Source organism: Elaeis guineensis, chromosome 14, assembly GCF_000442705.2.
Source record: "Elaeis guineensis isolate ETL-2024a chromosome 14, EG11, whole genome shotgun sequence".
NCBI classification, from domain to species: domain Eukaryota; kingdom Viridiplantae; phylum Streptophyta; class Magnoliopsida; order Arecales; family Arecaceae; genus Elaeis; species Elaeis guineensis.
Genome location: NC_026006.2, coordinates 62,004,962 through 62,065,573, shown reverse-complemented (window position 1 = coordinate 62,065,573; position 60,612 = coordinate 62,004,962). Strand labels below are relative to the sequence as shown.

The 60,612-nt window shown below is 36.1% G+C and overlaps 5 protein-coding genes across 7 annotated transcripts; 4 read left to right on the top strand and 1 right to left on the bottom strand.

Annotated features, from left to right (window-relative positions):
- Window positions 1-15,024: 15,024 nt before the first annotated feature.
- LOC105057275 (uncharacterized) lies at window positions 15,025-20,155 on the top strand. The gene is made up of 9 exons (XM_010939840.3): window positions 15,025-15,181; window positions 15,545-15,647; window positions 15,721-15,838; window positions 15,921-15,976; window positions 17,248-17,295; window positions 17,391-17,488; window positions 18,019-18,088; window positions 18,169-18,279; window positions 19,774-20,155. Exons 2-9 carry the CDS (start codon window positions 15,549-15,551, stop codon window positions 19,828-19,830), a joined length of 657 nt encoding a protein of 218 aa, XP_010938142.1. The 5' UTR covers window positions 15,025-15,181; window positions 15,545-15,548; the 3' UTR covers window positions 19,831-20,155.
- A 181-nt stretch (window positions 20,156-20,336) lies between these two features.
- Window positions 20,337-23,413, bottom strand: LOC105057276 (myb-related protein 2). The gene is made up of 7 exons (XM_010939841.4): window positions 23,118-23,413; window positions 22,809-23,019; window positions 22,622-22,698; window positions 22,436-22,493; window positions 22,267-22,354; window positions 22,120-22,189; window positions 20,337-21,449 (listed from the first exon to the last, which is right to left on the bottom strand). Exons 2-7 carry the CDS (start codon window positions 23,017-23,019, stop codon window positions 20,700-20,702), a joined length of 1,254 nt encoding a protein of 417 aa, XP_010938143.1. The 5' UTR covers window positions 23,118-23,413; the 3' UTR covers window positions 20,337-20,699.
- Window positions 23,414-29,828: 6,415 nt separating this feature from the next.
- Window positions 29,829-34,565, top strand: LOC105057277 (uncharacterized). Its single transcript, XM_010939842.4, has 6 exons — window positions 29,829-29,985; window positions 30,184-30,234; window positions 30,655-30,706; window positions 31,858-31,916; window positions 32,786-32,831; window positions 34,184-34,565. The coding sequence occupies exons 1-6, from the start codon at window positions 29,920-29,922 to the stop codon at window positions 34,312-34,314; spliced, it is 405 nt and encodes a 134-aa protein (XP_010938144.1). The 5' UTR covers window positions 29,829-29,919; the 3' UTR covers window positions 34,315-34,565.
- A 2,019-nt stretch (window positions 34,566-36,584) lies between these two features.
- LOC105057278 (glucosidase 2 subunit beta) lies at window positions 36,585-54,504 on the top strand. 3 transcript variants are annotated; one of them, XM_010939843.4, is made up of 17 exons: window positions 36,585-36,841; window positions 36,960-37,073; window positions 37,337-37,432; window positions 39,818-40,057; window positions 41,010-41,185; window positions 43,420-43,512; window positions 43,611-43,706; window positions 43,801-43,896; window positions 49,765-50,068; window positions 50,209-50,313; window positions 50,389-50,490; window positions 52,481-52,538; window positions 52,648-52,716; window positions 53,499-53,586; window positions 53,670-53,731; window positions 53,809-53,860; window positions 53,951-54,374. In XM_010939843.4, exons 1-17 carry the CDS (start codon window positions 36,733-36,735, stop codon window positions 54,011-54,013), a joined length of 1,923 nt encoding a protein of 640 aa, XP_010938145.1. In that variant the 5' UTR covers window positions 36,585-36,732; the 3' UTR covers window positions 54,014-54,374. The 3 variants fall into 3 exon arrangements, with proteins under 3 accessions (XP_010938145.1, XP_010938146.1, XP_019710481.1); XM_010939844.4 differs by having other exon boundaries at window positions 36,586-36,841; window positions 43,614-43,706; window positions 53,951-54,504; XM_019854922.3 differs by having other exon boundaries at window positions 36,702-36,841; window positions 37,315-37,432.
- Window positions 54,505-56,589: 2,085 nt separating this feature from the next.
- Window positions 56,590-60,324, top strand: LOC105057280 (pyruvate kinase, cytosolic isozyme). The gene is made up of 3 exons (XM_010939847.4): window positions 56,590-57,099; window positions 58,684-59,145; window positions 59,236-60,324. Exons 1-3 carry the CDS (start codon window positions 56,878-56,880, stop codon window positions 60,049-60,051), a joined length of 1,500 nt encoding a protein of 499 aa, XP_010938149.1. The 5' UTR covers window positions 56,590-56,877; the 3' UTR covers window positions 60,052-60,324.
- Window positions 60,325-60,612: the final 288 nt, after the last annotated feature.

Below are 60,612 nucleotides of genomic sequence, written 5' to 3'. Positions count from 1 at the left end.
ATCTTTGTTAGGATATTTTTTAAATTTAACTTATAATATCATCTTATTTTATATTGATTGTTATTGTAATTATTTTTTTATATTTTATGGCTACACTTATTTTATTATTTATTCCATGTTGTTGCTATTTAATTATAAATATCTTGGTAAGCAATATTTAAGACATATTTAATACAAACTGATAAGAATAATATTAGTATTAATTTTTATTTGAGATTTTTTTATTTTTATAGATATGATGGATGGCCACTAAATTTTAGCAGCAATCTTTGTCCAAGTTCATGGGCACTAGAATGCTGTTGCACTGTAGCGGCAATCGTGCTTCGAATTTTTTTTTGTTTGGAGACAGTAAGGCTACTGCATTGTGCCAACAACTGTGTTCGGACCCTCCGACTGACTCTCCCATTAAATAATGTTATAAAATAAGGAGCGAAAGGCTGTTGTTACTAAAACATCAATCCTCCTGTATAACTGATGAAAAATCGAATTAAGTTTCTTATATGATGCTACAAACTATATGATACCGATGGAGAATAAAAAAAAATTACTTGATCCTACTCTAGCTACAAACTCTCTCACTCAAAGTAAGATATGATTAGTGATATTATTTCTTATTGATTGTTCTTTTCTTTTCTCTAATTATTATTTTTTTGTTGTTTCATCAATGTACTTGAGAAGAAACTCAGAGAATTGAGCAAATGAAAGGTGAGTTGCATATCTTTTTTTTTTTGTTAGTTTGTTTGATTATTCATTATACTTTGTATTTCCTCATTAGCTTAATGAAATGATGTCAGTGCGAATATGACAGCTTCTAGATTTTGGAAAGAGAGTTCAATACAGCATAACGAAGTTGAGGTTTAATATACGAACTTAAAGTTCAATACAACATAATAAAATTGTCGACTGCATTTAGCAGATATGACTGTGAATCTTATTATCATTTTTTTATTATTAATTTTTTTATTATATTTCAAGAATATGTTATTATTTTTATAGCTTTTGGTTCGTAAAAAAATAAATTTTAAATCTATACAGAAAAATATCTTATCTTTTATTTTTTTTTATTTTTTTATTTTTGTTGATTTCTCTATTTTTTAATTTTTTTTTACTTTTTTCATTCATAAAAGTCTCAATCGGGTGGGAGGCTCGGAGTGGCCGAATAGAAAAGTATAGATCCATCTCAATCGGATGGAAGGCTTGGAGCAAATAAGATAGCTTTCTCTACCCCTCTTAATAAAATTTATTGAAATCTATTATTTTTTTATAGATTAATTTTTATTATTATTTAGTAATTAAAAAAATTATTATTATCTTGATGTTAATTTGATTTTCAGATTGAATAGTTTGAAGGTAATTAAATGATGATAGAAAAAATTATTAGTATAAATTTAATTTTAAAATCATAAATTTTTCTACTATCTCAATGGACTTTATGGTATAGATATTTTTTTTTGTCAGAAAAAAAAGTAAGTTATAACTATCTTTTTTTTTGATGATTTTATAATTTTGAATCTATGTATTGAGTAGATATCTTTAAGAAGATATTCGTTATATTTTACTCTATATTAATTTATTAATAATTTAAAAAATTAAAAAAATTTTAACTTTATATTATTAAAATTTATTTTATTATATTATTTATTATTAGAGTAAGTAAATCGAGTATTTTTTTTTCATATTTTTAGGTGAAATAATAACGTATTATTTTTTAAAATACTAATTTATTATTATTTAAAAATAATAACATATTATTTTTAAATTTTAAAAATAATAACATACTAATTTATTTTTTAAAAAATAATATTTTTTTATTTTTTAAAGATAATATGTTTCGAGATCTAAATGATCTATCGGATCTGATCATATAGTGTTGTCTTATTTTATATTGATTGTTATTATAATTATTTTTTTATATTTTATAGTATAATGAATAATTTTATTATTTTATTATTGGTATCTATGTTAGGATATTTTTTAAATTTAACTTATAGTATCATCTTATTTTATATTGATTGTTATTATAATTATCCTTTTATATTTTATAGCTATACTTATTTTGTTATTTATTTCATGTTATTGGTATTTAATTAAAAATCTCTTAATAAGTAAGATTTAAGATATATTTAATACAGATTGATAAGAATAATATTAGTATTATTTTTTTAATTTTTTTTTATTTTTATGGACACGATGGATGGCCGCTAAATTCTATTAGATCAAACAATATTGTCTTATTTATTTTATTAAAATTTATTATATTATATCATTTATTATTGGAGTAAATTAATTGAGTAATTTTTTTTTCATATTCTTATGTGATTTTGTTGATTTAGTTATGTTTGCTCATATTACTTAATAGTGGAGTATTTAATCATTTAAATGATTCTTTTCTTCTTATTATATTTAACTTTTTAACTCTATTTAAATAAAATTTTAGATTAAAATAAAATATTATTCTAAAGAGATATGATGTATATGATGTTAAGCAGGTTTAAGAAAAAAATATATCAAAATTTAGAATTTTTTAGAATTTTTTTAGTAATTTTAGTTCATAGCCCTATAAATATTTTAAAATATATTTAAGATTTATTTTCAATTAGTTGTCTCTTAATTATAATTTCATAAATGGACATTGTTGAAATTTTGTCAGGAAGAAATTTAGAAAAAATTATTAAGAAATTAGAAGTGCTTAAATCAATATATGAAATCGTGATTTCATATAATATAATGAAATTATTGATCGTATTGACTAAGTAAGACTGTGCATCTCATTATCTTTTTTAGTTAGTAATTTTTTATTATGTTTCAAGAATACGTTACTATTTTTGTAGTATTTGGTTTGTACTAAAATAAATTTTAAATCAATACGAGAAAAGATCTTGTCTTTTCATTTATTTTTATTTTTTTTATTTTATTGATTTTTTATATTTTTTTTACTTTTTTCGTTCGTTTTTTCTATTCGTAGGAGTCTCAACTTGGTAGGAGACTTGAAGTAGCTAAATAGGAAAGTTTAGATTCATCTCAATTGGATGAAAAGTTTTGAGCAATCGAAGTAATTCTATCACTATTATTTTATTATTTTACTATCAGTAGTTTAAAAAATTTATTATTATCTTGATGATAATTTTAAATAGAATTTTAAAATCAAAAATAAAGTTTTAGATAAGGATGATACTTGATGTCTTATAATAGTTAAGCACTTCATTGTTGTACCATTGTTAAGTATCAATTACTTTACATTGAATGATTTTATTTTTCTAGAGTGTGCAAATAGGATCAATATAAAATTTTAAAATATTTAAATATTAAATATTTAAAATTATAGATTATTTTTGCAATCATTTTGATTCATATTTTATTATGGAACTCAATTTACTAATACTCTAATAAAATTTTTTGATATTCATATTTTTAATTTAGATAAAAAAGTTATGTTAGATGAAAATTAATAAAAACATAAGTTCATCAATTAATAAAAATATTATATGTCACATTGTATAAAAAAAAATATATTAATAAAATATTTTAAATTTTTATTTTGATGCAAGGTAAATCCCGTCGCGTAGCGCAGGTTACATACTAGTAATAATATAATTGAAATCCTAACCATGGGCAGATTGTTTGGCCTAGTTATGCTGGAACGGAACTAATATATCATCGCCATTGAATACTTCAGTTGGTAAATATCTTTCACTTATGCCATTGGCCACGTATACTCATAGTAGAAAGAAGATACTAATTCTGAGCAGTGTTTTTTTTCCCCCCCTAAACTTGCGTGTTTCTATAATTTTCTTTAGTAACAAAATTCTTTATTTAGGGTGCTAAAATCTCATTTGACTTTGTAGTATTAGCTAAATATTAATTTTATAGTACATGTTTGCAAAACTAAACTCTTCCTTTGTTCTACTTCCCCTTGTTTGATGCATGCGCCGTAAGTTAAAATCCTCCTCGTAATATGCTGCCATCCTCAACTTACCGTCTTCCATTCTCATTATAATCACTTGTTCCTTTTTTTTTTTTTTTTTTTTTGATGTGTTTACAAGAAAGAATATATGATGTTCTACCTTGCATACTCCATGTAATCAATTCAAAGGCAAGTTTTACACCCATCATGACCCATCTTGAAATCCATCTGCATCGTGAGCTTTACTTCATAGGCTTTGAACTTATTGCTTAAGCTTGGTCATCCACCTTTGCTGGTCAAATCTTATTAAGTCCAGTCAATGCATAATTTAAATAAATAAAAAGAAAGTTTCACAAGATTAATGCCATGCTTTATATGTATTCAAACTAACTGGAAACTATCTTGGTTTTTGATGATAAGGAAGTTTCATGAGGTTAATTTGCTCTTTTACGAACTCGGATTAACTGCAGGCTTGCTTTCATTTTGCTGAAATCCAATAAAAAATCGGAACACTGGTGATTAAATCCATAACAGGCTTCTTTTCCTAGATTAATTCATCTAGAAATTTTGGAACAAACCAATTTTAAAGGTCCATCTTCAGTTAAGAATATCTGGCTCGTCCCATTGGTATTGGGTGACCATTTCCGTTGCGAGAACCGTTCATTCAGATAGTTTAGCAGGGCCGGGCCGATAAGTGATGTAGAATATGTGGACCGGCCCAATAACGTCACCCCTCTAGCAGTGAAGGTATCATATAGTGGAATTACTGAGGTCAAACATTTGGGAAGCAAAAGGATCAAGATTGAAGCAAAAATTATTGCCAAAAAAAAAAAAAAAAAAAGATCGAATTAAACCCTATACTTCCTCCCATGTGGAGTGTTGCGGCCACAGGTTATGACCATGGGCTAAGGGGATGAAAATAACAAGCAAGGTTTCTCATGCATGGTTATTGTGTTAGGATCTTTGCCATGAACTGTTAGTGAAAATAGTGGAAGTTGTATATTTAGATCTCTCCTTTGTTAGAGTATTTTGTTATAGGATTATAGTAGTTCAATTAGTTGCTACAAAGAAAAACAACAAAATTTCTTCTACTCATCCTCTTCATGAGATTTTGTTTGCTGATTCTGGTGGCTGCATCTACTCTAACGTCTCGAAATCTTCTTAGGCTTATCCAAAAAAAGAAAGAAGAAAAAAAAAAAAAAATTTATGACTATTGTATTGCTTATTATTATTATTATTTTAACAAACATAGCATTATATTTTACAGACAATTATTCTTATGAATAAACAAAATATTTATCCATAATGCTATTTTTGTTTATCATAACAGCCTTATGACTGGTGTACGAAGCTATTGATATAACGCTCCTGATATAAGTGTATAACAACCGTTTTTCTATTTAGCCACCAGATAGTGTAAAAATGGACTTGCCACAAGATTGTTATGAAGGTTGTTTACAATCTATGATGTCCATTAATTAGAACCATGTTTGAAGGCCAGTGTGCTAATGGGTTCAAACATCTGGTCCAATAAGATGGGTAAAACGTATTGGATCCGTCAAGCCAATAAGAGATGTTGCTCGTATCCCATTTTTTTATTCTCATCTTAGCTTTAATACGGCATCATCCACCCCTTCTTTTAGTTTTTGTAGCCAATGTTTGTGAGGAAAAAAAAAAAAACGAAAAGGCAATGCATGAATCAGGTTCAGTTTGTATAGTTCTCGTACTGTTTTACACACTATGGACTCCTCGGTGGTCGGTATTAAGACAACCAAGTATTTATTTAGCATATAAACCCAAAAAAAAATCCCAAGTATTTAGCATGAATTAGGCCAAGCCAAAGAGTGATGACTGTGAGTCAACAGGCTCATACAGCATGAAGAAAAAAAAAAAAATCTTTCCTGAAGAAGAAGAAGCTCCAAGTATCTAATTCCCTCAAGTCACAATGCATAGGCTAACTTAAGTATGATTTTTTGGGGAAGTAATTGAGTATGATTTTAAGATAAACAATTCAGATTTTAAGATAAATAATTCAAACAGTTCAAAAAGAATTTGGGAGAGTTAAAAAAAAAAAAAAAAAAACAATCAAAAGACATAAATAGAAAAAACAAACATATGGTTATATACTTCCTTCAAGAGGAAGGTTGTCTTAAAGATTCCTGAAGAATGTACAGAGGAGTGGACTTGTTGATGCACAACTTTTCTTAGCATATTTGTTAGGAATCTTGCTGAAGAGCTGAAATGATGGATTTTGATTAGACTGAGACATGTGGCATGTCAAGTTATTTCTGCAACAATATTGTAGTTTCATGCTGGTGGATGGATAAGTTTGAAACTCTGGGTGGTATTTCTCCAAACAATTAGATCTTAATAATTCCACAGGTGGATATTTTTCTGGAGAGAATTGTTGGTTTTACATTGTTTTCAGTCGACAAGTTCTCATGGAATTGGAAGACAGCTAATTTTTCATGAGCTATATCCCATCACAACCACCAAGATAAGATACATGTGTCAACTTGGCATTGGAAAATGATATCCTCTGTAAAGATAAATCCTGTGGGCTTATGATAAGGTTCATGTGTTGCTTCTATTCTTCCTCAGGCATTGGAAAGAGTTTTGAGTTGTTAAATTTTGCCATTGGTCATGCTCTGATGTGCATGCAAGCTTGAGGAGATCATTGGCACAACTGGAATACAGAATGAGAAGATTCCCCACTTTGTTTATTTTTGGCTTTTAAAGCCAATAAAAATTCTGAGTGTTCCACACGCTTGTGCTTTGCTAGTGGCTGTACCTATCATCTAATCTGCTTATCACTGTCAGTGTTTTTGGTATAAATCCAATGGGCTGGCGTGGTTTACTTTTAAATGGTCTCCTTTTTAATGGAAACATTGTTATAGAAAATCTTTTCTGATGTTGATTTCTGTGGTTCTAAAGCTCCATCAAAGGTATCAACTTGGAATTGCCAGTCAGTGAAATCTTAGTGTTCCATGACTGACTGGGATGGTGAACTTCAGCAAATTTAACTAGTCTTAATCCTGGCAAGTTTTGACCCAAAAAAAAAAGAGGAAAAAAGTTTATGAAAGTCAAGAATTTAAGGGTTCCAGCTCAATCTTCTGGAAGGATGGAACCACAATTGAAATAAATTAACCTTCCACAATTCAGGTTATTTGAATTTTTGAAAGTCCTTGCAAGCAATAGCCTAGGAAGGAAGGTGTTTGACTGAGTAAGAAAGCATTATAAAAGAAGAAACTATGGGCATAGTGTTGTGAAAAACATGGAGCCACAAGGATAGCCTCTCTACTAGGAAACTCAAACACAGCATCAAAGAAGTTGCCACCAAAAAAGTAGTCCTTCAATTAAGTAACTAGCCTTTGTTTAGTTAAAGGATGACGTGAGGGATTCTGTATGTGTATTTTCTTTGTGAATGGGATAAAGGCAGATAGGATGGTAGTCACAGATGAGTTGAGGGAGGAACTGATACTTCTCCATATCTCAATTCTCCAGTGGATAAAGAAGACTCTTGGAGAGACCGAATGGTCGGACTGAGTGCTTTGTGTTGGCCAAAGATGGACTATAAACTATTCATCCATGATTCCATGATATTGATAGAAGCCTATTAAATTGGGAAACAACATTCAAAACCATGGCATTTGTAAATTAGACCTCTCCATATGCAACCATGTGAAGGTTTTCTTTTTTCTTTTTCTTTTTTTGACTGTAAACTAGCAGTAGTGAGGAATCTCCCCCAGCAGAATTTATTGAATAGAGACAAAGGATGCACAAGGTGAATAAGATATATACAAAGAAGTTACAGGAGATTAGTGGCCATACAATAACAACAAAGAAGAAAGATCATCGTAGAGAGCAAGATGACTGTCACTAGCTTTTTCACCACACAAAATATTCTAACTTTTAAAAGTATGCAGCACCTTAGAAAGAGTAGCATTGATAGAATAATATTTCTTCGCAAGGAAGAGTCTATAAGTTCCTCTCCAACCAAATGTGTTAGCAAAGTGCTAAAATAAATTGGTCCAAAGACATCCATGTGAAGGTTTCATGATATTTCTGCAGGATCTATAGCTTCCTCTTGTTTTAAAAATTTGATCTTCACTGGCTGCAGCATCAGACAGATACAGTTCATAGTACCATCTTTGCAAAATCTGACACCACTCAAAAAGGTCCCCAACAACCAAACCACTCTTGTTTAGCTTTAGTCTCTAAAATGCATGGTAGGGAAACATGCCATTATAGCATAAAAAGATATAGGGGACAGTGTTGAGGACTTAATCACCAAACAACCAAAGTCAGGGGTCATGACCAACCCCAACTCCAACAAGGAATATATAGAGGTTGCTGAAAGTTGATTCCCTTGGCTTTGACTTTCTATGTGAACATCCATCTCTTTGGTGGGTTGCTATCATGCTAGTGCTCTTCTTTGCTTTTGACACTGGAACACACAAACCTCGGTGGCGGGCCAGACTCATCAATAACCCCATCCCTTGTGCCTTTTTGAATGTTATGGATGCACTGTTCATCCACCAGCAGCCATTCCAAGCGTTTGACAGTCTTTAAGGCCAACAACCCTCATGATGATGGCTAATGTAAAGATCTTCACACAGTGCATTTTGCATCCTATGCAATGTCTTCCATGATGTCATACACTGAAATATATGTGTTCAAATGTGCAAGTGATCACATGCTTGTGTACTTGTAGAGGAATATTGACATTTGATACTCATAGCGCACTTCAACCAACTTTATTCATTTGTCTATAACAAATCTTAGGATATCCATGCTAGGATAAATGTACTGTATGCATTCACTTAAGCATTCATTAACCATATAGCTAATGTATACCTGTGGCAACGTACAGTAGTTAATTTATATGTATCCATGTATCCAATAATGTATTATATGCATCTATGCATGCAAGAGTTCATTTGCCTAATTTTGGTTTGTTATGGATGAAACCAGAATGTGTAAAGAAGCAAAAGAAAGAAGCAGTTACAATTTACAAGATAATGCCTGCATGATTTTGTTTTTTGTAGCCTTGTGTTCATTGTTTCAGTAATTCTTTTTTTTTTTTTTTTTTCAAAAGAAAAGCTGTTTCGCTAAATATGTCCTGTAAATTGCATAAGATTTCTGTCCAGAAAATGGATGTATCTCAATGATGACATTGTTTGGCCAGACTTAGGATTGAAAGCTTTTGCCACCTCATGAAAATCTTGTCATTAATTAGTTTTCTGGGCACTGATGGTTGCCTGTTTAATCCTATAAGATTTCATACTCTGGCTTATGTTTTTTTTTTTTTCTTTGATGATTGAAGGAGGCTGGGAAAGCAGCCACCTATCCTTTAATAAAAAGAATAACATATATACAATGGAGATTACAATAGATCTGAAGAAGTAGTTACATCACATCTTGAAGGCCAAAGAAAACATGTGAAAGTCAATTCCTCTTAAAAGGCTCTTTATCCATGCAAACATTCAGACTACTTTGTAAGTCTATTCCAGATCCTTGAGAATTCCGTGATCATTTTGAAGTTGCAGAGGGTGGACCAAAAAGAGAAAAGATGCAAAGCTTGCTCGGCAATGCAATGATGGAGGTCTGCAGCACGCTTGTTGGTGCTTTGAGTTACACAGAAGCTTGGCATTGGATTCTTGCCAATGGAGCACTTACTAAATTCAAGGTAAATGGCTGAACGGGCGCTACGAGTGTTGTTTAATCATTTATGTAGCTTAAAATCTGATCTTTGAAGTGAATTTGTAAGTTTTCCAGAGGACATCTTAATTAATAAAGTAACATTGTTCTATAGCAAGGTTTAACTCTGCTGGAAGAAGCTTAAAAATGATTTTAAGGATGGGTTGCTATTGGATGCAATCTAATCAAGACTCACTAGTGGCTCATGGAACTGAGAGCAGCCAAAACTTGGAAACTTAGACTACCAAAAGATTTTTTTAAAATAAAACTACAAAAAAAGGAATCGCGTTAAAAAAATAACACCTAATCTTCTTCTTAGGTCAGCGCACCTCATTCAGCATATGTTTAAAACTTCACTCCGATACCGGCTTCTCGGTACTTCTATATCTACACCTACTTCTCATTCAAGTAATTAAGACTGGAACAGTAATTCACATGCATTTTGTTAGAATAATGTGGGATAAACTTGGAAACTATAGGGCTTATGAACTGGAACTTTTGAATCATTGGATTCATATAAATTGGATCCTAAAGGTAGAAATTAGAAGAAAAGACCATGTTAGAAAAAGATAACCCCCCGTATATGAGGCTCTCGCCAATACAGGTTTGGGGAGGGTTAAATATATACAGTACCTTAATCCTGCATATCGAAAGACTATTTCTATGTTTCAAATCTGTGACACCCAAAAAAGAAATCTACGAAAATCCAACTTTACAACAGCACAAAAAATCCAACTTCTACAAAAGATCCTATAAAGTGCCTACTAAAATACCAGATACTTCTTTTAACTTTTTCTCTAAATTTTCTCTTAGTGCATCATATAGGCCAACTTCAACATTCAATATCAGTAGCATGCATGCTGATGCTGCACTTGGGTGGGCAGAGCGCTAGTGAAAGGAAAAATTCAGTATCACTCATAGAACTGTACTAGAGAGTGACTTTAATCATTGATGTGTTAGGTCATGAAGCCATTGCAAGACTTGAAGGCAGTTTGTCATCAGCCTTAAGGCAGAGGAAGAGGAGGGGCAATAGGAGGAGAAAAGGCATGAAGAAAAGGTATTAAGGAAAATTAGAAAGATCATGTGAACACCCGCCACAAATAAGATAATAAAGGGGAAGTTGACCACAAGATGTGTGGCCTTTGTCTTTCTGCACTATATAAACCCCACCACCCCCAAACACCACCAGCAACCACGCTTGACACAAGAAGCTAGCGAAGGTTCTCCCTAAAATAATTTGTCTGGGTCGGGAGGAAGGAAGTTAATTTCTTCCAACAAATGGATCAGAAAAAGCTTTTGATCCACTTCTTGATACTGTTGCTCCTCTTGTCATGCCTTCTCCCTCTGGATGCAGTACCTCTATCTAGTACTGTTCTTCTTCGTAGATTCTCATGCCTTCTTTTCTTCTTGAGAAGGGAAAAAAATCAATTGGGTTCTATTACCTTGTGATATGATTTATTGTTATCTTATCTGGGAATCCCACTGATAATATCTGCTATGGGTTTGCTTCGCAGGAAGCCTTGCATTAAGGAACCAAGGAGCAACAGCAAGAAAGGTTGCAGACCAGGTTCTCTCTCTCTCTCTCACACACAAACACACACAGAGTTGGGCACACACAGAGAGCGATCTGGTTGAATACGGGGTTCTGTTCACCATTTTTTGAGGATGGCAGTGTTCTTGACTGTATCTAACAATATACATCAGTGTTTTGTATCAGTTTTTTTGGTAGTTACTGGTTTGTATGAGTTGTTATGCCATTCCTGAGCTCTAATTTCTCTGTTAAGAGTAGGTAAAGATAGCCCCCTTCACGTGAAGAGATGAAGATTGGAATCCTGCCGCATGTCACGGGTGTTGTCGTGATTAACTTGTTGACTATATTGGCCAAAGCGTGGCCTCAAACATGACTTTCTGAAAATATTAGGCTTCCATATATCTTGCTCTAGGCTACGATTTTTTTAAATATATATATATATATATATATATATATTAAAAAATATATAAAGACTAGTTAACTGAATAAGTTCTAGCTTCCACTTCTTACTTGCATATATATATATATATATATATATATATATATATATATATATATAAAATATATAAAGACTAGTTAACTGAATAAGTTCTAGCTTCCACTTCTTACTTGCATATTTGTTGGAACAGGCGATCACCAGAGGAAGACTTGAGAAGAAGGAAGCATTTGTGAATGGAAGGATGGACTTTGAGTTCAATGACTACCCAGGACCTGGAGCAAACAACCATCATGATCCTCGGACGCCTGGAAGGCCCTAAATTCTAGTACCTCAACAGATGATCCTTCTGTGTACATTAGGCTACATCTACATGTCGTGATAATCGCTTAAAGACTATGGCGAAGTACGTAGTGATCGCAGCCTAAATAATTCTACATTTCATGGTTTTATGTAGCATGTGAGACTATTTTTAGTATTAATTAATGTATCGACTTGGATTAGAGTAGACAAGCATCCATTGACTCTCTCTCTCTCTCTCTCTCTCTCTCTCTACGTGCTGCGTGCACGAGAATGTTCGTGTATGATTATAAAGCCATGAAAACTGATGATCATATTTCACACCATGCTCAGCTTCTACGAGAGCCTTTATTCTTAGAGAAAAATCTACAAAAGCTATTATAACTGCGATGTATTTACAATGCTAAAGCATTATTAGGCAGTGTTCATGATGATTGCCGCAGGTTTCTCCATCATCCTTTGGAGTAGGGTTTTTTTTTTTGGGGTGAATATTAGATATTCGTTGAGAGTGTTTGGAGTAGAAGTATTACATAGAAATAACTAGACGATCCAGTGTTTTAGGCGCAGAAGTATGAAAATATTAGGCAAATGTCACGTTATCGTGCTAAGTGCAATGGCTTAGGCCCATCCATGGATGCATCTGTGAAGAAGGAACCTCCATTAGCTTCAACTATAGCCAATCACGTTTGAAAAAGAGATCATAGGAGAGCTAAGTGATGCCATATATACGTCGGCCTCATCGGCAAGCCTCTTTCCATTTACCTGGGGGTGGCTCTGTGGTTCAAAGAATCAAAAATTTCAAGGGTCAGGTTCTTCTTACAACCTGCTATTAACCATGCAAGGATATTTTGTGAGTTAATGCTCTGGGCAGGGTATGAACCTTCTATGAGACCTGCAAGGGCAATTACAAAGAGAAGCTATCATATTAGATTTAACTTATCCACTTGAGAATCTTGAGAGTTCTTTTATATCTGAAAAGAGTGCAAGGCAAACCAGACCATTTAGCAATTAATTTACATTACAGAAGTTCTCTAAAAAATTTTACATTTGAAATTAAGACTCTGCAGTTCAGCTTTGACTGTTAAAGATTAAAAGGAAACTAAGTTTTGAATGAGGCAGGGATGGGTCATCTTGGAAGTTTGAATTAGGTTAGATGAAGCCATCTTAATCCAAGAGTACATTGATTCGATTTCAGCATTTGCTAAGGAATAAACCTTTTCTTTTAACCTGAAGGAAACAAGATACCATGGGGATGCCACTTTTTTCGGTTTTTGAGCTCCCTCTCTGTAGCACATGCACTATGCCCAAGTCAAATTGACAAGATAAAATCCAACATGCATCCAGTAAAGAATCCAACCCACAGATCATTGAAATAATAAATAGGAACAAGAGCAGACAAAAACACTACTGCCCTACATACAGAACAATTCCCCTGCAAAAAGACCCTAAAGCCAGAGCCCAGCGCCTGTAAACCGCACCAAAACCTCTATACCCTTCCCCTTCGCTTTTGCAAAAGACTCAGTCCCTTGATCCTTGGACAAATGTATTCACAAGCGAAAAGCCTGTACTAATATCCATAAGGCTTCGTCCAAACGATGAATTTGACTTGATCTCCTTAATAAATAATTTATCCAAATCAAATTAAATTGTCTATTTAATAAATAAATTAGATTCAAATTTTAATTTTTATTTTATATAATAAACAGATCAAACTTAGATTGATAAATTTTTGATTTGATCTGTATCCGATCTAACCCGTATCTAGTTACCACCCTTAAAAATAATAAAGTTAATCACCTCTATCAAGTCCCTAGTGAATGATAGTCAGGGAACAAAATATCCCAAAACGATTCAGAGGAAACTCTTACACTCATCCACAAAAAATCTTCGATATGCTTAGCAACATAGGTAATCACCCAGTCTGCCACCGTATCTCTATCAAGTTTCTACCTCCTTCAACCTCTATAAAATCTCACGTAACTTACAAACTAGATTTATTATGTATCTTACTCATGCATTGCTAGCATAATTTTAAGAATCATGCAACAATTTGTATTGAAGCATAATATTTTTTTTTATTTGCATGCTTCTATATTAAGTAAGATCCTTACGGGATACAGACTGATAAAGGATACACAGTCAAAGAAAATATTATGATTTGATATATGTTGTTATGTGGCCTTTAAAATTATGCTAACATACATGCATAAAATACAGTAGGAAATAATCAGACCCATAGTAATCATTTTAGGAAAAGTTATTGGCAAATCTTGGGAGTTGGGACCATAAATTTTTGGAGTGGCAATGGTTGGCCCACCCAGATGGGGTACAACTTTTCAAAGCGGACATCAAACCTTTATTGATGGGTATTCTAAGATACCTGAAACGACTTTAGGTGGCTAACTGTTCTTGTATCCCATTTGTGCGTTCTTTAAAAATGACCGTGGGACTCCATCTGTCAATTTGTGTAGAAGCCTTCTCTCTTTTAAGGCTAGTAGTCATAAACAATGCAAAATCATGACTATAAGGAGATGGAATCTATAAATTCCATCAAATCTGTCTTCTTTCAAGCAGCTGGAGAACTATTATATGATTATTAGAGGTGGCTATCTACCTATCATCTAAAATACCGTATCAACATCTATGGGGCATGACCTGAATCCAAACCTGAATCCAAACCGACCTGCCGATAGGTCGAGAATACAATCAGCAGCCTATCCACTGACCCACATCCAATCCACTGAACACCCAAGCCCCTCTAATGCTGAGCTTCGCAAGGATAAACTATTTTTTATAATTTTTATTCTATAAACCACAGGACATAACAAAACAAATAAAATAATCATAAATCATAAAACTCTAAATATTTTACATCTAATGGCTCGTTTTTATCTCACAAATCCATCACTTAACTACATATATTAAAAAAATATATAATATATACCTGCCGGACTTAACAAGTTGAGGGTTCTAACCCGAAACAGGGCTGGGTTTTAGATACGAAGTGGCCCGGCTTGATCCTGCCTGCCTGAAATTATTCACTGCCGGGTCAACATGTCCCTGGAAATCTTGGGCTTGATTCCGGCCGGACCGGGCTCGGGCTCGGGCTCGGGCTCGAACTTTAGAATCCGGGCTTGTTTGGGTCCAGGTAAGTCCTAAAACCCGATAAAAACGTTTAGAAGTCCGACTTCCGGGACTTCTCTTGCGCCGCTACGAGGGTACGAGAGAAAACCCTCTGCCCTAGCTCTAAACCCTAGGGCTCCCTTCTCCCACCCAATCGCGCACTCGTTGCAATCGAATTCGGACGACGGTACGTATCTTCTAGTAGCCCTTCCTGTTGATCCTTCTTCGTCTCTTAGCATACGCGATCCGCACAATTTCTTTTCTTTACTAGCAATTTGACGCCCCCATTTTGTTGAAATTTTCTTGTTATTTTCGGATTTTTTTGATGTGTTTCTGCCTCGTTCGATTTTTCATTGTTATCTATAATTTTTTTTATATTCCTAGATTCATTAATTTACATCTGCTTCACTTTCATTGATTTCTCCCAATTTCTTTTCTTGTGTTGATGGCAGTACTTTTTTTTTTAATTTATTGGGATCACTGTTGTTAACTGAAAATAATCTTTTTTTTTTTTCGTATCGTTAATCAAACTTTGGTGAAATTTTTGAAGTGGGATGGGTGCAAAGGCGAAGAAGGCTTTGAACAAGAAGCTGAAGAAAAATTCTTCTCAGTTATCCATCTCTCGGCGCACCAATGAATCTTCTGACTTCTTGGTACGCTTCAATTTCATACGTGATGTTCTTTTTTGAGCTGTTCTCTTATTTATGATGCCCTTGTTACTTACAGCCTTTAGAAGGGGGTCCAGGGAGGAGAATTTCTGAGCCGGAAGAACCCGTGAAAGAAACTGCGACGGTATTGTATATTGGCCATATACCTCATGGATTCTACGAGGAGCAAATGCAAGGTACTGTATTTTGTGCTGTAGGGAAACGAACGGGAAAAATGAGATCTTTTTTGAGGGGTATTGAAAATTGCAATCATGACAGGATTCTTCCAGCAGTTTGGGAAAATCAAGAGGCTAAGGATTTCACGCAACAGGAAGGTACCTTTGTTTTACTGTCATTTTGTCAGCCAAATATTAGATGTTAGGAATTCTTAAGAAGGCCTTGCCACATAAGCATGCTCACATCAAAGGCACAAATTGTGGCTGTGAAATGCTTTTGTTCATTGTTCAGCATATGTCAGTGTTATTTTAAATGGTTATTGAAATGCTTTTGTGGCTTGCTTAAACAACTACGTTTTGCTGAATTGATTAAGCAGTGGCCTTTAGATGCTAAGTAGACTTTTAGTCTGCTTAATTATGTAAATGCATACTAAAATAATTGAGAATATAGCTTGCTTTATGGGCTTTTCAGGGAAATAGATATATTGCTTTTACAATGGATCAAGGCTTTTAATTGATCCAATGTGTATTGTAAAGTAATATGTTTTGCTCTCCAGTTGTGTATTATCATGTAAGGTTTGTACTGGTTTTTATCTTTTCCAAATTGTCCCACTTTTTTCTTTTGCTCCTTTTTTGTCCTTATGATACCATTGTTTCTTATGAATCTTACTGACTGACCATTGGTTTGAGAATCTGTGCTAACTAAAAAAAGTTAAAGCTAATAATCTGGACCAAGTTCTATACATTATTTCATTTTTTTTTTCTTTTGAGTAAAATTAAGCATTATAGTGAAAATTATCTCTATTTACATTTCCATCTGAGTTCTGTTTGTTATTTCCTGTAACGTGCATAGTGATTTATGCTGTTGAGTTTTAATTCACCAAGTCCTATTAGAGTCTAGTCCCTTTGTTTTAGCCTTAAGTGCCTATACCTTACACATATACATGGATATGGCACTTGGGTACTGGTTTGTAGAAAGATATTCTTAGGTACTTGAAAGGTCTGATGTTTTCATTCCTGTTCCTGTCATGTACTTGAGTCCATGTAGAAAGACCAAGCCAAGGTTTCCAATGTTAAAATGTCCAAATTATGACTTCTGCCCCTTAAACCATTTTTTGCCATGGCTATGGCACTTGGGTACTGGTTTGTAGAAAGATATTCTTAGATATTGGAAAGCTCTAGTTAAGTCCATATTTAGTTGCTGACTGCAAATAAATATTATTTGCACTTGATACTTATTTGCATGAGTGCACCAGACACAGGTAGTTGAGTCCATGCAGAAAAGAGTAACCCAAGGTTTTCAATGTCAGAACATCCAAATTAGGACTTGTGCCTCTTAAGCCATTTTCTTACCTATAAGCATCTCACTTTATATATAACTGGCACTAACATTTCTCTATTTCTTTTCAATTTCTTTTCCGATTCTCTAGACAGGGAAATCAAAACACTATGGATTTCTTGAATTTGAAAACCCTGAGGTAAGAGTTTTTGTATGGTGGATCATTACGCTGTCTTCAATAAAAGATACTATTCTAGTATTCACATATTATGAGATGCATGCTGTAATTTACAGGTGGCCAAGGTTGTGGCCGATGAGATGAACAATTACCTATTATTTGAGCACAATCTCCAACTCAGTCTTATTCCACCAGAGCGTGTTCATCCAAAACTGTAAGCTATTATTTGAAATTGATCTATGAGAACTGTCATTTAGAACCAGATGTGATGCTGTTGTTTTGTCCTAAATGACCTTAAAGTTGAATTATTTGTTTCTTTATGGTATGTTAATGCAGTCTGATCATTAATTGATGCTGTTGTTCTGATTATACTTCAAAAAACTCAAAGATCCTTGGAAATACTGTAGCACTCATATGGGCACCATGTAAGACTGTACTTATGATAGTGCCCATGCAACCCTATACTAATGAAACAAGTGAATGTAATAATAAATTTGATACATATGATATTTTATGTATTGTATGAACTGATAGTACATGTGATTATTGTCTTGTTTAGCTGATGTTGGTAAGAATGAAATAAGACATAACATCATCTGAAAATAAAATTCTTTGGTCATATCACCTGCTCTTATAAATTCTCACAATTTTTTCTTACAGATTCTTAGTAGGCCAGCCTTATATATGTCTTGAAGGTTTCAATGTTAGTTATACTTTGCCTTTTCTTCCAAATTTTGGTTGTAGGTGGAAGGGAGTAAACCGAAGATTCAAACCAGTGGATTGGAAAGCAATTGCACGGAAACAGCATAACAAGGTAATACTAATTCTTTTAGATTATGAAACTAATTGCTCAATTGTGTTGTGGTTGTATTACCAGTCATGCCTGTTGTTCAGGAAAGAACTCTGGAAGAACACCAGCGGATGGTGAAAGGAATTCTAAAAAGAAATGAGAAGCGGGACAAGCGGATAAAGGCTGCTGGTATTGATTATGAATGCCCAGATTTTGTGAGTAAAAGATCTCATATTTTTGTTTTTTCTGTTCTAGTTTTGAAGTTGAATTTGTTTGTGTTTATATTTTTTTTCGAAACAAAGTTAAGACATTACTATACGTGTGGGCGACCAGCAAGTGTGTGTTATTTCAGGGTTCACCGAACCGCCCCGAACCAGACGGTTGGGGGTGTGCTGAACCTTATTGGCAGCTAATCAGTGCAGTTCGGACGTCTGATTTAGAACATCGGTGAAGATGGAGCAAGGGAGAAGGAAAGAAAGGAAGATAGAGAGAGGAGGAAAGGAAAGAGAAAGGCCGGCGATGGTCCACTGAGGCTGTCGAAGGGGCTTTTGGTCCTCCGTGAGATGTGAGAAGAGAGAGAGAGGAGAAGGGAGAGAAGAAGAGGGAGTGGAAGGTGGCAGGGAGGCTGTTAGAGGGCCGTTGGATAGCTGCTAGACGGCCTATGGCTGCCGTAGGTTCGAAATAGGGGTTCGTCCCTGTTTCATCATGTTTTTTTTAAAAAATACGATACACATTGCCGGTTTTACTATGTGTCATGCTTTTTAAAAAACATAATGAAATAGGGACAAACACCTGTTTCGAACCTGCAGCAGCTGCAGGACTATTTTGGACCGTCCGACAGCCACCTAGTGGCCCTCCTGCAGCCTCCCCGCCGCCTTCCGCTCTCTTGTCTTCTCTCTCTTTGCCTCTCTTTCACTCTATCTCTCTCTCTTCTAGCATTTTCTCTCGTGGAGGATCGTAGAGCCCAGGAGGCCTCAGTGGCCACCACTAGTGTCTCCATCGGTCATTGTTTCCTTCCCTCCCTCCCCTCTCTTTTTCTCTCTCTCTTTTCCTCCCCGGTTCACCCTTTGTTTCCATGTCTATTCAGGGCCTGTATGGGGGCATACCGACTCATACTGCTGGTTGGCCGATGTAGGGTTCGGTTCCAAGTTGTCTACTAGATTGTGCAGGTGTTGCAGTTAGTTTTACCATGGAAAACTTAACGAGGAAAGTTTTGGCATAAATGGCATACTATTCCTATCATTTAACTGATAACCCCTCTGTGAGCATTTGAATCAGCAAACACAAATGGGCAACTGACTTTAGTCATAATGAGTTTTGTCTTGACATCTTACTATGGGTTGCACAAGCTGAAGCTTTGGAGCATACTTGGGACCCGTCTTTGTCCTTTAAAGAAATAAGCTTATACAATGATTGGCCAATTAAGAAGCCTAGGTTGCCAAATAGACCAAGTTTAATTTAACACAGTCACATTCTCTTCCCTGTTTAAATGCATCCTACTTACTAGTTTGGAAATTATTTTAATAAAACTTGGGGTCAATTTACACTAGTATGATGTAACTGAAAGGTCGCATTTAATGGAGGCCAACCTACATTTTAGCCGAACATGATGTTTTCAAAATTGGATGCCATGTCTTGGTTATACATGGTAGAGGTACAACATTTTCTGCTTATGACTTGCTTTTCCTTTTCATATCTGTGTATCACAGGTGGGTCCCATTCAAGCTGCACCAAAGAAAATCAAGTTTGATGAAGAAGAGGATTAGGAAAGCCTAGCCTGCTGTTTTACTGTTTAGAGCGTGGCTGAGGGTGCCCATCCTTGTGCTACGCTATTGGGATGTGGTCTTGCTCTTCTCCTTTTGGTTTCTCACTGCAGGATGATGGAAGTATATCAAATATATGAGCTTGAGTCTGCCCCGCTTTTGTTATCATTTAAATGAGAGTTGTACCTGATGAGAGATGATAAGAACCTTCTACCTAATTATCAAGTCAGAATTTTGGAAAATGGATTACATATTTGTGCTAGCATGAACCTCCGAACTTCAATGTCATTTGAATGGTGCATGATGGTTGATCCTTATTAATTGCTTAGATCTGTGCAAACTAGTGTTCTAATCTTGTTTACTGGACGAGATGCACTGTTGTTTCAAGAGATGCAAACTAGTGTTCTAGTCTGTTATGCTATCTTCAAATTTTTTTATATGCTATATAGCGAGGAGACCTCTTCTTCTTCTTTTTTTTTTTTTTCCCGATGCCAATAATTTTAGAATAGTTCCCTGAATTCATATTCGCTATTTATTTTCTAATAACCTACAATATGTCAAAGATTCAGCCAAGATGCTTATTAATACATTCCAATGGTACAATCATACAATTGACAAACCTTGAAGAACATACTGATTCTCTAGAACAATCTCTTTCATACTTTGTTAATAATGCACCCTCAAGTTGCTGCCTCGCAAATAGCTCTAGCGAATCAACTGCATACCAATATCCGTCACTTAATTTTTGCTAACTGCAATGGCTGATATGATGGAGCTTACAGTAGCGATATGTAAGAGTTTATAAATATGAACCTCTCATTATCCCTTGGGTTCATCTCTCTCTGTGCCATGAACTGCTTTCATGCCATATCTCAGCTCCAACTGAGGCCATTTAAATCAAACTCTTTGCAATTTGGAGGATCATCATTCTGTTCATGGGCGTTTAGATCCAGTTGAGTTGTTAAAGTTGGCAGGCCAAACCCATTTGACTCCTTTCCCTTCCCTTGTAGAACTGCAGGTCTCTTGCTGTTTGGTTTAAGAAAAGCCTCCTTGCCATCTCTTTCTTTTCGCCGTGCATCAGAAACAGTGCTGTTGTCTACTTTCTCTCTTTCAGCCTTGATGTTCATTGATAAGGTTCTAGAGTCCCTCTGGACTGGGAAAAAGTTTGCTTCTGAATCTCGTACAATAGATAGAGAGAATGTCTTTTGCTCTTTCAAATCTCCATGCCATGCAAGATGAGCCTGTTCAAGCCCAGTATCTGCTTTGAATTGTTGCAGGCATGGGTGTGAATTGCCGAGATAGGTACCCATACAGACATTATATCTTTCTTGTTCCTTTTGGGATCCTTCGCATGAGGTTAAACAACTATCCACAGAACAATCAGCAAATTGGGCTGCATGTGCTTGCACGGTATGAAGGCCAGGAATTTCTTGCAGACCTGGAAATGCGGTGTTAAGACATTCATTTGAGACTTTAGAGACCAGTTCAGAGAGTTGCACTTTGGCAGCTTCCAGCCCTGCCGAACCGAAATTCTGCTTCCCAAGAGTCTCCTGGGCCTTCTCTAGCACTGACTGTAAATACTTTCCCTGTGCCTCTATCCGAAGCTGTAAGTGTCTTTGCACCTATTAGTAAAGATATGGAGTCAGGAATAAGAGGAGAGCTAACAAAGAAGCTTGCAACACTAGTTGTCATGTTTCTTTATGTGCCAAAAAAGTATCACTAGTGGTAGATGGCAGTTCCATTATTGTTCCTGTACCCTGCAAATGGGTTTTGAATTGACAATCCTGAGCTAGTTTGATTGTAACGTGTTTTTACTGATAAGGTAAGTAGATTTTAAAGAGCACAAAATTGTTTACGTGGAATATGGTGATATGAAAGTGAAACAACAATTGTCTTTGTTTGTCTCTATTATCTTGAGCCCTTTCTCTCTAAATTTTCTTGTGTATATACTTCTTCGTAACAAAGTCAGAGATTGTAGTGTTATATCTATGTTACATCAGGAAAAATAGTTCATGAGAAACTTCGAATTTTCTAATTGATTTTTAAAAAACATGCATGCATGTTTTTTTTAATGAAAATGAAGATCTGATTTTGGTCTGTTTGTAATACATAATATTGGGTGTCTCTCTCAACAGTGAATTCCTTGTTAGCTAATTCTATTTTGATGTTTCAAGAGATTACATGTTGATTTTTTTGAAAAAAAAAATCTAGAATATATTATTCCAAAGAGGATATTATGGACTTTCTTGCTTTTTATCAATTTGTAGTAGAATTATGATATCTTGCCCTTACCTCAAGTTGTTCGTGCAGTCTTCTCTGAACTTCAATTTGCATCTGAAGTGCTTCACCTATCTGCATGGTTCTGAAATTAAGACAAACTATTAGTTGAAGTCCTTCAACATTCATGGACAACATTCTAGAGTGTTTTCTGTCTCTTACTTGTTTGTCTGGGATGCAGCAGTAGTATTGCTTATTAGTGATCCATTACCTTCAGCTGTCCTATCTGGTGCAAGTGTGCCACCTACAACTGCCATACAAGAAATCTGTAACCAAATCGTTTCTTCTGCTTTGTAAGTACAAGGTAAACTCTAGGAGACAGATCTCCTACCATTCTTGGTAGTTCCAGTATTAGCTTGAGCTTGGAGACTTTTACTAAGCCTATATTTCTGTCAACCCAAAAGATCAATTTAGTTCATGGAGTATGAACATCAAACATGAATCAGCAGATCCAGTATAAACAAAAATAACAAGGCCCGTGCAAACAACTAACAAGAATCAAAAAGTCTACAAGTACCTGCAGATGGCTTTTTAGGTGATACAAAGTTAGTCCTGGAATCCCCATGAGCCTCATGACTGTTTTTGGAGTAGCCTCTGCAAGACATGATGATCATAAGTTAGCTAACCAGACAGGGTCTGTTTGCTTTTACTGTAAACTATGTTTCCATTATTTCCTCTGCCATTCTCTTTCTTCAAATACTCACTATCTGGTCCGCCGAGTTGATTGACTGCCTCTATAAAACGTTCATGGAGCTCAGGAGTCCATTTCAATCTAGGCTTCGCATCAGTTGAGAGAACTAGTCCTGACTCTCCAGGAACACTTCCACCTTGTAAAAACAAATGCCTCTCTGGAGGAAAGGTTGCCCTAGAAGAAAGGAGGTTGCTAGGACCTTGATGATGTTGATGATGATACATCTGCTTATGAAATGACATCAGGTTGAGATCATTAAGAAAGGAGACAGACCATCTCTGATAAAATAACAAAAAAGCTTGCTTTAGTTTTCACTTCTTACCTCTCTTTCCTTTTCCCTTTTAGGTCCTCCAATGCATTTGAGAACTGCAGATATCTAACAAACTTATTTGCTTTGGATGTTTGTGGCTGACTATTTTTAGAAAGCTAACATGTGTACCTCATATCCTACGTGCTTGTGTTGTTCAGAAAATCAACTCCAGCTTCTCCATCTCTTCACGATGGCAAAGGCTGCCCCTAAGGCTCTCCTTATAAGGCAATTTTAGGAGAATTTGGAATCATTGGAACAAACACTCAATCCGACCCAATCTTCACAGCAACTCGAAAAGAGATCTTGTCCTTCTTGCTTTAGGTATCTGTGGACCCTCTTCAACTTTTGTTGTCAATTCTGCAGCCAACACTTCCATTCTTATTCTGCACTAGCAACTTTTTGTGGAACAGCTTTCACTTATCACTTATATAGAAGAATAAATCCATAAAAATCAATTCTTTATGTTACATTGGTCGCTGTGAGCAAAAGAACGAACCATATGCTCTTTAGGAGAATTTTCTGACCTGATGGTCGGTCACCTTATGTCTTCGGACCTTGCAAAGCTCCTAGATTCCTAACTGTATGTTAGAACTAAGTTCTGGGGTCCATGGCATGTGGGAACTTTGAAATTTTTTGGAACTTGAAAGGACATGTCTGTTGTTGGTTTGTGATGCTTTGGGATCCTAATAGATAGCCTGAATGATACACCTTATTGCAATCGGTACAGCTTCGGAGTTCAGGACCATGAGATGGAGTGGATTGAGGAATACAGGTATTAGTTGATGAAAGGAGATGTTTGAAAATTCTGTTTTGACTGGATTCATCTAGAAGCAGAATTGGATACATCTTTTTTGCAAAACAGAAAATTATGCCTTAAATGATGCTTCCATTGGACTGCTTGAAAGCAAGGAATGGAATGAGCATTCAATTCCCTTTTGTCTCCTCTGTAAGTTTGGTACTTATTCAAATGTCAGGAAAGAAAAGGAGATGGGGAACTTAGAGGCTATCCATTGGATTGGAAAGCAGCCGACACTCTGATGCCAAATTTTGTCCTGGGTTTTAAGAAAACAAAAAAGATATCAATTGTACTTTCATACTTCAGAGCTGTAGGCCTAAAGACCACTTGGCTTACCCATGTCAGCATAATTATTGTTAATATGCTACAGTACCGAGATGAATAAAAAGGCTGGACTTGCATACGTGCATGCATCCATGTGCTGTAAATGTGTATGAATGCATGGTTTATGTGCACAAGGCCCTTGCCATGACTCAAGCAGGAATGAGTAATGTTAGGTCATGCATAGGCGACTAATCTTTCGCAACCTTTATCTCCTTATTGCACATTATCAATTTGCCAGTCTTTATTATAAGATTGCTAAGCTGGTAGCATTAACGATTTTGAATTCTATCATGATGGAGGCACAGTCTTTGTATGTTTCAGTCATCAATCTTCTACAGTGGTTGCATCAATAGCTGTTTTCTCCTTTCAGTTGTGAATCCATGGTGAACGAGTTCTTTTTATCACACAAGCAATGAATTCTCTTATCTGCCCAATGCCAAGGTGACGATTTTCTATTTTGGTTTGTTTCAGAATTGTTTAAAATTTATTTGTCTTGTGTATTTGGGATGGGAAAATACCCGGTTTTACAGTTGGTTTAAGGCGCAAATTACTTCGGTTCGCTAGATAAGATAAGAATTCCTCTGCATACTTAGCATGCTCTTGTCTATAATGGACAACCAGGTATTGATGTTTTCTTTTGACTGCGATCTGTATATATATCTCTTCCCGAAAATTCAAACCATTCTTAATGGTTTCCTCCCTGAAAACTGATATCATGATCTTGTTTTTCTTTAGAGTATTGCCTCTAGAAGTCATAGACTCTACTTCTTATAGATAGAGACATCAGTAACAAATAACAGGACAGAAAACTACAAGACACTTGTCCTCTGCTCCAACACTAATGAGCAACTAGTCTTCATGCATAGCTAGAATTTTTAAGTGCTGGTATTGATATGATTCTCTTGGCGAGAGTATGAGATTCGGCACAAAACTTTCCCCTCATCATAATATTCTGCACAAAACTTACCCCAACATAATATTACCATATTTGGGGCAGATTGAGAATATCTTCTCTGCAATAGGTTTATATTTTAATAAGGCTACAACCAAGTGTTAAGGTTCTCATCACTTCGCTTATTTCTTTAGAATGCACTCATTATGGCATATGCCGGCAACCCATCTCCACCCAAAAGATTAAAAAAGAAAATGCCAAAGTCGAAGGCATCCTTCTCATTCATGAAAAGAATAAGCATGACCATAGCTCCTTGACGCTTGTTGATCTGTAGATCTTGGCAGGAAGATATGCCTTTGTTTTTGGAATCAGATATATGCCATCGCTTGAGAAGTTCCCTATCAATTCTATATATCCAATCCAAGATTTCTAAATCTGTGACCATGTCCTGAGAGACTTAAATATTTACAGGTTATCTTTGAAAGATTAAAGATTGATGTTAATTTAAAAATAGATTATTACAGCTTCAACAGTATTAAAAGCTTGCTTGGAAGCACAGTCTATACCTCAAGAAGGGTGTTTTTTTCCTCCAACATCCTAAAGATCTATAACATGAGCTGGCTATAAGTACTTAAGAACTTAGTTGAATTGATGGATAATCTCTTACCTGAATAATTAGGCAAGAGAGGAGACAAACATGAAACTTAGAAGACTGGTTGGCAAGAAGAGAAATCTGTGGAAAGTTTTGCAGTTCATGTCTAACAGAGATGGAGTGCTCCAGAAATAGACAAACAAATACAAATTTTGAGGGGTCTCTGCAGCAATATCTGAGAATCGCTGTCATAGTTTTCAGGGAAGGATCATTGCTCCCACTGCCTTGAATTGTTAAGAAAAAGAAAAAGGGTGGCTGACCCCACAAGGAACAGCAACGTCACAGCCCCTTCTTTCTTTTATGCTTGGTCCTTTGCTCTACAATTCAGCTAGTTATAATATCGCCACTTTATCTCTGTTTGGCAACAATTTCGGCTTTCACTCCAGAGATCTCAGCTGAGATATTCGTTTGTGTGCAGACTGAGATAGAGTGCTAGGGCCTGGAACAACACTTATGTTTCCGATCTCTATTTAGCAGTTTACCTTTTTTTTTTTTTTTCTTCTTAAATCCTGTCCGTATAATAAATCTGTCCGAACCCATTTTCATATATGAATCAATTAAAATATAAATAAAAAATTAAAAAAATTAACTAATATTTATAATTGTACTTATATTTATTAAAAAAATTTAAATATGAATATAAATAGATAACTATCTCATCTATATCCGAATCTACTTAAAATTTTATATAATTTTATATAAAATTTATTAATTTATTTAAAAAAATATATAACTATATAAATATACTATTAACTTGATTTATTGTTTATTTAGTAATATTTTTTATTATGTAGTCATAAAATTTAATTAACCAACTTATATGTATAATTATATTCATACTTATGATATCCGAATTGTATCCGTATTCATTTAAAACAAATATAGATATAAATTTTTACATCCGAATAATATTCATATTTATATTTATTAAAAAAATAAATATAGATATGAACATAATGGTATTCAATTCATATCAGATTTAGTTTCAGTCTTAAATTAATTTTATTTTTAGTATGAAAATAATTAAAGTCAATTTGAGATGATTTTTTGAACATTTGCTGCCATCCAATCTGTAGCACTATTATGCTCGAAAAGATGATAGATATATGCCATTATTTTTTGACAATTTTATCGAAGTGGATGAGAATCAGGAGCCGATCAGATAACCATTTAATAGTAGTCAAGAGTGAAGTAAGGTACAGGGTCTGATTCAATCATCAGGTTCAAAGAGAGGCTAGGAGGAGTGTGGAATCCAAAGCCCACGCGCCATGGAATTTGGGATATTGGAATCAAATGTCGACCCCTCTCCAAAGATAGGAAGCAGCATCCGTGGCTTTCAAGGCATCGATTTTTTTTTTTTTCTTCTTCTTCTTTATTTTTGAGCAATGGATCAGCTCCTCTGAGTCAAAAGTTCCGGCTTATTCTGCTCAGCCCTCATCACAAGGATTTGAGCTACCGTAGCTCAGGCATAAGACTGATAGGTTGGTAGTTTAATTAACAATGTCTTATCCTGGTCAAGTGCTACTTGTTTATTTATAACTTTGAACGAATTTGTAATGAGTAAATGAGAAGCTGTTAGCTTCAGCTCCTCTGAATTATGCGAGTTAATAAAGAATTAATTGGACCATGTAGCAAGTTGTAACTTTTCAGACAATGTGGTGGGTATTATTCGTCCAACATTTGCAGAGTCAATATATTGTAATATAATCTCATCCGACCAAGCCAATTGGTAAGGATCAATCCCTTTATATTGATGCCAGAAGCGTGATTTTTGCATAAAAAGTCAGATAACTATTGATTTTGGAAAAAAAGAAATTTTTTTTGGCTAAATAATATACATTTAGAGATCTTTGAACAATTTTATTCCGGTCTAAAGACAAGACAGGTGACAAATAGTAAAAATTTGATCTATATTTATTAAATCCGATACATAATATTATTGTCTATCTCATATTTAGAATAAGTAATCAAATCATGATTATTCCAATACATGATAATTGAAGCTTGACCAGCAAAACATCGTAATAGTTAATTCTTGACTGAATAAATATTTTGCTATTTAATAAAATAATTATGTCTATATAACGATGCAAAATAATTTGAACAGTAATTTTAGAAAGCAATCTTATCAAGACTCTAATTTGGTCAAATATATCTATATTTGGCTATGGCCAATGTTTAAATATTGTTAAGGAATAAAACATACAAGTCTAACTATCAAGCTATTTATGAAAAAAATTAACCCTTGCTTAAAATAAGGAGAGGTTTTAAGGCATGACATGTGAGAAATTATTAAATTAAGTGGATTAGAGACTAATTTTTGGAGGGATGGCACTATTCCCACTAAGGGTCTTTTTGGATAATCTAATAAGTTTTGGTTTGAATCTTCTGCAAGATTCATAGATTGGGAAGCCAATGCAAATATGACCCATATCAATCCAATATCTTCTAAGCTTGAATCCTACGGGAAGAAAGAAAAGATTTTCGCATGTTTTTAATCTTTTCGTGGGACTTTGGTAGGCCCTTGGAAGATGCCGTCTAGATGGAACAATGGATCTAATTCCTACAAGAATATCTAAACAGGCTATACACACGCAAAGAGAATAAGAGTAGGTCTTTTTTCATAGAAGGTGTATTTTATGGATATTTGTTAGGTCACAAACCATCTGACCTAGTGTACCTTCTATTGCAAATAAAATTCTCTCAATTGTGCATCCAAATATTTAAGTTCATTTTGAATCTTGCTTGGCTTTGCAAAAAGATATCGATTACAACTAAGTGTGGTGATGCAACATTGCATGCATTAAAATCAGCTCGTGTGATGAGGATTTGTCTAGATACATGCAACCACTAATCTTGCATGTAGCCAGTATGCATCGTTGATTATGTGAGATGATCATAGTGCACACAATATTGCACCGAAAAAGATAAGACCATGGAGAAAACTAAAATTGGGCTCATCAAAAAACAACCTAGTTGGAATCCTAATTGATCATCCTATGATACATATCCATGCCATTAGCGATATCAGTTTGCATAACAAGATCCAATACACAATTGTTCATGGAAACTATTGGCTTCATGGAAGGCGATCTAACACAAACCATGGCAGCTGGCGGGCCAGGTCTTGGCCGAGAGTTTCACAACTCAATTAGGCCGGCCCAATAGGCCTGCCTGATAAGTGTACCACAAAAAAAAGTGGGCTTGAGCCGCTCTAGTTGCATCTTCACCGAAATAATATTTATTTTTTAAAAAATTATCAAAATAATATTATTTTAAAATTATTTATCAAAATACTGTTCAAAACAAATACATCCTACGATAGAACGACTTTATGTACTGACTTACCATAATCTACGCCATGCCATGCAGGAGGAGTCAGTAAATAAAGACTTGTCCTATAGAAGAGCGACTTATAAAGTTACCCTATCATACCGTGATTTAGGTGCTGAAAATCAAAAAAAAAAAATCTTACTAATTCTTCCGCATGAGGTGGGAGGGGAGTTCTCGTGCTAGGATCAAGAGAGAGGGAAGGGTTCTCGTATCGGGGAGGGAGAAGAAAGGGGTTCTCATGCCGGACATCGAGAGAGAGGTTGGGAGGATGCGAGGAGGGGTAATGGGGACCAAAAATCAGTGAGGAAGAGAAGAGAGAGAGGGATGACTTTCAAAAAAAGAGGAGAGGGGGTTTAGTTTTTTTTTTTTTTTTGTCTAAGTGATGGAGAGAGGAAAGGGAAGTATTTAATCGGAAGAATTAGTGAAATTTTTTTTTTATTTTCTTTCACATAACGTGGATTGTGGTGAGTCAACACATAAAATCATATTATTTAAGTAATATGATAGGACGATTTTATTTTGAGCAGTATTTTATGGAACCACATCATTTTGATAATTTTTTTAAAAAATAATATTATTTAAGTAAAAAATCCTGCATCCTCAACCTTCCAATAGCCATTTATCCCATCTCCATCCCCATACTAATTTCTACGGCCGAGATCTGCCAATTCGTTAAAACGGTGGACGGATCCACGGACTTCGTTTTTTCTCCGCCGAGGGTTTTATAGAGGGTTTTCCACGGTGCGAGGGGGTGCGGGGGTGGGGGAGAGCTGAGAGAGGCTGTTTGAAGGACAGTGAAATTGGGGAAGATTCGGGCATGGAGGATACGAATCGCCCTTGCTCGAGATGCCGTCACTGCGCTGGGCCTCTCTCCAAGGACATGGTATCGCTTCTCATCTCCGCCCTCGAATTCTTTTTGCCATTTCTCGAGCCCGGTGATGGGGATCTGATATGATGATTGCTGACTCTAATTTTGTTTTCCTGTTTCTCTGCAATTTTCGTGATCTTTGTTTTTTGTTAATTCCGAACAGTGATTCATTGTTTATGTGATTCGCTGATACATGTTTTGAATTGATGGTAGGAAACAAGCAGTTGGAACGTGGCGCCACTGATCCGAGACAGCTTTTCCATGGTTAATTTCCAACTTCAATTCCTCTTTTTCGATGCCTTCTTGTCGATATCAGATGGTTCTTTTGTTTCCAAAGTCTCTTTACTTACATGTTTTGACGTTTCCAAACTCTCTTTTCTATTTAAATTTTAGTTGGATCTTCGTGTTTCAGCTTCTGCTTGGTTCAATGGTTGTTTTCGACATTAAAATTTTCTTTTTGGAATGCCTTCCGCTTCATAAGCTATTTTTTAAACGAAAAAATAAATAATTATGAGTTGGATTTGAGAAAAATGAAAGCACATTTGTTTATTTGTCTATTTGTACCTATTGGAATCTAAATTCTTTTAATAGCTTACATACGAAATTTGTTTGCTCAATTTATTGATGAGAATAGTAATCTAAAGTCCTTTCTTTTCACTTTTGTTTCATGGTTGCTGTGGTTAGATTGGTTCTGCTGTTGGAGGAACAGCAAGCGCATTCTATGGATTTAATCATGGTATGTTAGTGCCTTTTTATATCCACCTTTTGTTTTAGTGTGAAAATGTGAATTTATTGGTGTTAGTTGGCTTCAGATTATGTTTGACCGTTTGGCTGTTTCATTTGTTTTATATTAGCCTTAATTTGACAGCTGAATATTGAATTATAACTAATTTTTTTTGTGTGTAATTCAAAGGCTGTTCTTGTATGAGGGTATAGCCTTCCTCATATCTATTTAGACAATGATGATTCCCTTTTCTATATTTCTAATTCATTCAAAACCTTAGAAGAGATAAATATGCTTATTGACTGCATGCTTCTTATATTGGGCTCGATTTTCTGTACTCCAGTGGTCCAAGTTATACATATTATGTAATTATTTGGCTAGAAAATCTCATGAGAGGCTTATGGAGAAAGAAAGAAAGCAAAGTATCCATATATACACAAAAACCTGATTCTTGTGCTTATGCATTCATAAGTTCTTTAAATGAAGGAAAACTAATTGCGGTACATATTATGAAATCTAAGCCATCTTTTAAAGCTATTCTAAAAGTTACAAATAAATCAAGACTTCACTATTTGGAGCTTGTGTTGGCATTCTGTGTTTGACAGTCAGTCAATAAACATTTTTTTTTAATATGAGCTGTCATCTCTTGCTTGTGCATTGTTAGCTGGGCAGAGGTATCTACATTTGTACCATTTATGTTTTCTTTCTGGGCATCAGTAAAGAGGTAAAACGTCACCAATTCCATGATACAAATATTTCGGATTTTTCCATCTTTTATTCATCTGATGAATTGACAATTCTTGTTGATCAGGACTTAGTGTGGATGAGTCTAAGATAACACAGTGCACCCTGGTAGTTCTGAATTATAGCCTGTAGTTCATTATTATCTATACAGTACATGTATTCATATTCTAGTCCTTTGTCCTTTATAACAATTTGTCCATGTGGTATACTAGTGAATATGGATCTCAGTCAAGGTATCTTTTGCATCCTGATTTACATAGATCGGTTATGATTTTAATTTTCAATAAAGATATGTATTTAGAAACTCAACCTAGAATTATGCTTTGATTTTGCTTGAGGGTTTCTTATTGTATTTGGTGTGTTCATTTCATGTGAAAGTGAACTTCATTTCCAAGTGGTTATATTCTTTATATGTGCAGCTATGCCTGTTGTCAGAAGGTGGGTGAAGGGGCCTATGTGGTTACATTTCCTTATTGGTGTAAGTATCTCAATGCCTTGCTCTTTCTTGTTATGCTTGGATGATTTTTCTTTTTTCCCTGCCGGCTTTTAACCAGACATGGCACCCCATTCTCCCCTTGTTATTTTTTTAATTCTGTGTTTGTGAGGTTTATTTTTATTAGTCTTGTTCAATAATTAGGGTGTCTTTGTTATTATAATCGCATGTATAAGAGGCAATATTGACTATTATATTCATTTCCTTGAATTCTATGTAGATATTGTAGGCTTTTTTTTTTTTTTTTTTTTTTTTAACTAAAAATCTTCAATGCCAACCTAAAACATAATTCCCTTCTAATGGGCACCTCTTTCATAGAAGTTATCCCTAAAATTTGCTGATTCTTATTTTTCCAAGTCTACCCTTGCTTGGTTTTCCTCAATTTTACATTCGCATGCTTGTATTGCTTTATTTCCTGTTCTTTGGTTGTTTCACCATTTATATCTAGATATATGGAGGGGGAAAAGATTCAACCTCATATAATTTCATCTGCATTTTTCTTGGTTTTCCTCAATTCCATATTCTTATGCTGCTATAGTAAATGTCATTTTTGATCTTCTGGTTCATTTCCTGTTCTTGGGTTGTTTCACCATTTGTATCTAGTGATATGGAGGGGCAAAAGTTTCAACCTTGTATAATTTCATTTGCATTTTTATTTTTAATTATGTCATGGCATTGGAGGTTTATCTTTTGATGTTGTACATGTCCTTAAACTTGCATGGATGGCATCAAATATATGGAATCTGGAATGACTGACTTTCAAAATTTATGATCATGGTTGCTGGATAGAGTGATATCTTGATGTGGTTTAAAAGACCTTAAATTACTTTATGTTTTTTTTTTTTCCTTTGCAGGCTCCACCTGTAATTGTCTTCTCTTCTGCATGTGCTGGATTGGCAGGTTAGTTATTACTCTAAATTTTTTTATATGATAGTTGCTGTGCGTTTTGCCCCAGAAAGATAGTGATTTGTCAAAAAGAGAATGAATGGATTATACATGACTTTAAATTCTTGTCTTGAGGAAGTTCTTCTCCATGAATCATATCTGATTATTTCTAGAATTGTTCACTCATTTGCATTCATTTTTAATAAAATCTATTAGTTGTTGGCAGACGATATTTAATAGATAATAAATAAAAAGTTTAAATTAAATTTTAAAAAAATCTTATAATATTTGAAACTTACTTAATTAGAATGATGTTTCATGATCATTTGTGGTGTCTTGGTTGCTTACCATACTGTTCAGGTATTTTTCTATTTTCCTATACTTCACCGCTCGTCTTTTATGGCAAAAACTTTCAGTTTTATCACCCTAATTAAAGGTTTATGCTGCTTCTCTGATGTTATGCTGTTGGTACTCTCTGTTAATGAACATAAGAGCTATTATGTCTTGTGCTTTATCTCCCTGATGCACATGGTGTTGTGTTTGTTTTTCTTCTGTAGAGTGTCTTCCTTGGTTTCCTCATCTTGTACTCTTTTGGTTTTTGTTTGCCTTTTAATTCATTATACCTTGTTGTTATAGAAATAAAATACCATCTTTTTAAATTTTCTCTCTCTCTATGACGATCATGTTGGTTGAATGTCACTTGTCCTGCTTCTTGGCCCAACTGGGTTTAGGTTGCTTCCTGTCTATTTTGGGGTTAATTTGTGATACAAACTGTAGGACTGGTTCTGTCAAGTTCTCCTTTCAACTAGGCTTTTTTCATTCTAATGCCTCAAGCATAGTTTTAATTTCCAGTGAGATTACAGATTATTTGGTTTGTTTGCGATGCTCCAAAATGACAAATAAAGGAGAGCTGCTGGCTTTATGAAGTCTTTCCACCTGAACAGGCAATTCCCATCCATGTCCGCGTCCGGCTAAATTTTCATGTCCTATGACAGTTTATTTCTGACATCCGAGGTTATTGATAATAATTATGCTTGCCTATGTTAAACTTTCATTTCAAGAACCGGACACATTCACATATGTTTATAGAACATCAGGGCTTTCCTTTTCCCATCATTCTTCTGCTGCCGCTTGCCAAATACTACTATATGTGTGTGTGTGTGTGTGTGTGTGTGTGTGTGTGCAAGCACGCGCGTGTGTATGTGTGTGTGGACATTATATATTATGAGTTTGATTGTTCACATTTGTAAGCTGGATCTCAGGTTTTAATAACTGTCTCAATGACTGCAGTTCGTTCTATTATATACTTAGAATGCCAGTGGGAAATCATTTTTAGAGACTATAATACTTGTGTCATGGTTCTACAGGTGGTGCACTGCCAGCTTTCGCTCAACTGGTCTCTTCATCATATCATGCAGCCATGTCATCATCCTCTCTGGCACATTCCTCCTCCCAGGATGATAACATGCACAAAACAAGAAACTCCTCCCCTCTGTAAACTGGTCACCACGTTTCTTTTGCTTCCAAAATGAGTCTTGACTTTGTAAAAGTTTTTACCAATTGAGCTTTCCTTTCCTGCTCATCTTCACCAAGGAGCGCTTGAAGCCTTGAACAATATCATTCACTACAACTACCGAGGTTGCACTCAATAGTCGCATTTATGTGTATTCCGTATTTGCTTCTTCACTGTGCTCATCTCTGTAAATGATCTTGTTTTCTTGTTAAATAAATCCATTTGTTTTATTACTATGAATTTATTTAAATATTTTTTTTGGAGGTGGCTTGTTGATGAATGGGAACTGAAATAGCTTACTGAAGTTGCTGCAATTAATTCATTACTAAATGCTGGCATGCACGCAAGGGAATGTCAGGGCATCCATGTGCAAACCATGTCCTGATATTAATGTGAAAGAGGCCTGTTGTGGGATGGTCATCGGGGGCATTGAGTCCGAAAGTTCCATACTGGATACAATCAAGGGACTCTACTGCTTAAGTACTACCAGCCTTTCTCTCCCACGTGAGACATCTTTTGCGGGGTAAAACCGTGCGGGACGGGGTGCTGACTGAGCCAAAGGCCTGGGCCCCGCTTCAGAGCGGACAATACCTCACGTTGGGTGGAGGTGATGGGTTGGTACGACTGGGCAGTAGACCTCAACAATTGACGCCGTCTGTGGGAACCCGTTCCCTACCTGCGCAGTAGACCTCCCTTACTGAGGGGTACTGTTGTGGGATGGGCATCGGAGGCATTGAGTCTGAAAGTTCCATATCGGATACAATCAAGGAACTTTACTGCTTAAGTACTACCAGCCTTCTTCTCCCATGTGAGGCGCCTTTTGCGGGGCAAAACCGTGCGGGACGGGATGCTGACTGGGCCAAAGGTCTGGGCCCTGTTCCAGAGCGGACAATACCTCACGTTGGGTGGAGGTGATGGGTTGATATGACTGGGCAGTAGACCTCAACAAGGTCAATGAACCAATCTATGTTTTATCCTTATGCTTGTGATACGTATCACCAGTGGATGAATTTTTTTTTTTTTTTCTGTGAGACTCGGGATACTGTACTAGTATATCCATCTTAAGAACATATTTGATCAACAGCAATTGCATTGACTAAGGGCATCCAATGGATTTGGAGTGGTTGGGCATGGTACGGTGTCATCAAAGTACGCTAATTGGTTGATCAGAAGCAATAAAACCACTTGCTGTGCATTGACAAATGATAGATCGGATGCCTTCCACATAATGCATGTACGTTGCTGCGCACATTGTTTGCTCACATCCGCTGAAGGAAGAGGATCTCACGAGGATTTTGGTTAGCGAGTCTATAAAGACCTGCCTCTGGTTGAATCCAGTTACTACTTTTGTAATAGCAAGTATTTCCAAAGTTCTACTAGCAATCTAACCACCATGGCCTTGCTGTGTCAGTAGCATAAATGCTTTGAGATATTAGATCCCCCACGGTCATCAAATTAAGTCTAGACAGGCTCATGTTATTGATCATTGACCATCATTTCGGTGCCCTGAAGGTGAACTACCAGTCTACTGTCATCCCTTAGCTCAATCTATTCTGCAGCCTGCTGAGCTTAATGGCATCTGCTGACTTTTGAGTTGCAATCAAGGAAAAGTTTTGTCGGTGGCATAATTAAATGATGCGTTGTGCATGTAGGCATGTAGTCTGTGGGTTAGTTGGGATCCATGGGTGCTCACCCATCCTACCTCCTAGGATGTACATCCAGAACCAAAATAGCATGGGATTAAGCTGTCTTGTACCAACCCAATATAAACCAATTCACCAGATAAAGCTAATGCATTGTGTACCACACCTATGCTTGTTCATACAGTTCCAACTTCTTGTTGGGTTATGTAGCACTCACAAGCTTCTTAAGTTCAGCTTGGAGGTAGGTGCCGTCATCGACACATGGATGTAGACATATACAGCAAAGTGCTATGCAAAGAATGCAGTACAGATTTGCAATGAGATACAGAAGCAGTGATAAGTTTTTAGTACGCCACTAAAGAATCTTGTGTTCTGTTATATATTTCAGAGTCTAAACTGCTTCCATGTGTATATATAACAGAGAAACTACTCAATTAGGTTGACCCAATTAATAACTAGGTTAAGCTTCATACCTCTGTCATACATTAATAAATGCATATAATAGGCAAAGAAATCTTGACCCTACATCAAGAACTCGTAAAACGGACGGTCAATGTTGTCCCAGCTTCCTTAGGAAGTCAATAAAAACAGTCGACCGGGTCAAACGAAGATCCAATGCGCTCAAGAAGCAGGAGTCGGGAGCTCAAGAAGCAGCAGTTATCGGGCGGACTAATAACCAAAAAAATAACAGAAAAACGGGTGCGCTCTCTCGCCTTCGTTTCCCTTTGGACGAGCTAAGGGCTCTCTATAGAAGCGATCGATGGGAGCCTTTCTCCGGATTTCCCTAACGATCTCGTGCCTTTCCTTGTTTTGGATTTCCGCGTCGGCGTCAATTCCGTCGAGGGAATCGTTGGGGATAGCTCCTCAAGGTAATCCTCTCGATTGTGCCTTTGTTTTTTATATATTTACTTGACTTTTTTTCTCAAATTTTCGGATTTTTACCGACCAAAAATATTTTTCGGATTTCTTAATTCTTCGATGCATCAGATTTGAGTTATTATAAATCGGATGTGATCAAGTGCAAGGATGGATCGAAAAAATTCACCAAAGAGCAGCTAAACGACGAGTTCTGCGACTGCCCCGATGGAACCGACGAACCCGGTCAGTATTTTTTTATTTTTTTTATTTTTTTGTCATCTTCTTGAGTTTAATGATATATCTGTTTTAAAGTTGTTATTTTTAGTGCGTTTCGTATTGTTGATTTTTTTTCCTGATTTTTTGTTGTATTTTTAAGGACAAGGGTTAGGACTTGTGTAGCAAGGTCTAAAAAGTAGAAAATAGGAAGTGGAAACTTTTTGATCAATTCGGTTTTTCTCTGATGGTTTTTTCTTTGATCGGATAGGTTATGTTGTGTTATTCTGCAGGGACATCAGCATGCCCGCAAGGGAAATTCTATTGCCCGAATGCAGGTCACATTCCTCTCACAGTCTTCTCTTCCCGTGTGAATGATGGTATATGCGGTAAGAATCATGCTGTTTACTGTCTGCGCTCTACGCCTGTCTCCTAATTGTTTAAAACAGGGCCTATTATTCAGCAGAGGTTTCTTGATCTTTGCCATAAACGTGAAATATTAGAAAATATGTTTATTTGATGCAATTATTTTAATTTTACTGTTACTGCTAAAGCATCAATTCACAATAAGGGGAAAAAGAACACTAAATACAATCTAATGGTTGGATTTTTCAGGTTCACTTTTTCAAGGAAAATCTTAGTCACTTTTCCTCAGTTGCTTTCATTCATATAGCTGCATTACACAATAGGGATATTCCTGAGTTTGAAAATCATCAAGGCATGGGCTTCTAAGCATTTAAGCATTTTGTTGTTGCCTGAATGCTATGCTGTTTTGTATTTTTTTCCAAAGCAATCATACATAGTTTTTAATCTGGCCCTAGTGTTAATGCCATGCATGAAGGGGCCAGGAAATCGTTAGAAGAAATGGCATCAGCCAAGTGAGATTCAATCTTGGTGGAAGTACATCAAGGGTTGGATGCAAGGCCATATCTGTGTGCACCTTTTGTTGATGAACTTGCTGCTAACTTTCAGAAGAAAGTTCAATGATATATGATATTTGTAGATTATATAGTATTGATTGGTAGAAGAAAGCTCGGGTCAAATGCAATTGATTTTTCCAAGTGAATTTTGCAGGATAGTGGTCTAAATGTCATTAGATATAAATTATATGTAAATGTGGCTTTTGGTGGAAATGTGAATAGTTTGTAGGCTGTGGTCTAAATTTAATGGTTCGTAGATGAATTTAATCATTAATCATTTTGCTGAAAGAAAAGAATGATTTAATCATTATAGTGATATTTAATTTAGCAATATGAAAAAAATAGAGATATAGACTCTGATAACTAAAATCAAATTAGAGAAAATGTTAAATGTGGAGAAAGAGTTCTGAAGTGTTTTGTGATCACTGTGCATCTCTGACACTGGGGGAAAATTATGAGATAACAGTGTTTCATGATATCTGATATTTGTAGATTATATAGTATTGATTGGTGGAAGAAGACTGGGGTCAAATGCAATTGATTTTTCTGTGAACTTTGGAGGATAGTGGTCTAAATGTCATTAGATATAAATTATATGTAAATGCTATTTTTAGTGAAAATGTCAATAATTTTTAGGCTGTGTTCTGAATTTGATAGCTGATAGATGACTTTAATCATTAATCATTTTCTGAAAGAAAAGAATGCTTTAATCATTATAGTGATATTTAGTTTAGAAATATGAGAAAGGTATAGGCTCTGAAACTAAAGTCAAATTAGAGAAAATACTGAATGTGGAGAGATAATTCCGAATTGTTTTGTGATCACTGTGCATTTTGTAGAATAGGAAAAAAATATGAGATAACAATGAACCCAAAATATCACTGATTGGACTTTGGAAGGGTTCAAGTAGAAAAGATGGGTATGTTAAGAATGTTGAGTTGATTTTTGGTATGGAAAGGATAACAATGGATATAAGTGCATCAAAGAACTTATAATTATCGAGGCCCTAGTAAGGAGAGTTACTTGGGTCAGAGGGCCAAAAAGCAAGAAAAGGCCTAAGATGATGTTGAAGAATTGGTGAGGAAGGTTCCAGGAAATCTATCTCCTAATTGCAGTAATTTCTGTAAAAAAGACCAAAATTCCAATTCTGCAAGGTGGACAAGGACAAATGTTTCTTAAAAATCATGGTTAAGGCTTAATGTTGTAGTCATGGATCAATCAGTCATATGGCCATTAAGATATGTTAGATGAAGTTTACCAAGAGTGTTTTTTCAGAAGTTACGTGGATTCATTGGAATGATTAGATCTTCTACGCAAACCAAATTTGGTGCTTATATAAATTTTATAGCCTATGAAGTCTGTAGGCCTTGCAACACAGAGCTTACTACATAGCATGAATCAGTTACTAAAGTGTGAAAGATGTTTGTCTTTGTAGGCCATTTGTTATCTCAATTAAATTCAGACACATAAAATACCATAACTTGCAATTGCATGCCATCGTTATATGCTCTATCAAGTTATTATGCCAAGTGTTTTCCTAAATCTGTACCCTCCCTTTCATAGATTGATATATGATGATCTAAATATGTGTGATGAGTGAGAGAGATAGAGAGAGAGATTTCTAACACAGGGTTGTGCAAGGAACAGATTTCGTATGATGGCAAGATTGTTTTACATTTTTTATTAGGCTGGATTAATCTGTTGCAAATAATTGTCTTTTCATAACTTCCAGTTTTGAATTTTGATAACTTTGTGGTCCCTTCACAACGACATATGACTGTAATCTTCAAAACTGCAGTTTTATGGATCTTGGTCCCTCTTTTTTTCACCTTATATTTATATTATCACATGCAGATTGTTGTGATGGGAGCGATGAATATAATGGCAATGTGAACTGTCCAAATACATGTTGGGAGGCTGGTAAAGTGGCCCGGGAGAAATTGCAGAAGAAGATAGCGACATTTCAGATGGGAGTTACTGTTCGAAGACAGGAAGTAGAAAAGGCAAAACAAGCATTTGCCCAAGACAAAGCAGAATTGTCAAAACTTAAAAGTGAAGAGAAGATACTCAAAGAGCATGTTCAGAAGCTTAAAGGTGCTCTCTTGTCATTACTTGTTCAAACAGTCATCTTTTTCAATAATAGAAGTAGTCAATAGTTCCATTTAATTGTGGTAATTCTGCTACACTCTGATGAAGTTAAATTAGAAATATTAATCTTAGTGGGTTCTTGTAACAGCAGTAATGCTACTATCCTCGTTTATTATTATGATCTTGTAAGTTTGTCCAGTTCTAAAGATGTCCTCACTGCTTGATGTGGCTGCCATTGAACTGGATATATTTAAAGTTTCAATGCTCTAGGTTTGGCCTAAAATGTTTTGTGGCAAATGTTGCTCAAAGTAAACACTATTATTTTTAATAAAGTGAATTGCACACAAAAAGATTGATAAAAGGAAACTAAGAAACGTGAAAAAAATATCCATTGGAGTTTAGAAAATAAAAATGTATATATTGTGTCGAATGATCCGAGAAGATTGAGTTAAAGTTTAAGCCACTACAACTTTTTAGTGATTCACCTCAAAAAAAATTATTATTAACTCTATAAATTTTATAGTTCTATCTTCTTTCTGGTTTTAAAATTGTAAAATCACTGGATTATCTCATCTTGGAGCAATTGGTGGTCATCGCACTTTATTGTGTTATAAAGTTTTTGGACAGTAGGAGGCTTTCCCACTTTAGTATTCTAAAGTGTGATGATTTTTGGTTTTAAAGCTTACGATAGACTTCCCCACTTAGAAAAAAATGTTAGGTATTATCTATTAGAATATCTCTCTCATTCTTTCAGATGATAAGATTCAAAATTTTCCACTCTGTTGAATTAACCATTTTAAGAAGAAAGCATATCCAATAAGGCATTCACGTACTTTCAGATCTGTCATGTTGTGATAGATTGAAAGGATTAATAATTTGAACAAGAAGGTCTGGACAATGTAAAATCTATGAACTAGGTCCTGTTTCTTTCATAACCTTTTGTTGACCTTCCATGCAGAGCAAAAAGAACGAATTGAGAAGGCAGAGGAGGAAGAACGTAAAAAAAGGGAGGAGGAACAACGTAAAAAAAGGGAAGCTGAAAGGAAAGCTAATGAGGCAAAGAAAGCATTTGAGGAATCTTCACATGATAACAGTGATCATGCTTCTGAGATATTGTCAGAATTACCTAATCAGGTTGGCATAGTCATTGCATTGCTTCCTGCAAAGTCTTATATTTTGTTTTTGGTGCATTATCTTGTCTATTATCTTACAATTTATGTTCATCAATTTTTATGCCTAACCACCGGTCTTGAAATACAGCTTGAACATATTCCTTTGCAAACTCTTTAGCTAAATGTGATAAACCCTGCTATGATACATGTAAGGGAACTCTCACTAAAATGCAACAGGTTTTCAGCCTGGAAAACAGTTATTTCTGTGCTAATATATCTATCATTTAAATTTCCTAAAGCAGCATGTTAGGATTGTTTATTGTAATTTAGTTTCCTGACTTTCAATGCATAAGATGTGAATCCACAATGCTGGATGGAATGCTTTGTACATGACTTGGAACCATATAAATGTGATCCAAGGAAGGCATTACCATTCGAACCGTCCGGTTTGGGGCGTACTGAACCATACCAAGGGTGGATCAGTATGGTTCTGCCTCTCGATTCAAAAAATAAGGTGAGGGGGAGAGAGACAGAAGGAGAGAGAGAGAGAGAGAGGAGGGGGGAAGAAGAGAGGGAGGAAGGGAGAGGGAGGGGGGGGGGAAGAGAGAGAGAGAGGCCTAGAGAGGAGGAAGGGGCTTCCAGTCTCATTGAGACAGGAGCCCCTATTTTGTTTTGAAATAAAAGTCCCCTTTTTTTTCTTTTTTTTTGCTGGCTTTGGACTAAAGTCCACAACCATTGCTAACTTCAATTAAATTGATCCTTTTTTTTTTATTTTTGCCAGCTTTGAACTGAAGTCGGCAACCAGACTTCAATTATTGCCCGCATCAATTAAACTGATCCTTTGTTTTCATTTTTGTTGGCTTCAATTAGTTGAAATCGGCAACTATCGATTTGAAACCGGCAAAAATTAAAAAAATGGACTTTCAAAGTGAAACAGGACCCCTGTCTTGACAAGGCCGGAAGCCCCTCCCTCCGTCTCTCTTGGTCTCTATTTTTATCCCCCTCCATCTCTCTCTCTCTCTCTCTCTCTCTCTCTTCCTCTCTCGCCTTCTCCTTTTTTCCTTCCTCTCTGTTCTTCCTTTGTCAGTACGCACTAGAACGGCATTGTATCAGGCAACCTAAATGGGTTTACAGCCAATGTTGAGGTGATCATTTCAACAATCTATGATTCACCTTACTCTTTTACACAGACTACAATATACTTTTTGATTTCAACTTAGAATTTTGAATATTTTTAATTTAATTTTCAAAATATACTAGTGGTCATAATTAAATGAATAATATTCTATGCAACAATAGGCTAGGTATTTCCTAGCTAGATATTTCTTTTTCCATTTCTTAATTTGCTTATAAGCTGCTGTTTCAGGATTTCGTTACCTGCATGTGTGCTAGTAGGTTCGAGACCATATTATTACAGATTTCTGTAGTTCAGTTGGTCAAGACAAATATTTGAAATTTGTTATGAAAAAGGAAATTGGTAAAATGCAAGACATGAAGGTATTAAGGCATTCCAAAGAAACTTCAGACATCGGACCTGAGATTAAAATTAGGAGCACCAGAGCACAAGGTCTGCATCGTCGATGTTGCACTAATCTTGTTCTTTTTGACAAGCCACTGTTCTGTTTCTTAAACAATACTCTTAAGTTAATATTACTAAATTGTGCCATGCTTTTTGATGCCTGTCATTTAGCTCAGTGCTGCTTAGGTTGTTAGCACTTTGTTTATCTAATTGTGATTCTATTTTAAGACCTGATTCCAACCTAACCTTTATTTATTTGTTTATTAATTAAACCCAAACTGCTACCTAGTTAAGATTCCTTTTATAAAAGCCCCTGCTTGACTTGGCCCAGGAACCAAGATGATTTCCTAGTGGTGAGATATGTTATAATTAATAACACAATGAGGTTAAGAACATAAGTGAATATGTCCTTGAAACTAGAGATGCAAAGGCCTGTTTGGTCTTGACAGACCAGGCTGTGGCCCGGAACCTTCTTTCTACAGGTTTTAGCTGCTAGACCCTGCCCCAGTCTGCTGTTGTCTGCTGTAAGGCCTGTAATCAGCTAAACAAGGGATGGGCTCTGCTGGTATACCTTTACCTAATTAATTAACCATCTTGCCTCTGTTACTGTTTTAAACTCTAAGAACCTGTCAGGTCCTATCATTTGCTCAATGGTTTTACAACGTGCATATTCTTCTAGGGTTCATGGCTATGTAACACACTCTTAGCTAATGCGTAACTTTGTACTCTATTAACAGGATGCAATGGAAGATCACCATGATTCTGCAATAGAAGAGAAGAGTGATTATACTGCTGAAACTGAGATATTAGATAGTTGGGCAGTGGGAAAGGTATTCGAAAGTTCTTGTGTGATTTTTGTCCTATATGTTGATTTTTGATGATAAGCTTTTCTCTTTCTCATTGGCATATGTTTTCTTGTTTATTGAAGCAGGTAGCCAATGATCATGATGACACCATAGCCAAATCTGGAGATGAGACTGATGATACAAGCGAAGAATCATCTTTCAGTCATGTGGAAAAGCAGGTAACATGTTTACATAACTCCTAGTTTTTTCAAAGAATATGTAGTTTTACATGGAAGATGATTATTTTCCATGATCTTTTGTATTTTCTATCAGCATCTGGTTGGAGACCAAGAAGGCACCATGCCCGAAGCCAATACTGGCGATTATACTAGAAGCAAGGAAGCACCTTCCAGTCATGTAGTGGAAGAGGTAATATGAATAAGTGATTCTTGATGCTTCCATTTTATCAAATTTTGTTCTTCCAACCTTATTCTAAAAAATGGAGGTGTCTTAGATATGTTCACTAAGTCAAAATGCAGCAGATCAGTGATGAGTGTTGATGTTGAATTTGTTCGACTATCTTTAGTATTTTTGTGATACTTTTACTGGTTTATTGTGCTGTTCTTATGTTGATAAAAAGTCATGATGGGTGAGAACCAGATACTTCAGAAAGATCGATTGAGAATTTGGCTATAAAGTTGTCATGATGGCAAAGTTGTCAACATGCTTATAAAGTGAAAACTAGAAGATGTCTCTTTTGAAGTTCTCATGACGCTTGCACAGCGGTAAATCATATTGTACTTTGAACTTTTTGTAGTTTTAAAAAGTTATATACCAACTGGAGGCAGAGGCTTAGACACACGCTTCTTTTACATGCCTGGGCTAAAATTGTAATTTTAGGGATGAACATCAGGCAGGTTGGGCTAGTTTATAGGAGGCCCTAGCTCGACCCAGGTTACTGGACACCTTGCCCGAGCTCAGCCCAGCTTATATACAGCATAACATGCATGGGATCAAGCTCAGCCCAATAAGTTACAAGTGATTTCAAGTTGATATCGGGCCAGCCCAAATTAGTAATAGTCAAAATTCAAAGAAAAAAAGAACTGTCATTCCCCCTATATAGTCATTTTATAATGCCAAATCTATGTCAATAATTTATATATAATCCTTACTTAGAAGAATAATTCCTTAAAGGACTAGTATTTTTACCTATATGATGGATAGTTTTTAGTATCATATTTTTGCTATATCTGTGTAATATAACCAAATATAATATAAATGCTGTATAATTATTGGGCCAGGCCATGTTTGACTATTGAGATCATAGATCATTGGCCCAAGCTCTGCCCGTTATTAAGTCAGGAAAAAATATTGTGACGTGGGGTTTAGCCTGGCGACCATAGAATCATTGACCCAATCTTTTTCTAACGTGGGCTGGGTCGAGTGGGCCATGGGCTGGCCTAGCCCAGTGCGCATCCCTAATAGTATTTGCTGTATTGTGGTTGATAAATGCCATGTTACTTATTGCTTCATGCCATTCTATATTTACAACGCAAAGATATTTAGGTATACATCCTCACAATTTAGCCTTTGAGTACATGGGCTTATTGTGCAGTGCATGTTTTATTTGGGCATCAGATGCTCCAAAGGCAATTATAGAAATAATCATAGAGTTTCTAGGGCAACTTGTGAAATGGAATAATGAAACCGGAAAAGTTTAAATTTCTGTGATTAGTTGCATTTGTTTTAGTTGTACTTCCAATTTTGTACTTGAAAAAAGGTTGGTCTATTAGTGACAGAAGGGCCAATATTTGATTGAAATATGACATTGTAAGCAATGATGACACAATGTCAGATTTAATAGGAAACTCATGGTATCAAGAAATATATATTGTATTAATTACATGATGTTGCATCTATAATCTTCTACTTTTTTTTTATTATGAAAAATTATTAACTCACAATTGAAAGAACCATTTTTTGAAATATATTTATAGCTGGCATTAGTTTATTTGATATCTAGCAACAATCAATTAAGAAACGAATGTAGTAATTGCATTATTTTCTTTGTAAACTTATAGCCAATATGAAAGCCAGTTTAATAGCGTGTGCTATCGCTGCTTCAGATTTTTGTATTTATTCATGTTTTGTTAACTCATTACATTGCAAGGTAGAATTCTAGTTTATAAATTACAGTTAGGGTTTTCATGTCAATTTTCATGCATTGGTATTTTGGCATTATGTTAATGTCAAGAGCATAAAGAGAATTTTGAAATTGTCTTATTTAATTGAGTTTTTAGGTCATTTATTTATAGAAGAGATAAATACAAATATAGAATATACAATTTACAACCAGGCTGATTTATAGGGCAGATTTATAAAGATATTTACATCAAGAAATCAAGGCTGATAAGGAATATATAATTAGGCTGATTTAGGAATACAATATCAAGACTGATAAGAAATATATAATTAAGCTAATTTAGGAATACAATATCAAGGCTGATAAGGAATATATAATCAGACTGATTTAATATTTACAGTTGACTTGCCATAACACTCTCCTTCAAGTTGGAGCATAGATGTTAATCATGCCCAACTTGTTACAAATGTCGTCAACCCGAGCTCCATTTAGAGCTTTTGTGAAGATATCTCCTAATCGTTCTCCAGTCTTGACTTGCTCTGTTGAGATAATCTTCTCTTGAATCTTTTTACGAACGAAGTGACAGTCAATCTCAATATGTTTAATTCGTTCATGAAACACAGAATTGGAGCAATATGAAGAGCAGCTTGATTATCACACTACAACTTAGCAGGTAGTGAAGTCTTAAGACCAACCTCATCTAATAACTGATATATCCATATTACTTCACATATGGATTGTGTCATAGCTCGATATTCTGATTCAGCACTAGAACGAGAAACCACACTTTGCTTCTTACTTCTCTATGATACCAAATTCCCTCCAACAAAAACACAATATCCTGTAGTTGATCTCTTATCAACCTTTGAACCCATCCAGTCAGCATCTGAAAAGCATTCAATATTCGAATGTTCAGCTTGCCAACCAATCTTCTATACATCTCGGGATCTGCAAATAACTCATCATCCCGTGTTGCAAGTTGGAGATTAGGAGTCATCGGTGCACTGTAAAGCTTAGCACCTAATTTTTCTATTTCTGCCAATAAATCAAGGATATACTTTCTTTAAGATAAGAAGATACCTTTCTACATCTTGTAACTTCAATGCTCAAAAAATATTTTAACATACCCAAGTCTTTTGTTTGAAATTGAGTTTGGAGGAAAGATTTGAGAGACGAGATGCCTGTAGAGTCACTACCTGTGATGACAATATTATCCACATAAACCACTAGCAAGATTAGGCCAACCTCGGAATGCCTATAAAATACCGAATGATCAAACTTACTCTTTTGCATACCAAACTCCTTTACCACCTCACTGAATCTCCCAAACCAAGTCCGAGGACTTTGTTTTAAGCCATAAAGAGATCTCCGAAGCTTGCAAACTTTACCCAACTCCCCCTGAGCAACAAATCAGGTGGTTGCTCCATATAAACCTCCTCCTGTAGATCATCATGAAGAAAGGTATTCTTGTGATATCCAGTTGGTATAGAGGCCCATCATAGGTGGCTGCCAGAGAGATGAACAAACGAACAGAAGCAAGTTTGGCCACAGGAGAGGTGTCAGAGTAATCAACCCCATAAGTCTGAGCATACCCTTTGGCTATAAGACGAGCCTTTAGACGAGCCACAGAACCATCTGGATTGACCTTTACTGCAAACACCCATTTACAACCAATGGCTTTCTTTTCTGGGGGCAAAGGCACCAGTTCCTAAGTACCATTAGCATCTAAAGCTACCATTTCCTCTTCCATAGCAGCACGCCAGCCGGTATACGACAATGCCTCAACAACAGTTTTAGATATGGAAATAGATTCTAGGGAAGTAATAAAACAACGAGAAGAAGAAGACAAATGATCATAAGAGACAAAAGAAGAGATAGGGTAAGTACATTGACGTTTACCTTTGTGAAGAGCAATGGAAAGGTTTAAGCCAGAATCACGATCATTGGTGGTGACTGGATCCTTCGACGAAGAAGCTGGTGAAGGGCATGAATCAGGAGTCGCCAACCTACGATAATAAACATGAACAATAGGAGGTCGAACAATTGCTGGAACAGATGGATCAGGAGGGATCTGAGGATTCTGAGTACTGGGCATATGTTTGACAGTGTAAACCAAGAGATCATCTTCCTCCCCTTGATTTTCATAAATGGAAGGAGAGAAAAATGGAGTAGACTCAAAGAATGTAATATCTGTAGATACAAAGTAACGATTAAGGATTGGAGAGAAACACCTATACCCTTTCTGAACTCGAGAATATCCAAGGAAGACGTATTTCAAAGACTTTAGATCCAACTTAGTTACCTAGGGACGAACGTCTCTCACAAAGCAAGTACTATCAAATATACGAGGTTCAATGGAAAACAAAGATTTAGATGGAAATAAAATAGCATAAGGTATGTCACCATTAAGGATAGAAGAAGGCATACGATTGATCAAAAAATAGGCTATAGAAATAGCATCAGCCCAAAATTGTTTAGGAACCTTCATTTGGAAAAGAAGTGCTCTAGCTACCTCAAGGAGATGCCGGTTCTTCCTTTCAGCAACTCTATTTTGGGATGGAGTATCAACACATAAGGATTGATGAAGAATACCATTCTATGATATATAATTTGAAAATTTTTTAAAAATTTGGCATTATCACTTCCCAATATATGCACAGAAACATTAAACTGCATTTTAATTTCAGTGCAAAAGGCACAAAAAATAGAAAATAATTCTGAACGGTTCTTCATTAAATATAACCAAGTAGTACGAGAGTAATCATCAACAAAGATAACAAAATAGTTGAATCCAGACTTGAAAACAATAGAATATGAACCCCAAACATTAGAATGAACTAACTCAAAAGGAGATAATGCCCGTTTATTGACTCGAGATACTGAAGGTAATCGATGATGTTTGGCAAATTGACACGACTCATATTCTAAAACAGACAAAAACTGAAACTGTAGACATAACTTCTTTAAAGTAGACAAGGAAGGATGTCCCAACCGATAATGGACTTCGAAAGGAATTAAGATACTGGAGCAAGCAAGAGACCATGACACCTGTTTATCAAGGATATAGAGACCACCCAACTCATGACCTTTATCAATAATCCGCTTCATCGTAAGATCCTGAAATACACAATGATCAGGAAAAAATGAGACAATAATTTAGGGCACGAGTTAGTTTACTAACAGACAGTAAATTGAAAGCGAACTTCAGCAAGCACAAAACAGATGACAAAGAAATTAATGATGTTGGGTGTGCAATTCTAGAACCCATGACACAAGATGTAGACCTATTAGCCAAAGTAATATTAATATTAGAAGAGGTTGTATGAGACTGAAAGGCAGATAAAAGGCTAGAATTACCTATCATATGGTCTGTAGCAGCAGAATCAATGACCCATTTTGAAGAGGAAGATACAAGGCATGTAGTAGATTTACCTGACTCGGTGATAGCAGTGACGGAAATTAGTAAACTTTAAATATGTTTGATATTGGGAGAATTGTGCAAACTCTTCTGCAGACACTTGAAAAATTTTCTCGGAGGATGAGGCAACTGGAGACTCCTCAATAGTCGTAATGTCAGACAGAATCTGATGGAAAGAAGGTTGCAGCAATTATCAGTTTCGAAGTACCCACAAGAACGCACCAATACTCAAGGCAACTCATAGGGCTGCACTAATCAGTGGAAGGCGACACCAGGGAAGAAGCCTGAGAGCAAGCCGATGCCGTATGCATCCTCACTTGCCGACGTGTGGGAGCGTCACTGAACAAAGGAGTAGCGTGAGCAGTCTACTCGCCGGGAATCCAATGACCGGATTCAGGAGACTGGCTGATTGGCAAATAGGCAACCGGCTCTGATACCATGTTAATGTCAAGAGCATAAAGAGAATTCTGAACTTGCCTTACTTAATTGAGTTTTTAGACCATTTATTATAGAAGAGATAAGATACAAATATAGAATATACAATTTACAACCAGGTTGATTTACAGGGCAGATTTATAGGGATATTTACATCAAGAAATCAAGGCTGATAAGGAATATATAATCAGGCTGATTTAGGAATACAATATCAAGACTGATAATATATGATCAGGCTGATTTAATATTTACTGTTGACTTGCCATAACGGGCATTAATCATCTATGTTCTAGTCTTGCAGGGGCAAGTTTCTGACAATACTGAAGGATTGTCGAGAGAAGAGTTGGGTCGTCTTGTAGCTTCTCGCTGGACAGGGGAAAATGCTGCAGAGGAAGAGGATGGAGTTAATACTGTGAAGGAAGAAAGACATGAACATGATGAAAACATTCCAGAAGAAAATCATGATGGTTATAATTCAGATAGTGATGAAGATCATAACTTTGATGATGATGATTTGGAAGATGACCCAGATATGGAATTTGGAGATCATGGAGAGCCTGCCGGAACCTACAGCTACAATGGAGATGACAAAACTGACTATTCAGGTTTTTATTTCCAGTTTCCTGGGAGAGCAACAATAGTTTTCCACCACACTGAATATGCTTGATACTTATAGTGCTTGGAAAACATGTTCAGAGGTGTTTATGTGGGTTATGTGGGTGCTAATTGTTGTCCATTTTTTCAGATTTAACTGCCTCTGGTAGCTTATCATGGCTGGACAAGATTCAACAGACTGTCAGTAATGTTCTTCAAGCTATCAACATTTTCAAAAGTCCAGTAAACATATCAGGTATTCTTTTTCTTTGCAAAATCATAACAGTGACAGAATGAGAATAATGCGGTCTTGTGTTTTTAATTTATCCAGAAGCTGATGCTGTCCGAAAAAATTATGATGACTCAAGCTCAAAGTTGTCCAAAATACAGTCAAGAATATCCAGTCTAAATGAAAAGCTGAAACATGATTTTGGTAAGCATATTATCATGAGAATTTGATTTGGTCATGAACATCTGTTCTCATGGGTGCATCCTTGTGCACGTGTTTGTGAAAGTCAGAAGATAATAAGAATGCTTCTGTCATATTGAATACCATCCTGCTTTACCATCTAAAGTGAGGAAAGAAGGTTTTGATAATTATCATGCAGTATTTTTTTTTCTTAAAGATTTTTGTTCTGATTTTTTTATCACTTTATACTTTTTATGTGTCTTGCTTACACTCTTATATGCTTATTATGCATGATTTTAATGTAAGCTCATAGACTCATTCCTTCACAATGTTCCCTTCAACATGATTAGTCTTGTGACAGTCTTGAGCAGGGCTTTTTGCCTTTGGTTGTTGTGATGTTGTATATATGGAGCTGTGGCTTTGTTCAAGGTTATGGCACAGATAACTAGAGATACATGAAATGATCCAATTTTTGACAGGCTTATCCAGTTCACTGTCCTGCACTATTACAAATTCCACACCAAGATCACTTCATATGATATTGCTTTGTTTGATTTGACAGTGGTCAGTAACTTCTGAAATAACTAGTTTCCTTCAAGGCTCCCTGAAGTTTAATATTGAAGATGTAAAATTGTTGTCCAACTATACAATGTCCTTACAATACATGTAAGACATAAATAATGTAGATCTTTGTCCACACTATGATATAAACAGCCTTCTGTTCATGCCAGAACAGCCAACAAGATGTGCACAAAATTCACATATACAACATATACAGGATCATATTATAGCCTAATACCATGCAGTTATAAAGAAACTGAGCGCACTCAGGTAAAGTTGATTATGGAACGGTAGTGCAACCTTTCCATTTTAACAAAATAGACTTCTGTGCTCCATAATCTTCATCAGAGCATATAATATTGATGAATAAGGGTAAATTGCTGGCTGAATTTGATTAAACCATGGGGTGACCAAATTACTCCGTGGGTTTTAGCCATGCAGCCAAATTATGGCCAATTTTTATTATTTCTCCTATGATTAGGTGCTTTGGTACAAAGCTGGATAATTTAAAGTTCTGTTTTAGTTTTAAGGATAATACAAGCATGAAAGAAAATAGGAGAAAAAAATTAAGGATAGAGGAGACAAACTCCAAACTGTAGACAAACTTGCAACTCTCTTTATATATAATAGGTATGCTTATCAGAAAAGTAATATGGTTGACTTCGCCTCTTAATCAAGACAAAGCTACTGTAATTTGTGAGCCTACAGAGATTTTTTCATACCATGTGCATTGATGCACGTCAAAAACATCCTATGGTTGCAAGAATATTTTTGACTGCAATAGATTTTACATGTCTGAAAAGACTTGGATGAGCAGAGGTAACCTTTTAGTTGTCAATTGCTAGGTCAGCTAGCAGGCTTTATGATGGGTGAGGAATTCAAAAGTGTTGGTGGCAGTAGAACCAGCACACTTGCAAGTTGCTGGTTCTTTTTGATATTTGGGGCATGATGGAAGGCTGTGGTTTTTAAATTGCAAAAAATATGCAGCATGGTCTGCCGTACTGTCCCATACTGTTTGGTACGGGACATCCCATACCAATACACCATCTCGTACTGTATCGATACTTGGTATGCTATCTCATATCATACAGACACTCAGTACATTATTTCATACCGTACAGAACCGCATACCTACACTATAATAGGAGGGTGCTGATAGGAGGTCCAATATTGAGATGGTGAACCCTCACCTGTGTTCTTATAAATCCGCAATATTTGATGATAGCACAAATACAAAAACCTCTTTGTTGTCATCGTGTGGTTGTCTATAAGGTGATAGGCCATGTGGATCTGATTATGTTTATATTAATTTGCAAGTGCAAGATAAGTAGTTTGTGAAGTACGCCAGTTCTATTATTTTTCTTTAATTCCTTATGTGAGACTATGGTCATGTTCATGACTTAAGTTAAACAGACAAACAATAGTTTTCTGAAGCTTGAAATTTTCTTACTAGGCAAGGATAAAGAATTTTATTCATTCTATGATCATTGCTTTGAGAGCAAGCAGAACAAGTATGTATACTATACACACCATTCTTTTAAGTTGTGTGTGAAATAGTATTATTATTGCAGTTCTTGTTATTTCATCCTATTCTTGGCTTTTGGAAATTCTTGTTGGTAGGTATGTCTACAAGGTCTGTCCATTTAAGAAAGCCTCCCAGGTCGAAGGGCACAGTACCACCCAATTGGGGTAAGTTCTAGAGATGCTTTGTTTATATTAAAAAAATTGTATATCACTGATAGCCCATCTTCCTGGGCAAAAAAAGAGGGAGCTCTGATAAGGAAGTTCTGCATCACGTAACAACACCATACCAGCCCAGTGGTCTGCATGTTTTCTGATATTTTACCATTCATATCTATGTACATAGAAGCATTAAAAAGCATGATATACTAATGTCCATCGCCCATTATAGCCAATATTTATATCACTGATAACCCATATTCCTTGGCAAAAAACAAGGGGATCTAATAAGAAAGTTTCACATTACATAACAACGCCATACTCGCCTGAGGGCCTGCATGTTTCTGATATTTCATCATTCATATCTGTCAATCTGTGTATGTAGAAGCATTAAAAGGAATATTGTAGCTTCCATTGACCATTATTTCCAATATTTTTTCCTGTTACTTTTAATTTGGGACCTTTTTTAACCTTTGAAATGAAGTCTTATTTGATGATCGCAAAAACTTTAGATTCTTTCAGTCACATCAGAAGAGAATAATGTAGAAATGACACTAATCCGAGGATCGGGTATTGACCTTCATAACTAAGCCTAACTTAACCTGTATTTGAACAGCTTTAGTTCTCTATGGATCTTTCTGAGGATCTCTCTCTGTTTTAAGAAATAATGTTACTAGTGGCTCCTGGGTCATATTATGGTATGGCACAGTAGTGTTCGTGCCATATTCTGACAAGATGAAAATATAATCTAGTTGATTTGGTTGCATGCTATCTCATTTTATCATATGCAGGTACTGGGATAAATTTGAGGAGTCATACAGAGTCATGCTATTTTCCAACGGAGATAGATGTTGGAATGGCCCTGATAGAAGTCTAAAGGTACCGTTTGACTTTCCTAATCAACCTTGTGCGAGATTTCTTAAGGTAGTGGTTCTGGTTCTGATTGCTCACATTTTGTACAGGTTAGGCTTAGGTGTGGACTGAAAGATGAGCTTTTGGATGTTGATGAACCAAGCCGATGCGAGTACGCATATCTTCCATCATTCTAGACTTTCTTCTCATAATCATATCTTTTCTCATGTTTAATATTGCCCATATCAGGTATGCAGCTATACTATCAACTCCAGTCCTATGTGTAGAAGAGAAGTTGAAGGTTTGTGCTTGAACTTTTTAATTAAAATTATGATATGCCTCTTTTTCTTGTGACTTGAATCTTATATGGAAATGCTGGTAACTCTGGCAGGAACTGCAGGAGAAACTTAAGGATGCGAATGCAAATCGACCCTCTGTTAATGACGAGCTATGAGGATTTTTGCACAATTTGCAGAGAACAAAACATGAAGAAGTGCTTCCGGTCACACTCGTTTGAGCTTGAGAGGTTCATTAGAACTTAGAAGCCTTTCTTGTTGGAGCAATGGAGAAGTTTGAGACGGCCCCATGTAGGCAGCATAATGAATGGATGTCGTGAAGCGACCTCCCAGTAGTTAAAAGTTTTTGAGCTCACCTTATGCTGCTGTTGTAATTCTTTTGTTGCCCTTCAACCCGAATGAATGCTGATTGAGAATAGAGAATATCAAGGCAACTCTTAGTTTAATTTATTTAGATGATCTTCTTGCACTTGTATTGCTGATCAATATGAATTCTCATTAGTTATTATTGTATAGTAATTGTTCTGTCGTGATAAGATCAACCTGTAAACTATTCGTTCATCATGGTGGCCCAAAAGTCCGGAGAATTCTCAAAAACAAGAATATATTGCTCTCGAGAGCCATCATTCTTTTATTTTCTCAAGATCAATTTTGATAGCAGAGTACATGATGGAGCATATTGATTCAATATTATGAGTTTCCTCAACTAATCTTTTTGTTGAGTTTTTAAATATTTTTTTTTATTTTTAAATGCATCTAGTCATGTTTAGTTTAATTTAATACATCTAATTTACCAAAAAAAAAACAAAGACAAAACTGTTGATCGATATGGCCGTCATTGTTATCCAAATTACTATTTATTTAATAAAAATGTTTTTATAGTACAAACATTTTCAGTGGAAATTTTTAAAATTTGAAATTTGACAAAAAAGTTACTGAAAAATTAGTGCAAGTTACCAAATAACAATCTTTATTTATGTTATAACCTGTTATAACAGCTATTATGTTTTTACAATCATTGTATACATAACATGAGTCTTTTTTTTTTGTTATTTCCGATTTTAATCCTCTATGCTAGAATCTTGTGCACGAGATCATCATCTCCATATCACGTACCTCAGAAATGAAAAGTTCTCTTTTTGAGGAAACTAGAATTGCGCACGGCTAATTACCAAACAAGCCGTTGTAAGGAAGCCTTCCATTTTTTACATGGACGACGTGGCAGCTATAAAGGTATACACAACACAGCCCTCGGTGGGCACGGCTGCATACGTGCTAGTGTAGGGTATAACTTCTCTCACCACAGAGAATCCCAGTTGACCATGATTTGTATTTTTTTTTTTTTTTCAAATTATATTATGTACCCAACGGCTAAATGTTCTCAGTGAGAACGCTCCCTCGAAAAGAGCATCTATCTGAACAAATAAACGAGAATGTTTTTTAATTGGATTCCCGAACACCAAAGACAGCTATATTTCAAACAATTGATCCCGAGGCGCTCTCTTAAAAACTGTGGAGCGGTTACCTTAGAAAAGGAAAAGAAAGGGAAAGAATTCTATGGGTCATAGAAATTCTCCGGTTTAGAACTGATGGTACTTTGCGTTAGGCTAACGCATGCCGCCTTATTTTTCGGTTCATCAGGACCTAAAATTTTGCAAAAATTATACAAAAAAATCTATGCGTCAAATCATGTCCCTCTTTGCATCAATATTTTACCAAAAATATGCAAAGTTTTTCTCTGATCAGGGAAAAAAAAAAAAACATACACAATCGAATACAAATGAGTCTCATGTTAAGCTAGCTGCACATACCAAGGATAACAAGGTTACAAAGTGCTTCGCGCGGGTTCATTTGTTAGTTCCACTACACTGTAACGTTCATCACGCCCCTTCCACCGCGAGATTTGCACGGTCCAATTGCACCTGGCGCATGCAATATGGAGGCCGTCCACAGACCCTTTCATCAACAAAAAAAAAAAAAAAAAAGAAAAAAAAAAAAAAAAAAAAAAAAGAAAAAGAAAAACGTCCACAGACACTCATCACTGTCCACGTGTAATTGTAGTTGCGATTTGTGGCCGGCCAAACCGTTTCTTACGTGGGCTTGTATCACGCATGCCGAGCATCCATTGGCAAGCAATGTGCCACCGATGCCATATTTCTTTAAAACATTTGAAAGTTGATAGGCACAACTAAGCCCAAACTAACTCTCTCTCTCTATCTATCAATTAAAGCTACATATCTCATTTGATATCCAATTAATACAAGGTTCACATCATGATGGCATAATATGATGGCAAAAGAATGATTATTCTTCTTTCATGGTATCAGCCGTTGGATTAAGTTTTGTACAACTTTCAAAACAGAACTTATTACTCCTTTCATCTACAGTATAGCTCACGAAGGAACTGATGGTATGCTTTAAAAACTGTGTCAAATACGATCTTTAGGATCGCGAAAGAAGATCGATCGTTCATTCTTTGGCGCGAAGGATGCAACCCGAACCCGTCCGCACCTGCCGAAAACAACATATCGGTCGAGTCCACCGACTGGCCCACCGTAATCCCGCCATCTGCGCTGAGCTGTAGAGGAGAACACTGATTCCCCCAAATCCACCGCCTGAACCCACCATCATCCACCGTTTCCTCCAAAACCGACGGTTCCCATCGTTTTCACCGCCCAAAATCCCAACCAAATCCTCCGTAGATTCCCCTACCCTGAGGGCGAGACGCGCCAACCCCTCTCGCTGCTCCGCCGGAAAATCATATGCTCAACCCCCACGTTAGGTAATAAAAGGCCACCTCGGTTCTCTGGTCGCTCGCGGCTTCGTTTCTTTCCATATGCTACCACTAGAAAACAGGAGGGAGAGAGAGAGAGGTAAAGAGACGCATTTGTCCTCTTCCTCTCCTTCTCCTCTCGGATCGATCTCCATTTCTAGGGTTTTTTTTTTTTTTCTTTTTTCTTGCTTGAGATTTTCTACATTTTGATCCCTCTCGCTGGTACTGTGGTGATCTCTGGCGGGAGGAATGGGGGAGGTGAGGAGGAGTCCGAAGACGAAGATCGTGTGCACGCTGGGGCCGGCGTCGAGGTCGGTGCCGATGGTCGAGAAGCTTTTGAGGGCGGGGATGAACGTGGCTCGGTTCAACTTCTCGCATGGATCCCACGCCTACCATCAGGAAACCCTTGATAACCTCCGGGCGGCGATGGAAAACACCGGCATACTCTGCGCCGTCATGCTCGATACCAAGGTAAGGCCTTTGATCGGTCCCCCTGTGTCGGGATGTCGATATGGGTGGGACCATCTCATGGGGCGGGATCTGTTTTGGAATTTTTCTGTTTCTTTTTTGGATTCTTTTGTACCTATTCGTTGTTTTCGTTCTCCTTGTCTTTTTCTTTTTATTCCGATTTATGGACCTGACCGCGTTATAATTTTGAATTATTCATATGGGTTTTATGGTAAACCGTGTTCTGCTAACGCTTCGACTGTTCTAATGATTTTTTATTTTTTTCTGAAATATTGTCTTTTCTATCTTCTTTGTCGTTTTTCATTTCTGTATTTATTGATATATCGATTAATTTGAGTTTTTTAAATAGTATCAAATTAATATGGTTCCAAAATTTAATTTTTATTACCCTACGAATGCTATAGTTTGTTATATATCGAGTTTTCTCGCATCATCAACCCTCATTTACTTTGATTTTTGGTTTTCAGCTATTACTTTTTATTTTCATGCCAAGATATGACACCCACAGCTCTTATGCTATCATTTTAGCGTGATCCTTGCATTTATTCTGGTATCTTTGTTGTTTCTCTGCCATTATTTACTTCATATTAGGCATCTGTAGTTTCTATTTTTGAGTAGATTGTGGAATCGGCAATGCTGTCGTGCATGCTTTTCTATCAATGACTTTGATTTCCCTGCGAATCCTTTATATTTTCTTTAATGTTATTTTCTTGCAAATATGGTTTTATTTGATCCTTGAGGTGTGTCTGGATGCCCGTATGTATTAAGTGTCAGATTGGCATTGCATGTACCACCACCACCTTCAGGTTTCAGCTATTTGTAGGCTATATTTGATTTAGGAGATGATTTTTTTTTTGTTTTTATATTTATGAGGGTATTAGTCTTGTCAATAGTAAAACTTTCTTTGATTTGTGTGTCTTCGATGACTTGCTGCCGCCCCCTATCAGACTCCATCCCGTCTAACTTACAGTTGATGATATGATCCTCTATCTTTTATTTCCATCTGGTTCTTAGTAGGATTCTCCTAAACTCAGTTAAGTTTTTATTCTTTATTTTCATCTGTTCACGTATATTTATATTTACCTAAATGAATGTAGGTAAAATAGCTTATGTAAGGCTGTCTTTCAGTTTCTGATCAGATGGGGGTTTAGACTATGCTGTTTTTTTCTTTTTTCCTGTTTGTAGATAGCATGGTTATGTCGTAAGTTACAGCTCTAAATAAGGAGAAGAAGGCGTTAAGATAATTTCAGATATAACAAGTTGTTGTTGAATCTCTGATTTGTGTCGGCGGTAAGGACTAACTTGAGGAACTTTTCTAGGGGGGAGATGTAAGTCTAGCTGGAACTCAAAGGAAAAAGTGCAGTTGATAAATATAATATCAAATTACTGTCTGGTTTTTGTGGTTGTCTTTTAACGAGCATATGATTCCTACACTTGAACAGGGTTCAAGTAGTAGTATCAGTCAATTTCATGCACTGATATGAAGAGCTCAATGATGTTGCAAATGACCAGATTTTTAATCATCATGTCTTGTTGCTTCAGAAAATGCATATGATTCCTAGTAAGGTTCTGATCTGCATATCGCAGGGTCCAGAGATCCGAACTGGATTTTTAAAAGATGGCAAGCCAATCCATCTTCAAAAGGGTCAAGAGATCACTGTCTCCACAGACTACAGCATAAAGGGTGATCAGAACATGATATCCATGAGCTACAAAAAGTTAGCAGAGGATTTGAAGCCAGATAGTGTCATACTCTGTTCTGATGGGACAATCACACTTACAGTGCTTTCTTGTGATGAGGAAGCAGGCTTGGTTTGCTGTCGATGTGAGAATTCAGCTGTTCTTGGTGAAAGGAAAAATGTCAATCTTCCAGGAGTCATTGTGGATCTTCCTACGCTAACCGAGAAGGATAAGGAAGATATCATACAATGGGGCATCCCTAATAAGATTGACATGATCGCTTTATCCTTTGTACGCAAAGGTTCAGACCTCGTGGAGGTCAGAAGGCTGCTTGGAGAGCATGCAAAATCAATTATGCTGATGGCGAAGGTTTGTTAAACTGTTGAAATTATTGTGTGAAACAATTATACAATAGTAGGCACAGTCTGGAGTTTTTATATTCACTATGAATGCTTGCAGGTTGAGAATCAAGAAGGGGTAGCAAATTTTGATGATATACTTGCAAATTCAGATGCTTTCATGGTGGCACGAGGAGATTTGGGGATGGAAATTCCAATTGAGAAAATCTTCTATGCTCAAAAGGTGATGATTTTCAAGTGCAACATGCAAGGGAAGCCCGTTGTGACAGCAACCCAGATGCTCGAATCCATGATCAAGTCTCCCCGCCCTACCCGAGCAGAAGCTACTGATGTGGCTAATGCAGTTCTGGATGGCACCGACTGCGTGATGCTCAGTGGAGAGACTGCTGCTGGGGCTTACCCGGAGTTAGCAGTTCAGACTATGGCCAAGATTTGCTTGGAAGCAGAATCATACTTGGATCATGGGTCTGTTTTCAAAGGTATCATGGCAGCAGCACCAGTACCTATGAGCCCATTAGAAAGCCTTGCATCCTCGGCGGTCCGAACAGCCAACTCTGCTAAAGCATCACTAATCCTGGTCCTGACCAGGGGAGGAAGCACAGCCAAGCTGGTTGCCAAGTACAGGCCTGCGATGCCGATATTATCAGTTGTTGTTCCTGAGTTGAAGACAGATTCTTTTGATTGGTCCTGCAGTGATGAGGCTCCTGCCAGGCACAGCCTGATCTTTAGAGGATTGATTCCAATATTGAGTGCTGCAACTGCAAAGGCCTCCGACACAGAATCCACCGAAGAAGCATTGGAATTTGCCATTCAGCATGCAAAGAATATGAGTCTCTGCAAAGCAGGAGAATCTGTTGTGGCACTGCATCGGATTGGTGTTGCATCCGTGATTAAGATCTTGACAGTTAAGGAGTAAATGATAACCGAGAGTAAATGATAACCGAGAAGAAACTTTTGCAGGGACAATTTTGCTCGAGGGTTCATGTTTCCTGTTTTCTCTTCCCCCGTGTTATACCATGGAGATCACAGTTGTGAAGGTGATATGAACCTATGAGGATTTTGGTGGTGGAGAGGTTCTATGCTGAGAATGTTATTTTCGGTTTTTTGGTTGCCTATAAATTTGCAATTTATATATTTGCAGGACAATTATTGAGTGGGTTAAGGCATGATATAAACTGAATTTTCTTCACCTAAATCTTGTGCTCTCTAGATGTTATAGAACTTGATATGATCAACTGTTGACGAGCTCGAGTCAAGATATTGATTAGAAGGTGCTTTTGCTGGCTTTTACAGGAGTTATATCTTGCTGGTTCTCGAGAGACTTCTTAATAGAGAGAGGTATTTTTCTAGCCAGAATGATTTCTTCACAGAATGCTCATTCGAGTATTCACCATGGAAACATTGACATCGAAAATTTCAAACATAAACCCTTTGCTCGACCCATATGTGGTGGTCATACGGGTTGGACTTGCAGTGA

Bases quoted from the DNA above. Each gene is read 5' to 3' on its own strand.
- LOC105057275 (XM_010939840.3), top strand. From the start codon at position 15,549: ATGGGTGCAAAGGCGAAGAAGGCTTTGAACAAGAAGCTGAAGAAAAAT. The intron at 15,839-15,920 runs GTACTGTATTTT...CAATCATGACAG, and splicing joins CTACGAGGAGCAAATGCAAG to GATTCTTCCAGCAGTTTGGG. The intron at 17,296-17,390 runs GTAAGAGTTTTT...TGTAATTTACAG, and splicing joins TTGAATTTGAAAACCCTGAG to GTGGCCAAGGTTGTGGCCGA.
- LOC105057276 (XM_010939841.4), bottom strand. From the start codon at position 23,019: ATGTATCATCATCAACATCATCAAGGTCCTAGCAACCTCCTTTCTTCT. The intron at 22,494-22,621 runs GTACTTGTAGAC...TTGGGTTGACAG, and splicing joins ACCTAAAAAGCCATCTGCAG to AAATATAGGCTTAGTAAAAG. The intron at 22,355-22,435 runs GTAGGAGATCTG...CTTGTATGGCAG, and splicing joins TACTGGAACTACCAAGAATG to TTGTAGGTGGCACACTTGCA.
- LOC105057277 (XM_010939842.4), top strand. From the start codon at position 29,920: ATGGAGGATACGAATCGCCCTTGCTCGAGATGCCGTCACTGCGCTGGG. The intron at 30,235-30,654 runs GTTAATTTCCAA...TGCTGTGGTTAG, and splicing joins TCCGAGACAGCTTTTCCATG to ATTGGTTCTGCTGTTGGAGG. The intron at 31,917-32,785 runs GTAAGTATCTCA...TTTCCTTTGCAG, and splicing joins GGTTACATTTCCTTATTGGT to GCTCCACCTGTAATTGTCTT.
- LOC105057278 (XM_010939843.4), top strand. From the start codon at position 36,733: ATGGGAGCCTTTCTCCGGATTTCCCTAACGATCTCGTGCCTTTCCTTG. The intron at 37,433-39,817 runs GTAAGAATCATG...TATCACATGCAG, and splicing joins TGTGAATGATGGTATATGCG to ATTGTTGTGATGGGAGCGAT. The intron at 43,897-49,764 runs GTAATATGAATA...CTAGTCTTGCAG, and splicing joins CCAGTCATGTAGTGGAAGAG to GGGCAAGTTTCTGACAATAC.
- LOC105057280 (XM_010939847.4), top strand. From the start codon at position 56,878: ATGGGGGAGGTGAGGAGGAGTCCGAAGACGAAGATCGTGTGCACGCTG. The intron at 57,100-58,683 runs GTAAGGCCTTTG...TGCATATCGCAG, and splicing joins CCGTCATGCTCGATACCAAG to GGTCCAGAGATCCGAACTGG. The intron at 59,146-59,235 runs GTTTGTTAAACT...GAATGCTTGCAG, and splicing joins CAATTATGCTGATGGCGAAG to GTTGAGAATCAAGAAGGGGT.